The sequence below is a fragment of the Hemicordylus capensis genome, chromosome 5, assembly GCF_027244095.1.
Source record: "Hemicordylus capensis ecotype Gifberg chromosome 5, rHemCap1.1.pri, whole genome shotgun sequence".
Lineage (NCBI taxonomy): Eukaryota > Metazoa > Chordata > Lepidosauria > Squamata > Cordylidae > Hemicordylus > Hemicordylus capensis.
Genome location: NC_069661.1, coordinates 132,000,706 through 132,067,282, shown reverse-complemented (window position 1 = coordinate 132,067,282; position 66,577 = coordinate 132,000,706). Strand labels below are relative to the sequence as shown.

The following is a 66,577-nucleotide window of genomic DNA, read 5'->3' as shown; positions in this document are numbered from 1 at the left end:
AGAACAACTAGAAGAGGGCCAGGTTAGTTCCGATGAAGATTGGTTAGGCAGTTCCTCAGATACCCCAGTCCCAAGCTGTACAGGATTTGAAAGGTAAGCATCAGCACTTTGAATAGGGTTTGCAAACCAACAGGAAGCCACTGGAGCTCTTTAAGCACCAGTGATGTGTTCTCATCTACAAGTCCCAAATACATGAGCTATATTGTGAACAAACTGCAGGTTTGGGGCAATGTTCAAAAGCAGCCTCGTGTACAATGAGTCCTGGAGGTTACCAGAGCATGGATCATTGTGGCCACGCTATCTTGGTCCAGAAAGAGACAGTGCCAGGTCCCTGGTGCACCTTTTCTTAGCAGCATGGCAGCCACAATCTTATTTACATCCTCACTGTTGAGTCATTAGTTGTGGGGACAGATACTTTGCATTTTGCAGAAACAAAGAGGGCAGCCACCAGCAGCATGGCTGCCACTACGATTATTTGTTTGAAATATGTATTCCCCGCCCCTCCAGTACACTACTCAGGGTGGCTCACAACAGTAATTAAATAGATGCAATATGAAACAATGAAATGAATAAAACTAAAGTTGAAAGACCAAGTTAAAACCACATTTAAAAGTTAGAAACTTCAGATTTGTAATTCAAAGTAAAAAAAGCTAGAAACTAAGAAACCTACCAGATATAAGTAGTAGATAAAACATTAAAGCGGCTCTCAAAACATTTCTTTGTTTTTTGTAAAAACACTGAGGGAGGGAGCATGGCGAAGCTCTTTGGGAATGGTGTTCCAAAGTTGAGGGGCCATAACCAAAAAGGCCCTGTCTCTAGTCCCTACCAATCAGGTATCAGTTAGTGGCAGGACCATGAGCAATGTCTGAGATGCCCAACAGAGGGCCCTGGCAGGTTCATGTGGGTGAATGTGGTCCTACAGGTACCCTGGCCCCAATCCATGAAGGTTTTTATAAAGGTAAAGAGCAGTACCTTGAATCTAGCCTGGAAGCAGACAGGTAACTGGTGTAACACTCATGAAACAAATTGTGCCCATGATCATCCTTACAGCAGCATTCAGAACCTGCTGAAACATTAGAACTGCCTTCATGGGCAGCCCTGCATAGAGCTTATTGCAGTAGGCCAATCTAGATGTCAGCAAAGCATGAGTGACTAAGGTCACATCCGATTTCTCGAAGTAGGGTTGCAGCTGGTATACCAGCCATAGCTGGTAAAAAGCAGTGCTGCACACTGCATACACCACTGCAGGAAGCTTACTGTGGTGGTAGTAGCAGACTGCTTCTAAGTGGCCATACTGGTAGCTGCCATCTTTTTTCTTTCTTTCTTTCTTTTTTTTGCCAGTGCCTCAGAGCAGTCATGGTCCCTTTGATGATCCTGGGTCTCTGGCCAGTGCCCCTGTTGACCAGCCTCTGACACCAGGCTTTGGAAAGGCACTGTGTGTCACTGAGTGCAAATCTGATCCTCTAAGAGGATCACAACTCCATCTAGAACAGGCTGAACGCCTGAACTGCCTCTCTACAGAACTTTTGTCCTGCCATGAATGAGCTTCAGTTTCTTGATCCTGGGTGTCACTTGTGGCATCTTACTCTAAATCCCAAAGTAACCTCTCCCAGTGATTTCATATAGATATTGTAGAGCATAGGAGGCAGGACAGAACCTTTTCTATCTCATCACATAAATGCAATGGGGCCAAGCAGTAGTCCCTCAGCATTATCTTCTGGAATCAGCCTTCAGAGTAGGATGAGAACCTACTCCGTCTGAAGTCTACTGAAGTCTCATGCCACCAGCACCCAGCTTGGCAATCCTGTCCAGGAGAATACCATGGATGATCATATAAACAGCCACTGAGAAGTCTGGGAGAATTGGCACTGCTGCGCACCCTCTCCTCCAGGCAAATGTCAGCAACCAGAGTAGTTTCTATGCCAAAGCCTGGCCTGAAGCCAGATAATTGGTCTCAACCATGAGTGCCTCCTGTTGCATAGCCACTCCCCACTCACGCACCTTGTTACAATCCAAAAAGTGTTTCTCACAACAGCTTCTCTCAATGTACTTGGGACTTCCCAGTCTCATGAAGAAGCATTAGTTATCTCCTGTATCCAGCTGACCTTCTAATAACTTGTCAAGGAGGACAAGAGTCAGGCAGACATGTGGTAGACCGCACCTCCCCAAATGCTTTAGCATCCTCCAAATGCTGAGCATCAGGGCACAGCAACAAAACTCAGCCCATAAAACAAAATTAGATGGTGTTCTGGACTATCCTTAGACTGGACTGCAGAACAAGTGCTGTGTATATCCCAGTAGATATTATCTTCTAGGTCAGGGGTTAGCAACCTATGGCACTTGTGCCAAAAGAGGCAAAGTTATTTCAGCAGCACCCACACTACAAGGAAGACCGGCTGCTGCAGTGCCCACTGCCTGCCTCCTGTTGGGACATCACTGCTTACTGCAGCAGGCAGCAGACATCTAGGAGTGGTGGCCGAGGTTTCTCTGGCTGTGCCTGCTAGTTGGCTCTCTCTTGAACGCATGTGCTTTGAGAAAATGCACATGCATATGCCAGGCAGAGCACCTTCCCCACACTGATCACCAATTGGGGCAGAACACCAGCCCTAAGTCTTCTCCTTCACTATATGCATGGGGGAAATGCTGTGCCTTGGCAGGAATAATACATTGCACAAGCTTATTTCAACACTGGTATAAATAAGGGAGGATGAGAGGAAATCACCCAAGGGACAGATCTCTCTTCATTACTGAGCCTATATTGTGAAAGTGAAAAGGTAAAGCTTTGCCACCAGCACTGCATCTATGCAGTGCTGTTTGGTAGAGCTTGTCTGAGTGGGTCATTGAGGGTTTTCTCCATCTTGGCCTGCAAGGTAGTTTAAAGGAACCCTCAGAAGCACACCCCCTCAGCCGCTGGACTTGCCACCAGGCTGGTCGCCACATCTCTTCTCCCCGGAAGTGTGTAGTGCTTGTTTCCAGCCAGCATTAAGCATCACTGGCTGGTCTGCTTCTCTGTTGTTCAGCAAACCTTTGTATGTGTCTCCTCCATTTGGGGAGCAGAAAAAGCACAGAAATTAGATGTTGGGGTGTGGGAGCATGCACACATGGAAGTTCACACATTTCACTGTGATGTAGTGGACGTGAACGACAGTTGGGGCTGGTGATCAGAGTGGGGAGGCGCCGGGAACGTGCTGCCCTTGCATCACTGTTGGGACATCCTTTAATCATGTATGTGAAGGGGTCTTCATACAAATCACCCTTCTACACACACTCCAAACCCCCGTTAAGACAGCCCTTTAGAGCACATGTAGAGGGATGACCTCCCCTTTTGTGTGATTAAAGGACTTTCAGCAGTAAGCCACTGAAAAATGGCTTTGTGCTTTTCCTGACGTTTGAGAAAACCATATATGCAGTGGACTTCATTTTCATCTAAATAAGATCAGTAAACAGAAATGATAGCTGAGAATGCGGATGTTCTGCAAGTTCTAGTAATGAAAGTCAAGGAGCACAGTGAAAAATGGGATTACGACTACATGCAAAGAAGACTAAACTAATGACAACAGGCACAGCAACCAGCCTCGTATTTGACAGTGAGGACAATGAAGTGGTGGATAGTTTCTGCTTTTTAGGATTGACCATCAACAGTAAAGGATCCAGCAGTCAAGAAATATGCCGCAGACTAGCACTTGGTAGGGTTGCAATGAAGGCCTGGGAAAGGATATTTAGATGCCATGACGTGTCTATACCTACAAAGATTAGAATCATTCGGACAAAGGTTTTTCCCATGACACTCTATGGATGCAAAAGCTGGACTTTGAAGAAGCAAGACAGAAAAAGTATTGACACTTTTGAACTTTGGAGCTGCAGAAGACTTTTGAGGATACCATGGACAGCCAGGAAAACAAACCAATGCATCATAGAACAAATCAATCCAGAATTTCCACTCAAGGCACATATGACCAGGCTCAAACGACCAGGCTCAAACTATCATACTTCGGACATATGTGAAAACCCAGCTCCCTAGAGAAGTCCATAAGGCTGAGAAAAGTTGAAGGAAAGAGAAGATGATGACCAGCAGCAAGGTGGATGGACTCGATTACGACAGCAATGAATGCACCACTGAGATACATTAAAAGCCAAGTTGAAGACAGATCACCCTAGAGAGAATCTATGTGGTCACTAAGAGTCGACACCGACTTGACGGCACATAGTCAATCAAACAGAAACATGGTACTGAGTGGTGGACAAAGTAAGTTCTTCAATAAAAACGAAGTAACACATTGTGGACAACAAAACCTTTCCATGTATTAGTGGCATGGAAAGATTTCAGTGCAACCTTTTTGGTCCTAAAATCCAATGGAACATTTCCCCCAGGTACCCCAACAGAACTGACAAGCATAAACATCTATTCCAAGCATTCCTTTTTGTACCAAGTACTTTCTCATATTGCATCCATGGTGTGGGAACTACGGGATGTGCTTTCCAATGCCATTCAAACAATATGACAATGTTCAAACTATGTGAGACGGTCCCACAATGTAGCACCTTCAATGCAGCAATGTTTTGGAAGAGCTCCTCCCATGAGACCAGATTATTTTCTCTCATACTCAAGCTGGTCGCCAGGAGTTGACACTGACTCGACGGCACACTTTACTTTACTTTTACTCAAGCTGCATAAGGAGCTGCCCTGCCAAAGCTCTACACCGTAAATGTAACATGAGAAGGACACTCTGTTGGTCTGGAAGGCTATGTGTATATTGGCATTGTGATACAGTCCTATGCTGAAAATGTGTGCATTTATTGTTGCATATTTTGGGTTATCAATATCGCTGTTTCCCAAATGTGTCCTCAATGGGAGACTGGCTCAAAAGGAAATGATGCAGATAACTCACTGGTTTAGCTTTTAAAAGGGTTTGCTATTGCACACATTGGAAATGCAGGGCGAAAAGGAGATATGTCTGCACTATACTGAGGCGATTTTCACAAGCGGGCAAAACCGGGCTAAGGGAGCCCAGCCCGGTTTTGCTCACTTGTGAGAACCACCGGGCTCATGGAAGAGCCTGGTGGTTCCATGGGGGCAAGCTTGCCTAAATACCCTCCCCCTTAAATGAGGTTAATGGAGCGATTGCACCATTAACCTCATTTTCACAATCGTGTGTCAGCCGTGGTGTGGGCACACGCAGAGAGGGGGGAACCCAGGAATGCACTACACACTTGCACAGTGCATTACTGGGGCTCTGGGAGGCGGAGGGAGGCAGCGCTTCCCTTCGCCCGACCCCCAGAGTGCCTGAGTGAGCTGCGGCTAGGCGTGGGAGTGCCAGAGCAAAGCCGCCGCAATGTGCCTGCCCAGGGAGGGGTGATCGATCGTCTGCAGGGAGAGTGGGTCAAGCCCACTCTCCTTGCAGAACCCCCTTTGACTCTACTCACTGATTGTGTGCAGAGCCTTATTATGGTAACATTGCCTGAACATTGCACTGGAATGAGAAGTAGCAAACTAGGTCACAGAACCACGTAAATGTTGTGCTGGCAGACAAAATGTGTGAACTGATTGATAGTATACTGACACAATCATGGCAGTATAGTTAAGATGAGGAGTGTTTTCAACATTCCACCATTATAACCCCTGAATGCTCTATTACTTATAAAGCCAAAACTTTTCCACCCAATCCCCCTGAAATCATGTACACATCTACTAGGGGTGACATGAGACACCATTCCTCCAAATTGGGTGCAAATACGTGGAAAAATGGATGAGATACAGCAATTTAGGTTAACTCCTAAAAAGAGGGTTCAAAGTGTTGGCAATGTTTTTTCACCTCGGATAATGTGTATTTTTAAATGTTTGGTGTATTTTTAGCATTCAACAAAAAAATCAGGTCTATACAGGACTTTTGCTGGTTTGAAAACCATTAAGCTAGTGATTTTTGAGTAAGTACTATTTGATATCCCAATAACAGGGGAAATTATTATTATTAATTATTATTATTCTTTCTTGTTTACACAGTCAGACAGGTGTTATTGACTGGTTTGTTTTATCCAGACATCGAGTCCTTCCCAAGGACCTGGGATGGCTGAATTTTATTGTCAGTTGTTATAGATATCATTGCAGAATATAGGCTGTTCCCAGTAAAGTTGCTTTTTGTAATTGGCTGATGGTGATTTCTGTGGCCCCTGTGGTACTGAGGTGCTCTTCAAGGTCTTTTGGAACTGCACCCAGGGTGCCAATTACCACTGGGATTATTTTGGTCTTTTTCTGCCACAGCCTTTCCATTTCAAGTTGTAGATCTTTGTATTTGGTGATTTTTTCTATTTCTTTTTCTTCTATTCTGCTATCCCCTGGTATTGCTATGTCAATTATTTTAACTTGTTTTTCTTTCTTCTCAACTACAGTTATATCTGGTGTATTGTGTGGCAGATGTTTGTCTGTTTGTAGTCAGAAGTCCCATAATATTTTTACATCTTCATTTTCTTCAACTTTTTCAATTTTATGGTCCCACCAATTCTTGGCTACAGGTAGCTTGTATTTTTTGCAGACGTCCCAGGGTATCATCCCTGCTACCTTGTCATGCCTTCGTTTGTAGTCAGTCTGTGCGATCTTCTTACAACAGCTTATCAGGTGGTCCACGGTTTCATCTGCTTCTTTACAAAGGCGGCACTTGCTGTTTGTTGTGGATTTTTCTACTTTTGCTCTTACTGCATTTGTTCTTAGTGCCTGTTCTTGTGCAGCCAGTATTAAACCCTCTGTTTCTTTCCTCCAGTTGCCATTCTTAAGCCATTGCCAGGTCTTGCTGATCTCCGATTTTCCACTTATATTGTGCAAATATTGACAATGCAAGGGCTTATTTTCCCATTTTTCTGCTCGGTTCTTGACTTGTTCTTTCTTGTAGGCCTGCTTTGTTTCATTGGTGTTGAATACTGTAGTTTCTCGTTCTTGACCATTTGAAGTGCATCTTCTTCACTGTCCTTGATATATTCTTCAAGGCCTCTTTTCTCCTCCTCTACTGTTTGATGGACTTGCAGCATTCCTCTTCCACCTGAGCTGCGAGGAATGTATAGCCTATCTACATCACTGTGGGGGTGCAGAGCATGATTGATGGTCATTATTTTCCTGGTCTTACGATCTAGCATCTCTAGCTCTGCCTGGGTCCAGTCTATTATTCCTGCAATGTATCTGATAACAGGTATAGCCCAGGTGTTTATGGTGTTCCCACCATTGAGTTTGGACTTGAGGATTTTTCTAACTCTCCTAATGTATTCACTTCCAATTTTTCTTTTCACTTCAGTGTGTGCGATGTTATCAGCTTGGAGAATGCCCAAGTATTTGTAAGGTTCTTTCTCTTCCAGGTTCTTGATGTTGCTTCCATTGGGCAGTTCTATTCCTTCTGTTTTTGTTATTTTTCCTCTTTTCATTATTAATGCAGCACACTTGTCTAGTCCAAACTCCATTGCTATATCGCTACTGAATATACGGACAGTGTTTAGCAGTGATTCGATTTCTGACTGGGACTTTCCATGCAACTTCAGATCGTCCATGTACAGCAGATGGTTGATTTTACTGGATGTTTTAGATGTTTCGTATCTGAGGCCTGTTTTGTTTAGTATTTGTGAAAGTGGGGTCGTGGCGATTACAAACAATAGTGGGGATAGTGAGTCCCCTTGGAAAATGCCTCTTATAATGCTAACCTGTCCAAGTGCCTCGCCATTGATTGTTAACTGTGTACTCCACATGCTCATTGCTTTTTGAATAAATATCTGAATGTTTTTGCTGACACCAGTTAAGTTATGTTAAGTTAAGTTAATTTAAGTTAAACTTAACACCAGTTAAGTTTCCATACAACTTCAGATCGTCCATGTACAGCAGATGGTTGATTTTACTGGATGTTTTAGATGTTTGGTATCCGAGGCCTTTTTTTGTATAGTATTTGTGAAAGTGGGGTCGTGGCGATTACAAACAATAGAGGGGATAGTGAGTCCCCTTGGAAAATGCCTCTTCTAATGCTAACCTGTCCAAGTGCCTCACCATTGATTGTTAACTGTGTACTCCATATGCTCATTGCTTTTTGAATAAATATCTGAATGTTTTTGCTGACACCAGTTATTCTTATTCTTATTCTTATTCTTATTAATTAATTCAATTTCTATACCGCCCTTCCAAAAATGGCTCAGGGCGGTTTACACAGAGAAATAACAAATAAGATGGAACCCTGTCCCCAAAGGGCTCACAATCTAAAAAGAAACAGAAGATAGACACCAGCAACAGTCACTGGAGGTACTGTGCTGGGGGTGGATAGGGCCAGTTACTCTCCCCCTGCTAAATAAAGAGAATCACCACATTAAAAGGTGCCTCTTTGCCAAGTTAGCAGGGGTCAACAAAATAACAAAGGAAAAGTTAGCTAAGAGCATAACTGAGTCTGCCCGCTGAGAACTCTGAAGTCAAAGTTGGGAGGGGCATGTCCTGGCAATTTCTATTGAGTGACATTCTGATTCTGAACATAGATGCTTTGATAATGAGAGTCTACGAACTCTCTGGCACTTGTATAGTTAAACCACCATTCCTCCCCCTCCCTTTGCTTTCCTGGGCATTTGGTTTCTCCCTCTGCCCCCTTGCTCTCACCCTCACCAAAGAGGGGGAAGCAGAGGCCCTCAGCAAAGCTTGGAATAAATTACTAGAAAGTAAGTCCATTGATTCCACTGAAGCTAACTTCTGAGTAAATGCTCATAGGAATCCGTACCAGCAGAGATTCTAGGCAAGAATGTGGGTTCTTCCCCCCTCCCTTTCCTCCCAGCCCCTTAGCAAAGCATAGAAGGGGGAAACCATTCTGAGGTGGGGGGGAACTCCATTTATTTATTGGGGCTTATCTATTGAGGACATTGGCTGGCATGAGGAGAGTGCTACAAAGACTTACACAGTTCTACAAAGATGAGTCCCTAGTCTCATATACCCCAAAGACTACGGTTATGGTATTGCCCAAAAGACTGAAAGAACACAAATGGCAAATTAACAGGAGCAGGGTTGAGCAGGTTAGGAGCTATAAGTACTTGGGTACAGTTTTCCACACAAATCGTACATGGGGTACACAATGCAAACATGCTGCAGCAAGTGCACAGAGGAGTGCATCTCCTTTATTATTATTTTTTTTTACACTAGAGAGGGCTATTTTATCCTGGCAGCTGTCAAGGTATACCAGGCCAAAACATTGGCACAAATGCTGTACCGGGTCCAGATCTGTTCCACCTGCAACTTCAAACCCATGCAAGTTATTCAGTCACTGTTCCCTCTAAGGCAGGCCTGCACAACATGCGGCCCGCGAGGCCTTTTTTCCTGGCCCCCGGGGCTATTTCCCCTTCCTCCCCCTGCTGCTTAACCCCCCCCCCCATTCCAGCCGCTGTGCGGCTAAGGAGATGGCTGCGGGGGTGTGGGTGTTCTTCCTTACCCTCCCTCATGGCAGCAGTGGCGCACAGCGGCAGAAACCAGAGTGACACTCGGGTCTGCTTTTTGGCCCGGTGTTGCTTCCCAACTGCGAGGCGCGCCTGCACAGTTAAGTCTCGCTCGCTCTCTCTCTCTCTAGCCAAGCCTCCTGCTGCATCCTTTCCATCTTTCTTTCCCCTTCTCCCTTCTTTTCCAAAATTATGAGAAGTTCTCTTCCATGTTTTGTGTGATGATTTGGCAGAGGTGGAAAGGAAGAACAATTTATTTTATTATGTATTTTGTACAGATTATATAATATTTATATTATTAGAATGAATTTTAATTCAATGTATTTCATATTAATTTAAATCAATCTTGGTCTGCCAGAATATCAAAAGTTAAATATTGATTAAATTCATTTTTAATTCATTTCTCTTTAATTCATTTAATTGGTTGATTGGTTGATATTAAGTGTTACTCTAATAATCAGCACCCTAGGAATTGACCTCGGTCCCCATGAACCAAGTCACGGTTGGTTTCGGCCCGCCAGGTCATTTGAGTTGTGCAGGCCTGTTCTAAGGTGTGAACATGTGCACACACTCAAGTTTTTGGACGTCCACTCAGTTCATTTTAGATCCCACTCAGGTTGAATCAGGAAGGCACTACACATGCATGTGCACATATACTGCCTTGATACTGTCAACCTGAACAAAACTCATTCCGCACAAAGATGAAAAAAAATTAAGAGGGACCACTGGTCTAGCTTTCTTTGTGCCATATTCCAGGTGTCTAGATGTTTCAAATGCCATCCTACTCCTAGAAGTGGGTTTAACCAGAGTTGAGGTCCAGGGGTGGCTTCACACATTTAATTACTGGCTCAAATTATATTTTTGCCATAAGGGCCTGCCCCTCCTGGTATTGAAAGATGAGTTCCATTCTAATTGGTGTAAGAGACTTCATGATAAATTGGGCAGATATAGCCTCTCTCCACAATATCTACTTTCATTGGGACAGGATGCCATCAAAGAAATGATTAAAGAACGTATTGTGGATATGGAGAAGCAATCTGATTTAGGTCTGGTTAACCTTAGTAGCATTCCAGGTGGCTTCTCATACTACCCTCAGCCAGCAGTGTACCTTACAAATCTGACCACTCTAAATCAGGAGTGTTCTCACTGGCACAGACCCAGTTTTCTGCCATTTTGGATGGCAGATTTAAGAGAATACCGCTCAGGAACTGGCTATGTCCATGCGGTTCGGGAAATATTGAATCGATCTCACATGTGCTTTTATACTGCTTATATTATAGGGACATTCACATTGCCTGGATTGAACCACTTATTAAAAATATGCCAGGTTGATCAGAAGAGTATTATACTTCCTTTCTTCTGGAAGACAAGTATACAGCAATTACAGCTGAGGTAGCAAGATTCTGTGCCGTAGCATGCAAACTGAGACAGGAGCAATTGATTAACTGTAAATGAGACCCCTGTATGTATGTGTTTTGCTACTCTATTGCCCAGTCCTGTTTTGGATTTTATTTTAATGTTATTTTCCATTTTATTTTTTTTATTGCTGGTTACTGACTCTAATAATAAATCCATTCATTCATTCTTTGGGCTTACGTCCAAGTAAAAATGTATAGTATTGGGACCCAAGACCTCGTGTTAAGTTCTGAAGAAGGAACCACAAAGAAATCCTAAAAACTGTTCCCACTCAGCACCAAGAAACCATCATTCTGGTGTATGCTGCTCTTGAACATGGAGGTTCTACATCAGAGCCAAACTGGAAGCTTCACTTGGCCATACTTAAGAAATGAAGCCTCCACATTCACCAGTGGTTTGGTTCTCATGTAGAACCTCCATGTTCAAGGGCATCTGAGGATTGCCCACAGCAGGCACTGCCCACATACTTTCAAGCATATAAAAAGCCACCTAATGGTGCAGTGGGGAAATGACTTCATTAGCAAGCCAGAGGTTGCCGGTTCGAATACCCCCCGGTATGTTTCCCAGACTATGGGAAACACCTATATCAGGCAGCAGCAATATAGGAAAATGCTGAAAGGCACCATCTCATACTGTGCAGGAGATAGCAATAGCAATAGCAATAGCACTTACATTTATATACCGCTCTATAGCTGGAAGCTCTCTAAGCGGTTTACAATGATTTAGCATATTGCCCCCCAACATTCTGGGTACTCATTTTACCGACCTCGGAAGGATGGAAGGCTGAGTCAACCTTGAGCCCCTGGTCAGGATCGAACTTGCAACCTTCTGGTTACAGGGCGGCAGTTTTACCACTGCGCAACCAGGGGCTCATTGCAGATGGCAATGGTAAACCCCTCCTGTATTCTACCAAAGAACCACAGGGCTCTGTGGTCGCCCGGAGTCAACACCGACTTGGCACACTTTATGAGAGGAGAGCTGGTCTTGTGGTAGAGCAAGCATGACTTGTCTCCTTAGCTAAGCAGGGTCCACCCTGGTTGCATATGAAGAAGGAGACTAGAAGTGTGAGCATTGTAAGGTACTCCCATTAGGGGATGGAGGCACTCTGGGAGGAGCAGAAGGTTCCAAATCCCTCTCTGGCTTCTCCAAGATAAGGCTGAGAGAGATTCCTGCCTGCTCCCTTGGAGAAGCCACTGCCAGTCTGAAGACAATACTGAGCTAGATAGACCAATAGTCTGACTCAGTATAGGGCAGCTTCCTATGTTCCATCACAGCCATGAGGGCTAGCAACTTGTTCTTGTTTTTAAATGAAAGATTCTCAAGAAGCTTAACATATGTTCAGGAGCGTAGCAAGGTTGGAGTGGGCCCAGAGACAAGATTTTAAAATGGCCCTCCCCCCTCACTGAAGCTCAGTTCATGAAGTAAAGAAATCTTAAGGTTTTGTAAATTGTGGACGATGCAAGTCATTTAATGGTACTAGAGAAAGACATGCTGTTTTGGTAGCTCCAGGTCTTAACACTCACATCAGTTTCAGAGGATGAATAAAACTGAAGGAAGTCCGGGCGGGTGTGTGGCTGGGCGAGTCAGTCATGTGACTTGCCTCTGCCCCTCCCAGGCAGTGGGCCCCCAGACAACTGTCTCCCCTTGCCCTATTATAATTACGCCCCTATGTTCACAGGACCACATTCTGAGCTCTTTTCATTCTCATACAGAGCACACAGCTTTGATTTTAGTCAAGCAAAAGTCAGCAGACTCATCACTCTTTAAAAAATAAAAAATAAGTGTAGGGAAGGGGTAGAATTGAAATATATAAAGACTATTTGAGGCTTGGAGAAGATGATTTAAATGAAAAAACATAAACAGCTTAAAGGATTTTTATTGCTTTCAAATTTTTACACAAACCCATTCACCGAACCTACAGCAAACTCCCACCCACCGCATGTGCAACACTCCTCTACAGCACATTATAGACAAACCAGAAGCACAACAAAGAGGGGAGGTGGTGAGACGACCGCAAATTTTAAAGACACCCTCTAGAAAATATTAAATCTTATTAAATGTGTCTCTTCCATATGTCGTTCTTTCATTTCTCCGCCAGGATGGCTTTCTTAGGATGGTGCATCTCAGCAGTAATTGCAAGCAGATGCCACATATGTGCAGAGATGCATCTCCTATTGATATTTCCAGCACAGCACAATATAATTTCTAATCTATATTTTAAAAAATAATCGAACTAGAAATAGTCTTTACACATTTGATCAAAGTTGCTTACTGTAGTTAAGTTACCAAGTCTCCTTGGGCAAAGTTATTTAATGTCAAAAGGCTTCAGCTCGAATAAACTTAACAGAGAACTAATCTTCATGTTCAACTACTAATGGCTGTCAGACATGACTATGCTGTTTAACTGAAATATAAAAGGAAGGAAAACTTTACCATGGATCTGACTTCATTGATTTTCATAGTGAACACTGCACCATGGAATAAAATAAGACATATGTGCGAAATAAACTTGTATTGTGCCAGAGCGAATAGGAATATTTTATGATACAATTCCACTTCCCTGGAACATCGAAGATTAATACTCGTCTAGTAGGATAGAGCACTTATGCATCATTTTGCCTGTCCTACCTCGTTTGATGGATTAAACACCCATCTATTAAAATCGTAATACGTTAAAGGCTGAACATTCAAGAGACTCTTAATCTGCCCTTTATATTTAAAGAATAAAATCAGTTAGAGAGACAATAATGAAAACGTTGCCATTTTCACAGATCAGTCTACTACAGTGGATTATTCAGTGAATCGTTTTCTTTCATGCAGTGCAAGCCAACTGTTCATTGATAAAAATGAGCATGGATAAAAAAAATTGCCCCACTGATAAAAATAGAATACAAGATTCTGATTTGCTCAACAGCAGTGACTAAACATTTCTTATCCATTGTGAAGGCACATACTGCTGCTCTAAAATGTAACTGCTACCCACCCACCACCACCAAGAATACTCAAGCATGTAAATTAGATACAGCTGTTACAGCATTTAAGAGATCTTCCAGGTGTCTACGACAAAACACATTTCTTTTCTTCTTCACTATAATCAATCATATAAGCAGGATAAATCTGATGCTTCTCAAAGATGACAAAGATAGATGGGTTTAATGTGTTATCCACACAGCTGTCGTAACAGTTGAGCATGTCAGCTGATTTTGCTGGTGGACGAGTGTAAGCTGCATTCCCTCTAATAAAATCACCAACCAGAACCTGAGCCACAAACATGGTCTTCACCTTTGCCTGTGGCTGACAATAGTTGTGGGAGTACTGTGCATCTCTGGCAAAGTAGCTTCCTAGGAAGAAGCAGGAGAAAAAAACCAAATGCTCAAGTTCCTACATATGCTGAAGCACAAATAACATTTTATTCTTGTTTCAACAAAACATACAAAACTATGGTGCGGCCACACCTAGAGTATTGCATACAATCTGGTCACCACATCTAAAAAGGGACATTGTAGAACTGGAAAAGGTGCAGAAGAGGGTAACGAAGATGATCAGGGGCCTAGAGCACCTTCCTTATGAGGCAAGGCTACAACACCTGGGGCTATTTAATTTTAAACAAAGACAAACTGCGGGGAGACATGATAAGAGGTCTAAAATCATGCATGGTGTGGAGAAAGTGGATAGAGAGAAATTCTTCTCCCTCTCCCATAACACTAGAACCAGGAGTCATCCCATGAAATTGATTGCCATGAGGTCTAGGACCAACAAACGGAAGTACTTTTTCACACAACACATAATCCACTTGTGGAATTCTCTGCCACAAGATGTGGTAACAGCCAACAACCTGGATGGCTTTAAGAGGGGTTTGGATGACTTCATGGAGGAGAGGTCTATCAACGGCTACTAGTCAGAGGGCTATAGGCCACCTCCAGCCTCAGAGGAAGGATGCCTCTGAGTACCAGTTGCAGGGGAGTAACAGCGGGAGGGAAGGCATGCCCTCAAGTCCTGCCTGTAGGCTTCCAGTGGCATCTGGTGGGCCACTGTGCAAACCGGATGCTGGACTAGATGTGCCTTGGGCCTGATCCAGCAGGGCTGGTCTTATGTTCAACAACTGACACTTCACATACAGTTGTATGCAACTGAAGCAGTTTCAAAGCCCCTGGAGGAATTTTGCCACAGTCTTTGGCAAAAGCTAAACAAATATGCGATTAGGAGAAGGCTTTCACAATCTCAAATAGTGAAACGTTATCTGCAAAATCAGTACTTTGTATTCCTTGCAATGATCTTCCTCATATTTATGTTTTATAAATGTTATTTTAAAATGTTTACTTGAAAGTCACCTTTAAATGATTTGATAAGGTGAGATTAATTTTAATTTACTCCAGAAACACTTTTCTTCCTAGAAAATAAGTTTTGTTATTTTGTTTTTTAAGCAGAGAGCTTGCTGGTGCCTTATTAACATTTTCCATACCTTTCCCAAGGACTGTTCCATTAGTTCCACAGATTCTCCAGTCAAAGTTGTCATTACAGATGGCTTCCAAAGTAGAAAAACCAGTCCCATGGAACAGGAGCCTCTCGGCTATATCCCTTCCTCCTTTTTTCTTCCTCATCTGCTCCTTTTGCCTAGAATGAAACAAAATACCACCGTTTTTGCCTTCAGTTCTCAGCTCTGATACATTGGGAGTTTCAGCCATGTACTTCATTCCATTATAATTCTTAAAGATCTAAGAAAAGTATCTCCTGGTGGTCCCTCTTAGCTAATGTAGTGACCAGCCACTCCTCCTCCCTAAAGCGTTAACCGGAAGTGAACCCTGCCCTGACTGACAGGCTGGTGAACAACAGGGATCAGCCAACCAGCACACTGGGTGGGTGGGACCTAGAGGGCCTTGGAGAGGAAGAAGGGTTCTTTGTTAGAAGAAGCCAGCTGGGAGTGCAAGGGAGGACATGCAGCCATAAAGGCTGCAGGAGAATGTCCCTTCAGCAGGTCCTGGCAAAGCCAGGAGGGCAGGAAGCTTGAATCCTCTACCACAGTTTGGTGAGTTCAAGAAGAATAGGAAGCCAGGGCTTTTGGCTTCGGGAAGTAGTCTAAGGAAAAGTTCATTTAGTCAGACTTGGTGTTAGACTTTTATTTCCTTTTGTGTGCTTTGTACATCCTTGATAATGTTCTATTTTGGTTTATCTGTAAGCTTTTAAAGGTACTTTTGTATTTTCTTACATCCATGTTGTTTGCAACTGGGTAACCACAGTTTTTAAAGTATTCTACTCCAACATCATCTGGGTTGCTTTTTGAAGTATTCTTGTAACCACTGAGTATTTTTACCTATAACTAAAAGCTGAGGGAGCCTCAGACCAAAGCAGTCTGTAGCATTTGAATAAGGCTTTTTCTTTCTTTTTGTTCTTTGCATTTTATAGGCTCTCTGAGTGAATCTTTTGGCTCAGGAGAAGGGTGTGTATGTAAAAGGGTTTCTCTCTCTCTCTGGTGCAAACGTGCCTCAGGTTGGGTCATCAGCTACCAGTTTTGTCACCACGTGTAGGCTTGCACATGGAGTATTTTTGAGTCTCTTTCCCATAGCAAAAGAAGGCGTTTCCCTGGGATTTCCACCCCAAGCCCAGGGAGGGTCAAACTCTGAGATAAAGAAGAGTGGCGGTGGCAGCAGCCATTCTTGAAACTACCAGAGATATAGGAAAGTTTAGGGAAAAGCCTTGAAAGGGAAGCGCAGAGGGGATGATTCGGCATTTTTCTTCCCCTCACATGCGCTTGCTATAGCTAACTTCACAGCAAAAGGAAAAAGTGCATGAAAGGGAGAAAAGGCAATCTATGTCTGTGGCTGATAGCACAAACAATACAATACAGTGAGGACAGAAGGAACGTGTGGTAAGCACACTGGTAAGAAGCACATCCTACCAGTGAGATGTGAGTGATGGAAATGGCCACTCACTTATTATCACCCTTTATTTCTCTGTACTTAGGGCTGAGTGTACTTTGTGCTAACATAACTAAAATTCTGAAACAATTTTATAATTTAAAGTCTGCACTAAGAGGGGATTGATTCTGCAACCTTTTTAATGATTCTGCATTAAATTATGACAATTAATCCCATTCCATATTTAATCAGACATTTTTATTACTTTGCATAATTAATTGTAGCTGTGCTAGTCATCGGGAGAGGCAAGAAGCTATTCAGGGCTCTGAAAGTCTCCCTACACTCCCACAGCAACCACTGGAAATCTTATCTACCAACCACTCCATTCTGATGCAATTCTGAACATGTCTTCTTAAGCATAAAAGACTAGAACTATGTTTTGGGAAGAAATCAAGCTGTGAATTCAGCACCACAATCAATTGCTGGCTCACTTATGAACTCATACTTGAAGGTCTACTCACAGCTCCTCCATCTACATGAGAGCTCACAACTCTCTCTCTCTCTCTTTTTTTTTAAATGAACAGGAAAACTGTGTTGAAGTTTCCTGTTCACAGAAAATGACAGTGAAGTAGATCCTAAGGTTCCTTTCATCTGACAGAAGGTCTCCTGCCTCCAAAGGAAGAGAATCTTTGGATCCAACCCACTGTTGTTATTTTTAGAACTAGTTCAACCTGCACAGAGCATCTGTGTGCTAGTACTTGTTTGCTTCCCTTGCTCCCTGCCTCAGCCCCCTCACCCCAGATACCTCCTCACCCTTCGCTCACTCGGTCTCTCACTTTCTTCTCTCACTCAGCCTGCCCCTCCTCACTTGGCGACGTCCAGCTCTCCCTCCCCCTCAACTTCCCCCCTCCTCCTGCTCACTCGGCTTGCCCCTCTTCCCCCTACTCACTCACTCAGGAAGAGAGGCATCGCAGCACCAGCCTAGATCGGCTCAAACCTCTAGCCTCCATCACAGCACCCCGCCAAGTCTCCTCGCAAGGAGGATGGCCAAACCAGGGCTTCCCGTCCAGGCTGCATGGATGAGCCTCAGTGCCCTCTCCTGCCCCAGCTATCCTCCTTGTGAGGAGACTTGGTGGGGAGATGGAGGCCAGCAGCTGGAGCTGACCCAGGTTGCTGCCGCCACGATGCTGCTGCTTGGAGGCACATGTTTTAATTGGTTGCAGCTGCAGTGGGGGTGGTTTCCATTGGTTGTGGCTGAGTTGAGGCTGATGTGAGGGCGGGGCTTGCCATGTACCATTTGCCACAGACCACCTTAGGCTTTTATATATATAAGAAGATGTGTTCAGAGTATTCAGGATAGATGAACAAAACATTATCTTGTAATCCTTACAACAACTCTGCAAGATATGCCATTTAATTATGCCTCAATTGCAGACGAGGGAATCAAATCTGAGAAGTTTATGTCCTAGTTGAGATGAAGATCAGAGACTTCCAGATTAATAGCTCAGTCTCCTAGCTCAAGGGTAGGCAATCTTGGCACTCCAGCTGCTGCTATCTTCTGTGTCGTTTGAGTCTAGAACCAAGATGGATGAGATTCACTGGCTGAAACATCCATCCTTGTTCTCAGAGATGTTCAAACCCATTTCTTGTTTACCCAAGAACAGGACAAGGTTTAAGAGCCCTTAGCAAGGCCCATAACCTCACCTGTGTCTATCAGCCAAAGCAGATGTACATGAGACATATGAACAATCTAATAGTTTTGTTTCTTAAATTGAAAAGCAGCTGCAGGAGGCTGCTTAGCTGGAGAAGAACAGAGGTGGGGAGAAGTAGCTTAAGTTTTTTCCTCTCCCCAGATCATCTTTCCCAAGCTGCTTTTCTCCCTCTGAATAAAAATATATGGGTACCCCATATATTTCTCCCCATGGATGAGAAAACCTTCTCCTACTGCTTCTACAATGCCATTCACAGTCTTGGAGGCTGCTTTTCATACAAAACCAACCCACTAGGGTACTATTCATTAATCTCCTGTGTAATGTCTAGTTTTGTCTTCAGGATTTCATATCTTTGAGATAAAGTGATAAGATGGATACAAACCACTGGTAGACTTGCCAAAGGGATGGGTTCTGAATCCTCCTTATTCTGGTTATGACATAATTGCTCATTGTCTTTTGAAAGAGAGTCTCAATTTTAGTGTATTCAGGAGATATTTTGCTGAGTTCGATAGCCTAAGACCAAAGATATCACAATGTGTTAAGAGAACACTGCGTTTTCAGCTGATGATCAAAAATTAAAACTTGAAAAACCTTCCTGAATTTTCACTTTAGAGGTAGAGAGGCTATCACTACTATTTGGGGATGAATGCAGTTGTGCTGCAGCTGCCTTGTTTGGGGACTGCATTCCAGCCCAGCCCTATCCTCCTCCTCCTCTTCCTTGTCACAGTTTCCCTACACATGGTGCCAACTAACATTCCTAGTTTACATGCCACACACATGTCTTTATTCATGATTGATTCTTATTTTATAGACCTAGATGAGACCCAAGACCATATATATAGAAATATTTTCATTAAGGCACACTTTACTTCTACAGCTTTCCAAGGTCCATTTCCAAGGCACCCATAAACCTGGTCATTACACCATCAGCACCAAACATCACTCCCACATGTTTGTTTTTTATTTATCACATTTATAGTCCACCTTTCTTCCATTATGAAACTTAAGGCAGTGCATGTGGAGCATGTAGAGTGCATTTCCCAGATGTCTCCCATCCAAGCTGTGACCAAACCTAGACTAGCTTCAGTAACTGGATAGCATTATCTGCTTCGGAGAATGGTCTGGGACCACGGAGATCCCAGGAGGAGAGAGCTCCCCTCCACAAAGTTCAACGCACAGCAGAGGACTCAAGAGTGGAGGATCTTTCACTATGGCAGACACAAAAGACCAATGACATCCTGTCTGGGTGCTCTGGCATGCACACAGGACTCAGAGAAAGAGCCTCCTCTCTCTTTCTCCAGAAAGAGAAAAAGAGAGAGGGTGACGCAGCAGCTGCATTACTCTCTCACACTGCTTCCCACGTTCCTCAACACCTGGCACAAGTGCCTCTGTTTTCACACCAGTTGTCAGAAGCAATGAGAGAGATTCCTGCTGCTTCTTATCTTCTCAGAAAGCCCCCTTGCAAAATGAGAGACCTTTTCTCCACTAGCTCATCTACACATTTCAAGAGAAGGGAGGGGTCAGTAGAGACCTACAAAAAGGGCTGCCTGCAAAGCCAAGCCAAAAATACAAAGACCCCTGGTCATTCCATACCAATCTAGTTTGCCACTGCTTTTCCCCTGCATGAGCTCAACATGCAACCAAACATTTCCTGACAGATCTACATAGGAGATATACTTGTCTGAAAGCATGTTCATGACATTCACACTTTATGATATGCCCAGAGACATAAGTTTTGGGCAGTATATCATCAGACAATCTAGAACATCCTACATGTAAAATATGTAACGTGTGATGGCTCTTAAGGAGCTCATTTTATTGTTATTGCTTGTTAACTCTCACAACTAGGAGTAGATTCCCAGAACAATGGTGTACCCAGAAATTATAGCTTTCTTGCGACCACAAAAGGAAAGAACTATGTAGTTGCCAGGCGCCGACCATGTCAGCTTGTCCTCTATGTACCAAGCAGTATGCATGCAGCAGCTCACTCCAAAGATTAATTAATTTTATCCACCCCACCATGAGGTCAGGGAGAAAGCATCATTTTGCCACTTGTTTTTCACTGAATTGATCACTTATAGCAATTAGTTTGCCCGTTCCTAGTCTACAGCCCATCATAAAGCCCCTTCTGGGCTTCATTACCACGTTTCCATTTAGTGCTGGAGATATATTTTCCTTCCCTTTGTTAAATGCATCCCTCACCATCACTACCCCGACCAAGTGTACACTGAAATGTACTCCGGGTATTAATTTCTATCTTCTATCCAAGACTAGTGCAGACAGCCCTCAATTAACCAGTCCAGAAAACTGACAAAGAGTAAGCTTTTTATTTGTATTATTACTACAACATTCTGATCCTGTCCCTCCTCCAAGGATCTCAGGGTAGTATAGGTTGCTCTGCCCCATTTTATCCTCAAAACAACCCTGTGAGGTAGGTTAGACTGAGAAATAATAGCTGGTTCAAGATTACCAGTGAGCTTTATGCTAACAGGATTTGAAGGTGATCAAAGCCCTATCCGCCACACCACACTGGCTATCTACTGTCTGTGTCTCAGAATAAGATGCGAAAGCCTCACTGCCATACACGGATGGAAACTCAAGTCCCTCTGATCAAGAAGCATGCAAGAGTCAGCTTAGGAAAAGTTTCACCACTGGAACAATCATAGGTAAACCCATTACCTTGTACCCAATGTCGGGTAGTGCATATTTATCCCACTCCTTAGGATGATTTGATTCTTGAGTAGATGGTGCAGCATGATCCACGTGGCTGTTTACATGCAGAAGAAAAAATCAAGAGTCAGCACGTGTTCAACCATGGCTTCTTTCCGAATATCTGCACACTCTGCCCGCCCCCACACCTCTTTGCCTCAGATTATTAGAACTTTGCAGGGCAAACATAGCTGTGAATACCACAATTTATGTGGAGAAAGTTCCAAATTCAACCTCTGGCATCTCCAGGAAGGGCTGCGAGAAATTCCTACTCTGTCAGTCAGTGTAGACAACACTCAGCTAGATGGGACCAACAGCCCAACTCTGATAAGGTAGTTTCATATGATATTGACCGACTGACTGACTCCTGGGTTTGGAAACCAGATGAAGAACCATGGAGTCAATAGAGCCCCACTACCTGCTACAAGGCTTCCAGTTCTGCTCCTTTCCTTCAGTCCAAGGAACATGTCACTGACAGATGGCACCTGAGTATCCCTCTGCGCTCACTGGACTAACAATCTGCTAGGCTTTCAGTCAGCCTGTTGTTGACCTTCATGTGTGCCTGCCTTCTGCGTAACTCCTACCTGTCTACCTTTGCCTGACAAAGCCTCCCTGCCCAAACCTTCATCAGCCACCTGCTTTTTGGTTGGTGAATCCATGGAGATCTTGCAGTCAAGTGTGTGCAGACTGCTGCATGCCACTCCTTTGACATTAGCAGTCAATATGCAGTAGGAGACCTCCCCCACCCCCGCTTCATGTACACGGCAGGGGGAAATGATATGTACTGAATTTCTGTGTCGGGCACTGTCAATGGCACAGGAACATACCTGAACAATGATTTTTTTTAAAATGCAGTGGTAACCAACGAGTATCAGTGGAGGCAGGAGCCTTCTAGATAAAAGGAAAGCTCTGCCTATTCCACCATGGAAGTCTATGCCTCCTCCCCACACAAGGGTTCACACACCTCTTCCTTGGCTGCACGTTTAGCATCAGAAGTAGTAAGGAAGACTCCGTCTGCTTCAGAATCCTCCCCCACTCATGCAGAATCTCCATCTTTCTCTCTGACCCACAGTGAGAACCTAAGCAATCATCTTCTGGGACTGTGGCTGGTAACTGCTCATGGCACAACCACTCACTGTGGTACGTGGGAATCACAAGCAAAACATCCCGATAGCCAGCTTCAACTTGACTAGGGTGATCAGCAAACTACAAGCCTGGATATTTATGCTATTTAAAACATGTATCCCTTACCCTTCAGGATTATCTCCTCCCAGGGTAGCTAACAACAATAAGCTAACAGGAAATGGAGTTTCTTCATCAACAGACGCTTAAAATACAAAACGCGTTTATACCCTTTCTTTTTCTTTACATCATCAGAAGAAACAAACTTGGGGCGCCTCCGGATCTCCCTCAGAGTCAGAAAATGCAGATTTCTCTGGGTCATGTCTTGAAAAAGAAGGTACATGTTTTAAAACAGCATATTAGAGGGGCACAAACCAATCTCCTCCTTATATTTTCAGAAAGGGGTTGCTGAAACTGGCATTGCTCTTTGACCAACAAAAGCCAAGTTGAATAAAAAGGATCTTCCACCACAAAGATAATTCAAGACTTCAGGGGCAGCTGTTAAGACCATTTTGGTGGGCCACTACAGCTTCCTTGCTGTAGTGGTACAATGGTACACCTATGAAGGCATTCCCATAAATCTTAAAGGTTCATTTAAATAAAAGAAAATGTATTTTTATTTTTATTAAATGTACATTTGAACTGATTTTTCAGAAGGAAAATTAATACATTTACACAGAGTACCTTTAAAGTTAATCTCGTATTGCTGGGAGCCTGCTTTGAACTGGATACTACCACCATTTGGATCTGCTAGGAATAAATTCTCCAGATCATCCGAACTTAAAGAGGCTTGGGTCTGTCCATCCTAGAGAGGCAAAATGTGAAAGAGCAGCATGCAAGCTCATGAAATGCTTGCTCATTATTTAGGATCATAATGAACATGATCCTAAATAAAGCATTGGATCCATAACTTCAGAACCAGTTGACCCACCTGGACATAAGCAGTATAACAAGTGGGGATAAAAGTAGGGTGAGAATTTCTTGGAGCCAAAGAATTCAGGGTGGTATATGTGAGGAATTTACTTTTAATTCACAACAACCTGTGACGAAGGCTAGGGTGAGAGCGGATGGCTTCCCAAGGCCACTTTGTGAGCTAAGCAGGGATTCAAACCCAGGTCCAAGTCCAACCCTAACCACTGCACCACACTAACTCAGCAAGCAAAGGAATCGTGCTGGCTGGCTGTAGTCCAATGAAGATGTAAGCATGCTTAAGCCATTTAACCACCATTTAAGCCATTTAACCGCCCTGAGCCATTCTGGAAGGGCGGTATAAAAATCAAATAAATAAATTTGAAACAAATTGACTGAGGTGTGCTTAAATCTGTGATGGAATGTGGCTATTCAAAATGTAACTTCCTAATCCATGCCAGCAAGAGTCTTAAATTGATCTGTGCTCTCTTAGCCAACCTAGAAAAGATTTAAACTTATTCCACTGAATTTAATGGGACTTAAATTCCCCACCCCCAGCTTTTAATGTTAGCAGCAAAGTCAATGACTTGTTTTTTAAAAAAGGTTTTCCACTATTTTGCCAAGAGTGATATTGTCTAACTCTAGAATACACTAGAAATCAAACGTCGTCCCCCCAACAGAAAACCCTTATACCCCATCCAGTGCTCCATCCCTTAATCCCCAGGTTCCTCTGTGAAATAATTTGAAATCCTACAATATTGTAAGCCACCTCCAATCCTCCCTGGACTGTACCATTATGTGAGACTAAGAGTGTGTGTGTGGACGAGGGGAGATCACAAGGCAGAAACTGTATGAAAACATTTGTCACTATTTTCACCTTCAGTTTATCCAGTATAAAATGAGTTTCAAACTATTGTTTAGACATTGCACCAGAAAGTTCCCCTACTCCTCCGTTTCTCCCCGTCTTGAAAAGTCATGCCAAAGTTATATTCTAGAGCAGAATGAAATCCCCTAGCCTTTCTAAAAGTGGAGGCTAAGCAGACTGCATAAATTTATAGCATTCTCTATCACCTGGCATAGATCAGTCTTACAGTCAAAAGGGCGGGGCACACACCCTAAAGAGAATGACAACTTCTGCTGCTATATTTTAGGTGAACATGTGAAGGGTGAAGTGGCATAAGTCAGGGGGAAAGTAGGACATATCCTTGTACTCTTTGGGGGTCAGTTGCAATATCAAATGAGCAGAAGGGTTAAAGAAGATCCTCAAATGGCCTCATTTTTTTTTTGACACAAGTGTTTTTCAATGTAGACTTATTTGACACAATTTCCACAGTGTCAGACGCACAAGTGGTTCTGTTATGGATGTTAAAAGAAAGATAGTATAACCTGGATCATATGTGACTTTGTTTCCATGGTGAGGAGGGTGGGAGTGTGCAAGGGTCTGAGACTCTTGTTGGGGTTGAGATTTCTCCCCAGAAAACAGGCCCAGACATCCCTGCAGCAGGCATTCTCGGGGGCACCAGAAACTAACACACTGCATACTGACCTGTTTTCCAAATTCAATCCACTGGCCGACATCATTCTTCCAGTACCAAAGCCACTTTGTTGTCATTACAAATTTTGCAGGTTTGGTGACAGATGATGGCGTAGACAGGCGTCGAACTGGGTGAATGTAGGAAAGCATGGTCTTGAAGTTGATGTTTGCATCCACAACACTATGGGGGGGGGGGAGAGAGAGAGAGAGAGAGAGAGAGAGAGAGAGAGAGAGAGAGAGAGAGAGAGAGAGTGAGTAGTGGTGGAGGGAGAAAATTCAACTGGAAATGTGTATCAACTAAACATGTGCTGCACAACCTTCCCTTTCTAATCAGGAAATTAGTGGTCTTCCAAACCTGTGTATCACTATAATATACTATAGAAATAATGGGCATCATGCAACTGCACTGGTGCAACTTTAACACAGAACAGAATTGCCATGTTCTGCAGCGTTTACACAAATGCAGCAGAGTGAGAAGTGCTCAAACTGCCACTATGCAGTATGTCAACAATGATTTTCAAAGTTGGGAGAGCCCAGTAATGCAAATGCTCAATGCCTGCTTTAAACTGGAATGACAAATGCCATCGTGTTTGCCCTAACCTGCCATAATCTTTCCAATTGCTAATGTTTTTGTATTGTGTGTCTATCTATGAAGGAGACATATCCACTCAAGTTGGATACAAGATCTTGCAGTGTATTCCCAGACTCCAGCATGAGTGCTTCTGCTCAGGACTCCAGCAAGCCTGGAACAGGAACCATTTCCTATCTGGCACCTTCCACTGATACACTACATAGTGCAAAAGAGCTTAGGATCAGGCTGACTGCCAGCCCTGAATCTGGGTGATTTTGCTGGTGGGAAATGGGGGTAGTATATCATTGGGAAGACATAGTAACGTCACAGTGTACTTTCCCCCCAACCCTAATGTTCATCTCCGGGATACTATTAAGCAGTTAAAGGACTCAAGTAGGCCAATTCCTGCTTGTTCCCCAAATTTTCCTCCCCTATCGACATCTTGAAATCCCATGTTTCAACCTTCTTCAGCCATATAGACTTAATTGCAGTCTGCCCAATGCTCCCTGCAGGCCAGAAGTGAAAGTTATCCATAGAAAACAATGGAAAAATCCAGCTGTGCATGCCCTCCACACACACAAAAATGGCAGCTAAGACAGATGTTTCTGTCCTTTGCATTCAGTGTGAATAGAGGACTCTCCAGGACTTGGTGGCAGGTGTGGGGAGGAGGGTTAAAATTTTATTTTAATTTACAAATACTTATACTTCTGTATAGCTAGGGTAGAAACCACTACCTTATTCCGGGTTGGGTCCATTTTACTTTCAAATTCAGGACTGCTACTGGAGAGAATGATAAGAAATCACACTTCATTTGGCCTTTTTGATTTTATATCTTTAGAATATCAAAGCCATGTCATGCCATTGCAACATCTTTGGCTTTTCCAAAAGGCATCTTTGGCTTTTTCCAAAAGGTCCTCGAGTCAGTGTCGACACCTGGCAACCACAGAGCCATGTGGTTTTCTTTGGGAGAACACAGGAAGAGTTTACCATTGACATCTCTCACATCTCTCACACAGTGTGAGATGATGCCTTTCGGCACTTTCCTATATCACTGCTGCCCGATATAGGTGTTTCCCATAGTCTGGGAAACATACCAGCGGGGATTCAAATCAGCAACCTTTTGCTCACTAGGCAAGTCATTTCCCAAAAGAAAGCAAGGCCTGGTAGCTATGAAAGCAATCAACATTTTCATCAGAATGTTTCACAGAGAGGACAAGATCAGCGTTATACCTGATACTATTAGGGTCACAATAGGCTTTTTCAATAACCTCCATATTGGCAAAGTCTTTCCATTCAGCTCCAGTATGTTTTTGCCATCGATAAGGCAATTCATAATGGATCATGTTGCAGTTATCTGCGAAGAGAACAAATAAAAGGGAAAGGCTCACAGCTTGTTGGAACCAATTGGCAAGTTGATGCGGGGAGGAGTTAATTGTGTTGTGCGCCAAAGTCACCTTGTACTCTGTGTACTTAAGCACATTGTACTCTAGGGGCTCTCAAGCTCCTTCAAGTTCATGGCGGAAGGCGCAAGAAACAGGATTAGCAATATTTAACCTTGTGAAGAAGAGGGGAGAATAATGGAGAAGGAGAAAAGAGAGGAGGCAGGACCAAGTGAGGATGGAAGAGGAAAGGAGAGAGCGGCACTGTGAATATTGAGGGAAGAGGCACCCAGATTACCAAGTCTTGCTGAGGCTTGGTGAAGGCTGGCAGTAGCTGTGTTTGTGGCTGGAGTTCGGATGCATGGGCTGCGGATTCAGATGGATCTCAGAGTGCATGTCCAGAACATGATGGACAAACAAGTTAGTCTTTACCCTGAGTCCTCCTTGCTGAGACAGTCAACAGTAAGGACTAGGTCTGTTGCTGGATCATGCCAGCTGCCTAGCAGGAAAGATCATGAGCAAGCCCCAGAGCAAGCTGTCTACTTTTCATGGCTGGTCTTCTTATACAGTTAAAGATCTTTGATCAAAAACTTATGTCTGTCATCTATATCCTGAACACTGCAAATGTGTCAATGCATCCAACTATAAAGGCGTCAATCACATATAAAATGTTTTGGCATTTAAGGATGGCACATCAATGTTTGATTGATTGATTGATTGATTGATTAAGTGCCATCAAGTCAGGGTCGACTCTTAGTGACCACATAGACAGATTCTCTCCAGGATGATCTGTCTTCAACTTGGCCTTTAAGGTCTCTCAGTGGTGCATTCATTGCTGTCATAATCGAGTCCAGCCACCTTGCTGCTGGTCATCATCTTCTCTTTCCTACAACTTTCCCCAGCATTATGGACTTCTCAAGGGAGCTGGGCATAATATGTACAAAGTATGAGAGTTTGAGCCTGGTCATTTGTGCCTCGAGTGAAAATTCTGGATTGATTTGTTCTATGATCCATTTGTTTGTTTTCCTGGCTGTCCATGGTATCCTCAAAAGTCTTCTCCAGCACCAAAGTTCAAAAACGTCAATGCTTTTTCTATCTTGCTTCTTCAAAGTCCAGCTTTCACATCCATAGAGTTACGGGGAAAACCATTGTCTGAACTATTCTAATCTTCATAGGTGTAGACATGTCATGGCATCTAACAGGCCCTATCCACCCCCAGTCACTATTGCTGGTGTATATCTTATGTTTCTTTTTAGATTATTATTATTATTATTATTTCTTGTTTACTGCATTTGTTCTTAGTGCCTGTTCTTGTGCAGCCAGTATTAAACCCTCTGTTTCTTTCTTCGAGTTTCCATTCTTAAGCCATTGCCAGGTCTTGGTGATGTCTGATTTTCCACTTATATTGTGCAAATATTGACCATGCAGTGGCTTATTTTTCCATTTTTCTGCTCGGTTCTTGACTTGTTCTTTCTTGTAGGCCTGCTTTGTTTCATTGGTGTTGAATAGTTTCTCGTTATTGACCATTTGAAGTGCATCTTCTTCACTGTCCTTGATATATTCTTCAAGGCCTCTTTTCTCCTCCTCTACAGTTTGATGGACTTGCAGCATTCCTCTTCCACCTGAGCTGTGAGGGATGTATAGCCTATCTACATCACTGTGGGGGTGCAGAGCATGATTGATGGTCATAATTTTCCTGGTCTTACGATCCAGCGTCTCTAGCTCTGCCTGGGTCCACTCTATTATACCTGCACTGTATCTGATAACAGGTATAGCCCAGGTGTTTATGGCTTGTATGGTGTTCCCGCTATTTAGTTTGGACTTTAGGATTTTTCTCACTCTCCTGATGTATTCACTTCCAATTTTTCTTTTAACTTCAGTGTGTGCAATGTTATCAGCCTGGAGAATGCCCAAGTATTCGTGATGTTCTTTCTCTTCCAGGTTCTTGATCTTGCTTCCATTGGGCAGTTCTATTATTATTAGTATTAGTATTAGTATTATTAATTGTTTACACAGTCAAACAGGTGTTAGAGACTGGTTTGTTTTATCCAGACATCGAGTCCTTCCCAAGGGCCTGGGATGGCTGAATTTTATTATCAATGTTGTTGCTGTTATTATTATAGATATCGTCACAGAATATAGGCTGTTCCCAGTAAAGTTGCTTTTTGTAATTGGCTGATGGTGATTTCTGTGGCCCCTATGGTGTTGAGGTGCTCTTCAAGGTGTTTTGGAATTACACAAAGGGCACCAATTACTAGTGGGATTATTTTGATCTTCTGCCACAGCTTTTCAATTTCAATTTGTAGATCTTTGTATTTTGTGATTTTTTTCTGTTTCTTTTTCTTTTTCTGCTATGCCCTGGTAGTGCTATGTCGATTATTTTAACTTGTTTTTCTTTCTTCTCAACTACAGTTATATCGGGTGTATTGTGTGGCAGATGTTTGTTTGTAGTCGGAAGTCCCATAATATTTTTGCATCTTCATTTTCTACAACTTTTTCGATTCTATGGTCCCACCAATTTTTGGCTACAGGTTCCAGTGTATCATCCCTGCTACCCTGTCATGCCTTTGTTTGTAGTCAGTCTGTGTGATCTTTTTACAACAGCTGATTAGGTGGTCCACTGTTTCATCTGCTTCTTTACAAAGGCGGCACTTGCTGTTTGTTGTGGATTTTTCTACTTTTGCTCTTATTGCATTTGTTCTTAGTGCTTGTTCTTGTGCAGGCAGTATTAAACCCTCTGTTTCTTTCTTCAAGTTGCCATTCTTAAGCCATTGCCAGGTCTTGGTGATGTCTGATTTTCCAATTATATTGTGCAAATATTGACCATGCAGTGGCTTATTTTTCTGCTCGGTTCTTGATTTGTTCTTTCTTGTAGGCCTGCTTTGTCTTATTGGTGTTTAATAGTTTCTCATTACTGACCATCTGAAGTGCATCTTCTTCACTGTCCTTGATATATTCTTCAAGGCCTCTTTTCTCCTCCTCTACTGTTTGATGGACTTGCAGCATTCCTCTTCCACCGGAGCTGCGAGGGAGGTATAGCCTATCTACATCACTGCAGGGGTGCAGAGCGTGATGGATGGTCATTATTTTCCTGGTCTTACGATCTAGCATCTCTAGCTCTTCCTGGGTCTAGTCTAGTATTCCTGCAGTGTATCTGATAATAGGTGTAGCTCAGGTGTTTATGGCTTGTATGGTGTTCCCGCCATTCAGTTTGGACTTTAGAATTTTTCTAACTCTCCTGATGTATTCACTTCCAATCTTTCTTTTAACTTCAGTGTGTGCAATGTTATCAGCCTGGAGAACGTCCAAGTATTGGTAATATTCTTTCTCTTCCAGGTTCTTGATGTTGCTTCCATTTGGCACTTCTATTCCTTCTGTTTTTCTTATTTTTCCTCTGTTCATTATTAATGCAGCACACTTGTCTAGTTCAAACTCCATTGCTATATCGCTACTGAATATACGGACAGTGTTTAGCAGTGATTCGATTTCTGACTGGGACTTTCCATACAACTTCAGATTGTCCATGTACAGCAGATGGTTGATTTTACTTGATGTTTTAGATGTTTGGTATCCGAGGCCTGTTCTGTTTAGTATTTGTGAAAGTGGAGTCATGGCGATTACAAAACAACAGAGGGGATAGTGAGTCCCCTTGGAAAATACTTCTTCTAATGCCAGCCTGTCCAAGTGTCTCACCATTGATTCTTAACTGTGTACTCCACATGCTCATTGCTTTTTTAATAAATATCTGAATGTTTTTGCTAAAACCAGTTGTTTCTAAACATTTTAGTATCCATGTGTGAGGCAATGAGTCGAAGGCTTTCTTGTAGTCAATCCATGCAACACTTAGATTGGTTTTTCTTCTCTTGCAATTTTCTAAAATCATTTTGTCAATCAGCAGCTGGTTTTTTGTGCCCCTGGTGTTCAGGCAATTTCCTTTTGGTTCAACTGGAAGCTGCTTATTAGTTAATAAGTGTTGCATTACTTCATCTGCTATTATTCCAGTTAATAATTTGAACATGGTTGGCAGGCAGGTTATCGGTCTATAATTACTTGGAACTGCACTTTTTGCTGGGGCTTCCATTATGAGATGAGCTTTGCTAGTTCAATATCACCTCCTTGCAAAACGTGATTGAAGTGTTTTGATAGTTTTTTATGAAGGCTTGTTAAGTGTTTAAGCCAAAAGCCATGCAGTTCATCGTTGCCTGGTGCAGTGCAGTCCAATTTTTAATTTGCTTTGCTTTTTCACTTATTAATTCTGGTGTTATTATTAGATCTTGCATTTGTTGGTTATATTTTTCGACCTCTTTTACCCAGCCTGCTTTTTTATTATAATCTATTGGATTGTCCCATAATTTTCCCCAGAATCGCACTGTTTCTTCTTTATTTGGTGTTTCTAGGTTTCTTGCAGTTTCTCCTTCTATGCTTTGGTAGAAACATCTCTGATTCGACTGGAATTGGAGATTCTGCCTGTGTTGTGTAATTCTGGCTTTGTATCTGCTAATCTTTGACACTGCTGTTATTTGCTGCTTTATTATTTCCAGGACTTCTCTAATTTTCCTTGACTCTAGATAGTATTTTTGTATCAGATACTGTTTGGTGTTTTCATTCGTCAGCTTCTTGTCTTTCATATCTTTCAATTTACTAGCATCTGATCTAAGCCTGGAGATTTTATTTTCTAATCTAATCTTCCATTTAGGCAATGTACTACTTTGGGGGGGGGGGGGGACAGGTCCACTGATCTTATTTCTGAGCTCTTATGTTGTTTTTGTTGCTGCACTGTACATTAGTTGGTTTGTTTTTTGCAAATTGTTGGTTGTTATTTCTGCAAGTGCAGCATTGACATCTTTTAATGCCTGAGCAAGTTGTTTTTTGGCAACTGCTTTTAGGGCTGAAAGTCAAACCCTGGTAGTTGTTTGGTTCATGTGCTCAAGTCATTTTTGCTTTAGTTCTTGTTGCTTTTCTGTTAAACGGCATTAAGGTTTTTGAGTTGTTGTTGTTCCACAGTCAATAACCATATCTGCCTGGCTGACAAACTAGTCTTGAGTTTCCTGATAAAATCAAAGTATTTATTCCAATATGTCCAGAAAAGCAGTACATTATTGATTCCAAGCCAGATGCAACACACTTAGCATTGACCAATGTTTGACATTACCCATGCATCTAAACTGGCATGTTCACAGCAACAGTACCAACCGTTTACATTTGGGGTGGGGGGAGAATTCCCAGTCACATAGGCCTATTAGAGGCATACAGGCCTATTATATTCATCCGTGGCCTAAAATAATAGAGACCCAACTTTTGTAAAGCCTCCCTAGCTTGCTTCTACAAAAGCACAGCTACACACTCCTATGTCTACTGAAAATCCCTACAAGGCTGAAGCAAACAAGTTGTAACAGACTGGGGGCTTTAATTACATTTTCCTGGGATCTATCCTCAGTAGAGAGATTGCTTAGGAGCATGCCACTCCTTCAAGGTAGGCTACACCCAGTAGAGTCACTGACCAGACACTGCTTCAACATACCCTAGAGCAGTCTGGCATGGGACACAGTGTCACTGTACAACCAGACTCTACAGAACCCAGATCTAGACAAACACCTAACTAACTAAATTAATTACCACCAGCATTTTAATATACTAAAAACCAAAGCATTCAGTAGTTCTAGGCTTTGTGAGGCTCTTCCCTACTATATTTATAGTAATTACAGATTGAAACAACGTTCCCAATAAATAGCTATTGGATGCAATAAGGTGGCCTGGTGTAGCTTGGATGGGTTCAGTCCAATCTGGATTTAAGGTTCTCTCTCTAAACCTGACGTCCCTCCTACTAAATAGGTGTGGTCTTACATGACTAAAGGTGGATCTAGTCTGGACCAGTTATCTGTGAAAGAGTGATTATAGACTACATTGATGGCTCTATCCCTTCCATAACAAGAGATAAAGAGATTGCACTCATTCAATGGCAAGAGGAAGTAATGTGCCCATTAAAAGCACTGCAGGTGAAGTGAGAGTGTCAGATATTCTTGATGATGGAGATCTGCATTTCAAAACCTGAATTTCATCACAGTGAGAAGCGAAAGAGTGCCCACTACTCAACTCTCTGTCCTTTGCATCATTATGCTCATCTGTACTGGAGTCTGTTCTCTATTACAAAGTAAACATCACAACCCGGCATCACATTCTGATTTTGAACTGCCAGCTTCAAAAATGCCACAACATCAAGCCTTCCTAAAGATGCTGGACTGCAACTCTCATCATCCCTCACTACTGGTCACTGTGGCTGGGGATGATGGGAATGGTAATCCAAAACAGCTAGAGCATGGTTCTTAACGTGGGGCCCACCAGATGTTGCAGAACTACAACTCCCAGGATCTCCAGGCACAATAAATTGTGGCTGGGGATGCTGGGACTTGTAGTTCTGCAACATCTGGCAGACCTCACATTAAGATCCACTGAACTAGAGGGTTGAAGTTGTGCAGTCCTTCTTCTAAAGAGAAGTTCCATTTTCAGAAACCACCTCCAGTAACCAAAGTGTTCTCAGCTATTTCTATTATTTATCAGTCACCTCTCTCCTAAAAGCATGTGAAGCAACATGCCGTATTGAAACCCATTATCCATACATGCCACCACAATCAAATACAATAAAAATATAAATTACACGAAACCCCCTAACATCTCATCAAAACAGCAGTGGCAACCATCTGCCACAGCAGAACTTAATGCAATATATAAACATAGCCCCAGCAATACATGCAACAGGTAGTAAAAACAGCAGAAACAGCTAACTGTGCCACGCAGCTGGGTAAAATGAGCAATGTCCTCACTATTAACTGCCCACAAAAGCCTTCCAAAAAAAAAAATCTTCACTTGCCAACAAACACTGTTAAGGAGGTGGCCAAGGGGTCAGGAATTCCACGTGGTGAGTGGAATTCTCCTGGCCCTTACAGATTTTAGTTGAGCAAATGGAATCCTGTGCAAAACTTCTCCTTCCTGAACAGGGAACAGAGAAAGAAATACAAGAGCAGGCGTTCCAGAAGATATGCCAGACCCAGGCCATTGTATTTCTTTATACATTTATATCCCGCTCATCCTCCAAGAAGCCCAGAGCAATGTACGTGCTTAGTAACATAGTAAGCTGCTGTATACTGAGTCAGACTACTGGTCTATCTAACTCAGTATTGTCTACACAGACCGGCAGTGGTGTCTCCAAGGTTGCAGGCAAGAGTTCATCTTGGAGATGCCAGGGAGGGAACTTGGAGCCTAGATGCTCTTCCCAGAGCAGCTCCATCCCCTGAGGGGAATATCTTGCAGTGCTCACACATCAAGTCTCCCATTCAGATGCAACCAGGGCAGACCCTGCTTAGCTAGGGGAACAAGCCATGCTCTCCTCAAAAATTCTGTGAGGGGGTTAGGCTAAGAGACAGGTGACTGGCCCAGAGTCACCCAGTGAGTTTCATGGCTGAACAAGGATTTGAATTAAGGTTTCTTTGAACACACTGAGAGGCTTGAAATGGAAACACCAGCACCTCAAATTGGGCTCCATAGCAAACAGATCGTCACGACAACCGATTTAAGTCTGGAGATACACATTTCCTGCATCTCAGCCCCATCAGGAGATAAAGCAATGAGTTCTCCACTAGCTGTAGCCTCCCAGCTATGCTCAAGGAGAGCACTATGTTGAGTGGGGCCAGCAGCAGAAGTCAGCAGTGACGAGCAGCTGTCAAGAATTCAGGGATCTCAGATCATCAATTTGCCATATGAAGCCACATCAGTGCCCTTTATATGGCAGCGATTAGAAGAACTGGGCCATCACCACCTTAATGTGTGAAGGGCATGAAGAGAGGCCCTGTTGTCATCTCTCCATCCCATTCACAAACAGAATAGGGAAGAGAGCTGGTCTTGTGGTAGCAAGCATGACTTGTCCCCTTAGCTAAGCAGGGTCTGCCCTGGTTGCATATGAAAGGGAGACCAAAAGTGTGAGCACTGTAAGATGTTCCCCTTAGGGGATGGAGCCGCTCTGGGAAGAGCAGAAGGTTCCAAGTTCCCTCCCTGGCATCTTCAAGATAGGGCGGAGAGAGATTCCTGCCTGCAACCTTGGAGAAGCCGCTGCCAGTCTGTGTAGACAATACTGAGCAAGATGGACCTATGGTCTGACTCAGAATATGGCAGCTTCCTATGTACCTATGTAAGATTGCCCCCAAAGGCTCCTGCAATGATGCAAAGGCTTCAGAGAAAGCTCCCATTTGTGGAGGGAGGAACTAACAACAGAGTATGATTCTGTTGTGCTCCTTTCAGTTCTTCCAGTGCCAAAACACACACACACCCCACAAGGTAGGTAAGCGGCATCATGAACATTGAGTGAGGACACCATGGAGGACACAGTACGAAGGACCCTCTCAAACCTGGGGATAGTTAAGCAGCTAAAATGTGCTAAGAAATTACTAAGGCTGAGTATAGCTTAGATCAGAGGTTCCTAAGCTGTAATGTTGTTGAATGACAACTCCAATCATTCTCAGCTACAATTTATTGTGGCCAGGGAAGATGGGAGTTGTAGTTCTGCACCATCTGGAAGACCATAGGTTGAGAATCCCTGGTTTAGATGAAAATTCTGCCCTGTATTCCTCTATTGAGAAGACTTACTTTTATTTTTGCAGAATCGCCAGACATAGTACACGCATATCTCATCAATTTTCTTTTGCTCCGTATTCTGAGGAAGTTTAGTAGAAGCTGCTTTTACACCTGAAAATGTCAGAAAAAAATCAAGATACAATCTTAGTATCCCATACCCAAAAAAAGCCATATCATGACTTATTTATTTTATTTAACGTATTTATGTTCTGCCCAAAACCTGTGTCTGTACATATAATCTGTCTCTGTAATACAACTATTAAGTTGTATTTCCAGTTCCCTGGTTCAGATTGAGGCCAAGGAAAGTTAGAATTGCAAGGGATCGGCCCTAAATTATGCCACAAGGCATAGTCCACAGCAGAGGTGGTGAATGGTCTTAAAATCAAGTAGAAACCTAGGCTCCACCAACTGGAGTGACTAAAAAATTGGTAGCTCAGGGAGCAGAGCCAGTTACAATAACTTGCTGCACCTTGTCAGCCAGATGGTGACCTGCAGATATAGAAGTGCAAACCCACAGCTGAGTAACTACAAACCAGAGAATTAAATCAAATGTCCCTTTCGATAGCCTCTTAACCAAATAAACCACATGCTGCTGCACATTTAACCATTTTGGGTTAAAGTCCACCTGCTAGCACACTTCAAAGCAAGAACTAAGCTATTTCTCTTTTAAGAGCTCACTCTTTCCCCCCTCCACAAATTGTGTTCTATCTTAGAAGAATGCTATGCAAATGGTCAAAAGAGTTAGCTGTGAGGGTGGGTAATGCACCCTCACCCTCACCGTTTTTGGATTTTGCTGTTGCTATCTCAGTCCGCCTGCCCCCACTCCTCTTGCTTTTATGTACTGCTGAATGACTCACTGTTCCCGAATCACAGGCTGCGAGGAGGAAAGACTAGGAGCAATGCTCCCGCCCCGCAGCCGCCACTTAAGAGCAGCCACCCCTCCTCCAAATCCTCAGTCCCAAGTAGTTTCTCCATCTGTGCTGAGGGGAGGGTAGAGGAATGCAGGGCACTGGGGAGCTAGCAACTCTCCCTGGTCATCCTCAAGTCAGCTGCTGTCAATTAAGATTTAACAATCTGTCCAATATTGATAGTTTTCAACAATGTCAGTTTTCAACAATGTCAGCACTGACTTGCCTATATATGAAAATTGGAATGATGCATATTTTTTGTCCCTTTACAAACTTCATCTAGGATTGTCAGCACATGCATGCAAATATCCACAGTCTCCAAACACTGGACAATCCTGCATATATTGTAATAAATCACTATATGATGATCACTACAAAATTAGAAGTGGGTTCCCACGTTGCAGTCAAATCTCAGCCCTGGTCCTAGAAAAGTTGAAGGCCACTGGAGCACAGAAAACTGGCAAAGGGTATACATCTGTCTCAAGGTCCTTAGAAAGCTGGCGGGGTAGATATTCTCAAATCAATAAATAAATGTGTTTTGGCTTAGACCCATTTGGGTTCTATGCTAAGCAACATATTGCTCACCTTGGTCAAGTCCCAGGTCCGCAAGAGCAGTCTTGAGAAAAGTGGGTGTATTTAAGTAGTTTGTCCAATCTCCAGCACTTGTTTGGACCCCCTCTCTACTTGCTGCACGTCTGAGGTTTGAGAAACCGGCTAAAAGTAAGGAGAAGTGCTTGAAGCTCTGCCAATCTCAAACTGCAGGCCTACCAGCAGGGCTCTGGCGTCTTACTCCCAGCACCAAGAAAGGCATTACCTAGACTGAAGCAGTTCTTCGCTACATCTTTGTGCACTGCAGTTAGACACGCACACACATGTCCATCAGATCCAGGACCTGTTCCTCTTCTGCCCAAGTGAGCCAAGGACGCAATAAAGGCCTAGATGGCTCTGTTAACAACAGTCACCTGAGGCCCAGGTTCCTCCTCCTGAGCAACACAACTCATCTGGAACACCACCACAGACTGGTCTGCTTCACTCTGCTTGCCTCATTCACTGCTTCTATACCTTCGACAAGACTTCCTTCCTCCGGCCCGTCTGATCCTGTACTCAATTCCAACCTGCCATGACTACGTCTGCCTACACTGCAATTGGATGCCCAATATATCTATAAACAGACAGGGCTTTTGCAGGGAGTGAAGAGAAATAAAAACACTGTGCCTATCCCTATGCCCTTCCCTACACGCTGCCCTGTGAGACAAGCCCTCAGGGCAGCTAGTTTACCCACTCTGCCTTCCTAAAGCTGCAGAGAAGGTCAGCCATTGTGTGCATGCCTGAAAGCTAAAAGATACACCAGTAAATATTGATAGTCACCTCAATAGTGTCAGCATTGACTTGCCTAGGTATGAAAATCAGAAGGATACATATCCTTTTGTGCATTTACAATCTGTGATTGTCAAATTGTTTGCAAATTCCATGGGGATACAGCTGCCTCAAGTTCTTTGGAATGTAGGTGGGGTATATATATATTTTAAATAAGTATGTTCTCACTTAGATCCATTTGGGGTCTATGCTATACAATATATTGGCTCACTTTGGTCAAGTCCCAGGTCCGCAAGAGCAGGCTTAAGAGAAGTGGATGTATAGAGGTCATTTCTCCTATCTCCAGGACTGGTTGGGACTCCATCTCCACTTGCCGCAGGTCTGAGGTTTGAGGAACCTGCTAAAAGAAAGGAGAAGTGCTTGAAGCTCTGCCAAATTCAAACTGCGGACCTAGCAGCAGGGCTCTGGCACCTTACTCCCTGCACCAAGCAAGGCATTACCCAGACTTAAGCAGTCATCGGCTACATCTTTGTGCACTGCAGTTAGACACACACACACGTCCATCAGATCTAGTACCATTCCTCTTCTGTCCAGGTGAGCCAAGGACCCAATAAAGGCCTAGATATCTCAGTAACAACAGTCACCTCAGCCCCAGGTTCCTCCACCTGAGAAACACAACATCTGGAACAGAAACACAGACTGGTCTGCTTCACTATGCTTGCCTCATTCACTGCTTGTATACCTTCGACAAGACTTCCTTCCTCCGGCCCGTCTGATCCTTGTCTGCCTGATCCTGTACTCAATTCCAACCTGCCATGACTACGTCTGCCTACACTGTAACTGGATGCCCAATATATCTATAAACGGACAGGGCTTTTGCAGGGAGTGAAGAGAAATAAAAACACTGTGCCTATCCCTATGCCCTTCCCAACACACTGCCCTGTGAGACAAGCCCTCAGGGCAGCTAGTTTACCCACTCTGCCTTCCTAAAGCTGCAGAGAAGGTCAGCTATTGTGTGCATGCCTAAAAGATACACCAGTAAATATTGATAGTCACCTCAATAGTGTCAGCATTGACTTGCCTAGGTATGAACATCTTTGTGTGTGTTTTCAAACAAATCCGTGATTGTCCGCACATGCATGCAAATTCCATAGGGATACAGCTACCTCCAGTTATTTAGAATGTTGGTGGGGTATATATATATTTTAAATAAGTACGTTCTCACTTAGATTCATTTGGGGTCTATGCTATACAATATATTGGCTCACTTTGGTCAAGTCCCAGGTCCGCAAGAGCAGGCTTAAGAGAAGTGGATGTATAGAGGTCATTTCTCCTATCTCCAGGACTGGTTGGGACTCCATCTCCACTTGCCGCAGGTCTGAGGTTTGAGGAACCTGCTAAAAGAAAGGAGAAGTGCTTGAAGCTCTGCCAAATTCAAACTGCGGACCTAGCAGCAGGGCTCTGGCACCTTACTCCCTGCACCAAGCAAGGCATTACCCAGACTTAAGCAGTCATCGGCTACATCTTTGTGCGCTGTAGTTAGACACACACACACGTCCATCAGATCTAGTACCATTCCTCTTCTGTCCAGGTGAGCCAAGGACCCAATAAAGGCCTAGATATCTCAGTAACAACAGTCACCTCAGCCCCAGGTTCCTCCACCTGAGAAACACAACTCATCTGGAACAGAAACACAGACTGGTCTGCTTCACTATGCTTGCCTCATTCACTGCTTGTATACCTTCGACAAGACTTCCTTCCTCCGGCCCGTCTGATCCTTGTCTGCCTGATCCTGTACTCAGTTCCAACCTGCCATGACTACGTCTGCCTACACTGTAACTGGATGCCCAATATATCTATAAACGGACAGGGCTTTTGCAGGGAGTGAAGAGAAATAAAAACACTGTGCCTATCCCTATGCCCTTCCCTACACGCTGCCCTGTGAGACAAGCCCTCAGGGCAGCTAGTTTACGCACTCTGCCTTCCTAAAGCTGCAGAGAAGGTCAGCCATTGTGTGCATGCCTAAAAGATACACCAGTAAATATTGATAGTCACCTCAATAGTGTCAGCATTGACTTGCCTAGGTATGAACATCTTTGTGTGTGTTTACAGAAAAAAATCCGTGATTGTCCGCACATGCATGCAAATTCCATAGGGATACAGCTACCTCCAGTTATTTGGAATGTTGGTGGGGTATATATATATTTTAAATAACTACGTTCTCACTTAGATCCATTTGGGGTCTATGCTATACAATATATTGGCTCACTTTGGTCAAGTCCCAGGTCCGCAAGAGCAGGCTTAAGAGAAGTGGATGTATAGAGGTCATTTCTCCTATCTCCAGGACTGGTCGGGACTCCATCTCCACTTGCCGCAGGTCTGAGGTTTGAGGAACCTGCTAAAAGAAAGGAGAAGTGCTTGAAGCTCTGCCAAATTCAAACTGCGGACCTAGCAGCAGGGCTCTGGCACCTTACTCCCTGCACCAAGCAAGGCATTACCCAGACTTAAGCAGTCATCGGCTACATCTTTGTGCACTGCAGTTAGACACACACACACGTCCATCAGATCTAGTACCATTCCTCTTCTGTCCAGGTGAGCCAAGGACCCAATAAAGGCCTAGATATCTCAGTAACAACAGTCACCTCAGCCCCAGGTTCCTCCACCTGAGAAACACAACTCATCTGGAACAGAAACACAGACTGGTCTGCTTCACTATGCTTGCCTCATTCACTGCTTGTATACCTTCGACAAGACTTCCTTCCTCCGGCCCGTCTGATCCTTGTCTGCCTGATCCTGTACTCAGTTCCAACCTGCCATGACTACGTCTGCCTACACTGTAACTGGATGCCCAATATAGCTATAAACGGACAGGGCTTTTGCAGGGAGTGAAGAGAAATTTAAACATATGTAGTCTGAGGTTTGAGGAACCTGCTAAAAGAAAGAAGTACTTGAACCTCTGTCAGTCTCAAACTGCAGACCTAGCAGCAGGGCTCTGGCGCCTTACTCCCAGCACCAAGCAAGGCATTATCCAGACTGAAGCAGTCATCGGCTACATCTTTGCACACTGCAGTTCCACACACCCCCATACAATGGCCAGAGCCAGTACCTGTTCCCCTTCTGTCCAGGTGAGCCAAGGACCCAATATGCGCCTAGCTGGCTGTATAATAGCTGGCTCCAGGCGCAGGTCCCTCAGTCTGAGCAACTCATCTGGAACAATACACACTGCCCTGCCTTTCACCTCATCCCTGCTTGTCTCATTAAGTACCCCCCAGCCCCTCCACTCTGCCGCCAGCTACACTTCCTACCTCTGACCCATCTGTTCCTGGTCTGCCTGATCCAGCACTTGATCCCAGGCTGCCTGCTCTGTAGCTGGATGGCCCTAGATGTGCCTGGCTCAAATTCAGCCTGACAATCGGATTCAAAAGGGAGAGAAAGAATGCTTCTTTAGCCACCTGACCTCTGTGCTAAAAGGCATATTGGCTCACCTTGGCGAAGCCCTGAGCCCATAAAAGAGAACATATTCGCAGCTGGCTGGATGTATTCTCTCCGATCCCCGGCATTTGATTGCCCTCTGTTTCCATTTGCTGCATGTCTGGTGTTTGAAGTAGTAATATTAGCAGCAGCTTTATTTCGGTACATGACCAGAAAAACAAAGTAAAAGGGTCTTATTTAACATAAATTAAAATTAACATGAAATAACATGAAATAAAAATATCCACTAGTCCACAACCAACCCTAATTATAATAACCAACTTTAACATATCTTGTCTAATCTTACAAATTGCAGTACAGAATTATGCAACCTTAGTATAAATTTCCAAATTTAGGCCAGAAAGTGACACAGGAAGCTACAGAACAGCCAGGGTATAGGGCTCAGAGTGGAGCAATTAGTGACTCTTGTAATTCTCTGTAAAGGGGACAGTTCAAAAGAACATGCTCAATAGTTTTAACAGCACTAGATTACATCAGATTCTCTCATGAAAAGGCGTTTCCCAATATCTCCCAAGTAATATCGCTGTGGGCAAAGCATTACACCTCACTAGGATATCAGCTCTTCTATGAATGGGAGTTGTTAAACTGAGGAATATTCTCAAAGAAGAGATTCAGAGGAAGAGAGATTATGCTTCTCCATACTAGGGCACATGGATGGCATGCTGGAGACTGATTTTGCCCTCAAGGCCCCCATATTTCCAAGTACTCACCTCTCTGCTGACTTAACTCTCTGGACAGTGTGGCAGTTTTGTGTTCACAGATTGTCTGAATATTCCAAGCCACCTTATCGTCCACCCCGTCTGCGAGGAGCAGGCTCAGTACCCTTGGGTGCAACAGACTATGAGACCTCTTGCATCGGGGAAACCGGCATTGCCCTTTAAGAAAGTAGCGGCAAATGTGAAGCCTGGGGCAATTATCCTGCTGGGTGCAGTTCCCTTCCCCTTTGTTATAGAAATTACATACCTGGCAAAAAGGAAAAAAGGAAAAGATGTGTCACTCTGACCAATACAATACTGATACAAATTGCAGCATATACAGTCCTTGTTAACATAGTACACTTAGATACTGTGTTATTTCACAGCTAGTATCACAGCCTGGGCATTTTGCCAGCATTTACCTATTCAAAACTCACTCAAACATCCTTACATATTTAAAATGGCATCTATTCTTCTGGTTCCACCTGTTAGAGGAGAGATTTACTCCCTGTCACTCGTCTCTTGGTTCGGTTTTTTCACCAGACACCAGTATCAAAGTTTCAAACAAAGCTTTATTTCATTGCTAGCAAAAGCTTTTGGGTGCAGCTCTCCCCAGACTGGCAGGTCATCCATCTTTTATACTCTGCCATAAACAACTTTCACACCTGCGCATCATATACAAGCCAAAGTGTTACTTTAACCCCAAAGGTTCCGATTTGCTTCCAAGTGCTATATTCCCCACTTAAACTTCTCAAGACATCTGGCTTGCGGCCTTGGCCTGGTTTCCCCTCCCCGTTGAGACATACTTTTAAGCAGTGTTGTAAAATATCCTCAAGGCGTTTGGGGGGGGGGGGTCTACCAACAACTGCAAGTGCCACTGATAAGGTGCATATCCTAGTTAGCTAAGTGCTGTTCAAAGCAATCGTGCTTTTTGGCTGTTAAAGCAAATTGCAAATAATATTCCAACAAGCCACTATATGAGACCCAGACTTTTGTAATTCAGCCTATATGGGGCTGTGATCATTCACATAATAGCACAGCAAATTCACAGAATCTCAGCTTTCAATATTAAGAAGAGCAGACTTCTATCCTTTATGGTTGTGAATAATGGTGTGCAAGAAAAAAATAATTTCATTATTACATTCATTTTTATCAAAAAGTCATTTATTTAGTTATTCATTTATTAAAATCACAAGCCCGTTTGACGTTTGCATTTTCTGTCCAATTAGAATGGCATTTTCAGGTATTCTATAACCTTTTCAGGAGATCAGACTTAGCAAATATCAGACAGATGAGGGAAACGGTCCTCATTTTATAGGTAATTAAATTAAGTCACACAAGCCCACAGCCTATCTAAATTCTAAATAGAACGATATGTATGACAGAGGGGCAGCCAAGCAGTAGACTTGGACATGACAGAGAAAGAGATCACACGAACCACTTTGGTAAGCCAGAGCTGTCTTCAGGAACAGAATTTGGGGTAGCTGAGAGATCACCTGCCAAGAACTTATCATTAATTTTAAAAATGAAACTCTGAATATAACACAGAGACAGACAAGAAGTTTTCAGGCAGGCAGGGACTCAGGGATAGACTTCAGTAGCAGAACAAAAGTCAAAGGTTTGGCGACAGCCAGGCACCGTTGTTCCAATAATAAACATCATCAACTAGCAGTCTAGCAGCATTATGGCTCTGGGCCAAGACAACAAATGCCACTGCCTGCTGCTCTGGCTCTCTGTAGACACTGAAGGAGAGAGGCAGTGGCAAGACTGCTGAAGCAGACATGATCTAACCCACCCCATGAGAGGGAGGCAGCAAGACAGGCTTCAAGAGAAGAGGAGGCCTTTGGCAGGCATTAACTTGGTCAGGATGAGCCTTTGAGGCCAGCAGTGTGAGTGGTGCTCACCTTATCTCAAAGCAGAGTGTGTGGAATTGCACAGGAGGCTTATTGTTAGAGACACCAACTGCTGCACCAGCTCAGCTTGAATTGTGCATTTTAATAACCTCTCCTACCACTAAGAATACTAGTTGTGGGCTCCTGGACCAAAAGGGACAAGTCCAGCCAAATATGCATCTTGTGGGGTCAGCCAGATAGCTGGTCCCCATGCTCTCCATACTATCCTCCCTGCATCAAGACCAAGAGAGCTGGTCTTGTGGTAGCATGCATGAATTGTCCCCTTTGCTAAGCAGGCTCCACCCTGGTTCACATCTAAATGAGAGACTACTGTGAGATATTTCCCTAAGGGGACGGGGACGCTCTGAGAAGAGTACTTCCATGTTTGCATGCAGAAGGTTCCAGGTTCCCCCCACCCCCAGCATCTCCAAGTAGGGCTGAGAGAAACTCCTGCCTGTAACCTTGCAGAAGCCGCTGCCAGTCTGTGTAGACAATAGTGAGCTACATGGATTAAGAGTCTGACTCAGTATATGGCAGCTTCCCATGTTCCATCTGGCTGCTCTGTTACTGACCACTGCCCCAATGGTCTCTGTACACACAACCTGACCTCTGGAGGTCCAGCTGATTATGGGTATTGGGTGGGTGGGGGGTGATGCTGTTGCCGAGTGCCGTCCTCCTACTCCCACAAGCCCAATTTCATCTGCACCATGTAGATCCCTCTCCACTGACTTGCCCTTTCATTGGAAGAGGGAACTGGAATAAAGTGGAACACTTTAGTTAACTTGCAAAAGACATGACTGCATGTTCATAGTCACTAAGGAAAATTCTACGCACAAATAAGTAATTTGTGCACAAGATCATTTAGTGTTTTTAGACTGTTAGCAGTTTACAACACTTTCATAGGGTGGAATCCCTTTGACATTCTTTCATATCTTTATTATTATTATTATTATTATTATTTTACAGTCAGACAGGTGTTATTGGCTGGTTTGTTTTATCCAGACATCGAGTCCTTCCCAAGGACCTGGGATGCCAGAACTTTATTGTCAATTGTTATAGATATCGTCGCAGAATATAGGCTCTTCCCAGTAAAGCTGCTTTTTGTAATTGGCTGGTGGTGATTTCTGTGGCCGCTATGGTGTTGAGGTGCTCTTCAAGGTCTTTTGGAACTGCACCCAGGGCACCAATTACCACTGGGGTTATTTTGGTCTTTTTCTGCCACAGCCTTTCCATTTCAATTTGTAGATCTTTGTATTTGGTGATTTTTTCTATTTCTTTTTCTTCTATTCTGCTATCCCCTGATATTGCTATGTCGATTATTTTGACTTGTTTTTCTTTCTTCTCGACTACAGTTATACCTGGTGTATTGTGTGGCAGATGTTTGTCTGTTTGTAGTCGGAAGTCCCATAATATTTTTACATCTTCATTTTCTTCCAACTTTTTCAATTTTATGGTCCCACCAATTTTTGGCTACAGGTAGCTTGTATTTTTTGCAGATGTTCCAGTGTATCATCCCTGCTACTTTGTCATGCCTTTGTTTGTACTCAGTCTGTGCGATCTTTTTACAACAGCTGATTAGGTGGGCCACGGTTTCATCTGCTTCTTTACAAAGGCAGCACTTGCTGTTTGTGGTGGCTTTTTCGACTTTTGCTCTTATTGCATTTGTTCTTAGTGCCTGTTCTTGTGCAGCCAGTATTAAACCCTCTGTTTCTTTCTTCAAGTTGCCATTCTTAAGCCATTGCCAGGTCTTGGTGATGTCTGATTTTCCACTTATATTGTGCAAATATTGGCCATGCAGGGGCTTATTTTTCCATTTTTCTGCTTGGTTCTTGATTTGTTCTTTCTTGTAGGCCTGCTTTGTTTCATTGGTGTTGAATAGTTTCTCATTATTGACCATTTGAAGTGCATCTTCTTCACTGTCCTTGATATATTCTTTAAGGCCTCTTTTCTCCTCCTCTACTGTTTGATGGACTTGCAGCATTCCTCTTCCACCGGAGCTGCGAGGGAGGTATAGCCTATCGACATCACTGCGGGGGCGCAGAGCATGATTGATGGCCATGATTTTCCTGGTCTTACGATCTAGCGTCTCTAGCTCTGCCTGGGTGCAGTCTATTATTCCTGCAGTGTATCTGATAATAGGTATAGCCCAGGTGTTTATGACTTGTATGGTGTTCCCGCCATTGAGTTTGGACTTGAGGATTTTTCTAACTCTCCTGATGCATTCACTTCCAATTTTTCTTTATTATTATTATTTTTATTATTATTAATTCGATTTCTATACTGCCCTTCCAAAAATGGCTCAGGGTGGTTTACACAGAGAAATAACAAATAAATAAGATGGATCCCTGTCCCCAAAGGGCTCACAATCTAAAAAGAAACACAAGATAGACACCAGCAACTGTCACTGGAGGTACTGTGCTGGGGGTGGATAGGGCCAATATCTGTATTGGTTCATTGGTAGCGCAACATTACCAACTCAACATTACCAGCCTAATTTTCTCAGATAAGAAAACAAAACTCCGTGAGAAGTGTATTTAGTAGCCTAGCACAAACAACAGGTCACATTTCAACCTTGGAAACAAAATCATTGCTGTAGAATATTCACTGCCTCCACACCTATTTAGCAAACCTTTCAAGAACAGTTGAATTTCAGAGTTACAAAACAAGGCGAAAGAGGCTGTTCAAAACTCTAAAACAGTTAAAATTATGAAAGTTCTCCCTATCCACCTGAAGCCTAGCCTTGCCCTCCCACTCAACTTCCCTTTTTAAAAAAAACTGTCAGAAAACCCTGCATGCTGAGAGTTCATGATTCTTCTGGACTTTTCTGTTAAGCCTCTGAGAAAACATCCTGAGACTACTTACAAGCCCTAGGATTTTATTTTATTTTTTTGGGGGGGAGAGCAGGGATAGAAATTCAATCAAGCACCAAAAGACAAGGTTGCAGCCTAAAATGATGCAAGTCTTTTAAAAACAAAAACACTTTACTACTTGATTCTGCTGATTGGCCCCTAGTGCCATTTGTAGTACAAACTAAAAGAGATGGGTGTGGCCACATTATTTGTCCTCATGCCTACTCCGTTCATGTATGAAGAGGGAGTGGAGCAGTGTTCCCTCTAACAGGGATTCCCAGATATTGCTGACTACAACTCCCAGAATCCCTAGCTGCAATGGCTTCTCCTTGAGGATTATGGGAGTTGTAGTCAACAACATCTGGGAATCCCCGTTAGAGGAAACACTGGAGTGGAGATCCTTCACCTTCTCTTCCCATGTTCCATTGCTGCTGCAGTTTTCTCAGCCGACTCAGAAACCAATCCCAAGGTTTGCCAGGGTGGGGAGGAGAGTGTCAGAAGCAAATGAGCATGAGGTAAGGCAAGGAAGGGCAGGGCAGAGGAGAAAGCTCCCCTCACCCACGAGCTTTCAACTCATGGAAAATCAGGACACAGACATGCAACACTTTAGATGTGAACGGAGCAGAGAGGAATAAAGATGAGACAACTGTCTGCTTCATCTAGTTGGGCCCATTTAAATAAAAATAAGGAATGAGTTCAGCCTAAAACAAAATACAGCTCTAGTATGATTACTTGATCACATAAAACTGCTACCATAAGCCTATTATCAAGATATAACCCCTGCTAACTTGGCAAACAGGCACCTTTTAAAGTGTTGATTCTCTTTATTTAGCGGGGGGAGAGTAACTGGCCCTATCCACCTCCAGCACAGTACCTCCAGTGACTGTTGCTCATGTCTATTTTTGATTGTGAGCCCTTTGGGGACAGGCATCCATCTTATTTATTTGTTATTTCTTGGTGTAAACCGCCCTGAGCCATTTTTGGAAAGGCGGTATAGAAATCAAATTATTATTATGAATCATCATCATCATCTCCCCCTGGCTCAGGCAACCATAATAAGGCCATCAGGTGTGTCACTGGTTGACCTCACCAGGCTTAACCAATCAAAAAGTCAATTGCTCGTAGCCTCAGAATAGTGCTGCAAGGAGAAACCAACCAGCTAACATATCTAAGTAGTGCTACGATACTGACATACGATAAATAAATAAAAATATCTCACATCAGGTAAGAGAAAAGGGTCATTTTGGAGAAGCAGAACACGCAGTTCGTCCTCGTTGAGGCCTGAGAGTTCATGATTCTTCATGACTTTTCTGTTATCCTCTGAGAAAACTTCATGAGAGTACTTACAGGCCCTAAGAGAAAAGAGAAAATCACAGTCAAACTAACAATAATACCTGTCACTATGATGGATTGGCTTGTGTGGAGTGAGATGTATATACTCCCAAGGATACTTCCCTTGTACAATGTCCCCAGTTCCCTTTTTTTCTGTTTTATTTGAAAATAAACACAATATAAAACAATCAAAGTAACAAAGGAGAGAAAGAAAGTTATTAAGTTTTTCTTTTTTTCTTCTAACAAATATGGCTAAGCAGGAGCTGCGTTCTTTCCTGGATCTCCATGCCGCTAAATACTGTTCAACTTTGTGTGTAACTACACTTGCAATGACCAGGGTTCCTTCCAGTTGGCAATAAACTCTGAGATATGAAAAGCTCATGCACAACTTATTCTCACACTCCTGCAGGCTTCCATCCTCTTTCCCTGCTCTTGGAGTTATTCTCTCATTTTTTCTTAATTAATTTTTATTTTATTTTAAGTACATACATTCATTACACTTACAAAGCGAATAATTTTTTTAAAAAACCAAAAAACCACACCTCAGACCAAACCCCCCTCATACTTAGAAAAACAGGATCTAGTACTGAAAAAAGGAAGTTCGTGGGCTGCTAGAGTAAGGACAGCTAGTCTTGTGGTGGCAAGTGTGACTTGTCACCTTGGCTGAGCAGGGTCCATCCTGGTTGCATATGAGTGGGAGACTAAAAGTGTGAGCATTGTAAGATATTCCCCTCAGGAGATGGAGCTGCTCTGGGAAGAGCAGGAGGTTCAAAGTTCCCTCCCTGGCTTCTCTTTGCTAACTTGGCAAAGAGGCACCTTTTAACATGATGATTCTCTTTATTTAGCAGGGAGAGAGTAACTGGCCCTATTCACAGTCAGCACAGTACTTCCAGTGAGTGTTGCTGGTGTCTATCTTGTGTTTCTTTTTAGATTGTGAGCCCTTTGGGGATGGGGAACCATCTTATTTATTTATTATTTCTCTATGTAAACCACCTTGAGCCATTTTTGGAAAGGCAAAATAAAATAAAATAAGTAGAGTAGAGTAAATAAATATTTCCCTCAGGGGATGTAGCCGCTCTGGGAAGAGCAGAAGGTTCCAAGTTCCCTCCCTGGCTTCTCCAAGATAGGGCTGAGAGAGATTCCTGCCTGCAACCTTGGAGAAGCCGCTGCCAGTCTGTGAAGACAATACTGAGCTAGATAGACCAATGGTCTGACTCAGTATATGGCAGCTTTCTATGTTCCTGTGTTCTGTGTTCCTATCCACAGTTGCAAATCAGGAGTAAATTTCTCCTGCCAGTGCTGTATAATAATTCTTTTGACAACTCCCCATGCACAAAGGATCCATATTTCTTGAAATAAAAAATAAATTCCATACACTGGGGATAGAACCTAAAAGACCATAAGCATTTTAAACAAACAAGGCCTTATTAACAACCTTATCAATTTCATACAAAATTGAACAGGAGGACAGACCCAAACCACATCAGTATTAGTATCAAGGAGATGAGGCTTGCCATTGACTGGGCAACGTCATTTTGCATCGATTACACCTACAGGAAAAGAAATTCAACAGAATTTCTTATTAACAGAATTCATAGGAAGTACAGAATTTCAATGGCCTTTTTATTAATTGCTTGCAAAGGTGAAGTAAAGAACAGTTTTAAATTTGTAGGATCTCAATTTCATACATTATTCATTTTCTTGAATAATTACCATTTTATTGACTAATTACCATATAGCAGAGAAGGATATTCTGCTTCTTTTGGCTATGATGTCATTTTTTAATTATTGCTCTGATTACTGAGTATTAAAAATCTGTTGAGGACAATAATAATTAAAATTATTATATTCAGAAATCTTCCCCCCAAAGAACCCAAGAATAATTATTTAAATCTTTCATCCCTGTATCCTTTGGTGTGAAAAGTAGCTCATTTAAGTGGCAGAATTGTTCATGCAAAATTTTGTGGGTAATTGCTAAGTATGACTCTATTTTGCATAAACATCCACAAACCAACTCTTCGAAATATATAGGAGATATAGTGATGACCTGAGCTCCCTGAAAGAAGGAAATATATAGATATATAAAACAAACACAATTTGTAAATAGTCACACCCAGTGAGACCAAGAAACAGAAAGCAGAACGCAGCTGTACATAAAGAGGTGATTAAGTTAAAAACAGGCTGTCAGTGGGACAGGTCTGTCTGTGGTGCGCGGGACAGACTTCGCCTCCATCCCAATAGTGTTCCCAAGTACATTAGGAACATAGGAAGCTGCCTTATACAAGTCAGACCCTAGGTCCATCTAGCTCACAGTCTACACAGACTGGCAGCAGCTTCTTCAAGGCTGCAGGCAGGAGTCTCTCTCAGCCTTATCTTGGAGATGTTAGGGAGGGAACTTGGAATCTTCTGCATGCAAACATGCAGATGCTCTTCCCAGAGCAGCCCCAACCCTTGGGGAATACCTTACATTCAAATATCTCCCATTCAAATGCAAACCAGAGTGGGCCCTGCTTAGAAAAGGACACAATTCATGCTTGCTACCACAAAACCAGCTCTCTTTCCCTTTAATTTCTTCCACATATCACTGACTTCTGCAGAAAACCATAAAGAGAATGGAGCAGTTGTGGTGCGAGCAAAGCCCCTCTTTCCATTGGACACTGGAGCAGGTCCAGATGATATTTTCCAACTGGACACACTTCGAAATGATTAAGACATGACTGCACCCATTGCTCTCCCCGACACGCAGCATGATGTTCCTTAATTACATGAAGGCATAGTTCTTCCAAAGTCCCCTTTACACAGGCTCCAAAATACCAGTTGGATCTGTAGCACATGTAGAGCGGCAGTTTGGGCAAACCACCACTCACATGATTAAGGAACAGTGCACTGTTGGAGGTGGGGGAAAGAAGATATGCATACCCATTTCTTGATCATGGAGGAGCAGGACCAGTCAGAAGGTAACATTTGAATTGGCCCACTGACAGGCATTCCACAGGAAGGTGCTCCGTGTCCACACGTATTTAAAATATTTATACCCCTCCCAGTACACTACTGATTGCGGGCAGCTTACAACATTAATAAAATAGATATGACATAAAACAGTAAAAATTCATAAAAGTCAAAAAAATTAAAAGGCCAAGCTAAAACCACCTTTAAAGCTACAAATTATAAACATTTGAAATTAAAAGTTATAAATAAAAAGCTAAAAGCTAAGAAACCTACCAGATATAGCAGTGGATAAAATATTAAGACGCCTCTCTGTCTTCAACTGTTTCTTTAAAACATGGCAAACATGTGAACACAGAGATGCGTTGCACTCCGCAGGACTGTCACCTTCCTTGCAGACACACACTCCAGCCACCATACTGATGAGCAGTTTGCTGGTAAATAGTAATTCCTCAGATATTCCCCCTGCTCCAACCCCAATTTGAATATTCTGCTATTTCAGCTCAAGATACACTTACACTACCCACACCTAAGAGATTCTGTTTATGGCAGATTCTAGTAGAGAGAACAGCTATGGGATCTAAGGGTGCAAACCAACAGCTGAATCGGATTTTGCTCCTGGAAACAAATTCCACTCTGCGTTTACCCAGAGGAACTGAGTGCAAAGTTCGATTAAAAGGATGATTTGGAAGAATGGCCCTTGGTATTAGTGATTGTGGGGACGGGGGAAGGGAAGGGAAGGAAGCACCCACAATGCCTGGGGCCCAATATTCTGATAAACCCTTTTTTGTACTTTATCCAGGACTAGATTATTACACCTTGAGAGAGTTTTACTGGAGCAAAAACCATGTCTTACATACATAGATATATAGTTGGGGGCAGGATGCAAGCTTTATCTCTTCCCTCATACTAGTGTACACACCAGCTGAGCAACAACTTAATAATTCACTTTGTAGCTCTGTTCTAACCCACAGATGCTTATGACAATACATTTATAGGCTGTTAAGATAACTTTGCTCTGCTGTTTTTTTTCTGCTCGGACTAACATAGCTACCCTTCTGGAATCGGGTCATACATTCATTAAACCAAAAACCTCCAGTTGAAGATGAGAGTTGAGATGCTTTAAATTTTTACTTGTGCTCAGAATTGTGAAGATTGCAAGTTAAGGTGCCCATCCGAACTTTTGCACCATAGAAGTTAGCAGAGAACAATCTTGCACCATTTTGTGTGTCCTCACCCTGCCACACCCCATCTCCTGTTCCCTTGTAAGTGCACTTGCAACCCTACTACTGCCACACAGACCCTTTACAGGTCCATCCACAACCTCGCCACAGCCTTGCAATTCCTCATAAGTCCATTGCCACCCTGAGGTCACTTCACATTCCCTCACAAGGTGTCTCGCCATCTCAGTAGAGGGAGAAAACATTCCTTTTCAAATATGTGCTATATAATCATGAAACAAGACTGTATTCTGGAGAATAAGTATATTCCTCAGTGTACAGGGGAATTGGCAAACGCCAACAAAAGAGAACCAGCTGTTAATAAGTTCATCCTATTTCTGTCTCTTCTCTTTAACTTGCAAACATTTTGATAGATTAGCCATTATAGAAAAATCCCACATTTTTTTCTGACTGTTCTTTCATACTCGGTGTTGTGGATTGTCTCCAGCATTTTGTATAGAGAGCTCTAGTTGCAAGAAGCAAAATAATAATTTATTTTTATTATTATTATTATTATTATTATTATTTACATTTTATATCCCGCTCTTCCTCCAAGGAGCCCAGAGCGCTGTACTACATACTTAAGTTTCTCCTCACAACAACCCTGTGAAGTAGGTTAGGCTGAGAGAGAAGTGACTGGCCCAGAGTCACCCAGCAATTATCATGGCTGAATGGGGATTTGAACCCGGGTCTCCCCGGTCCTAGTCAATAATTAGATCATTACTATTTGCCAACAAAATAATGCTGGATCCGAATGAATCCAATATGCTAACCTTGGCTCCATTCGTTTCTGCATGTTTCCAAAATTGTTTCACTACTAGACAATTCTGAGAAATATGGAAGCAATCCATACATCTATGTACTCTTTCTGAAAGGGATGAAATCTAGGGAAGACCTCCTAGAAATTAACTACCATAAAACTAAAATCATGATCTTCCCCAAAAGGTCCAAAATTCACTCTTGGTAGCTAGATGGACATGCATTTGAGCAGGCCCCATGCTTTAAATATTTTGGGGTAGTTTTTCACTGTGGCAGCTCTAGGGCAGCACACAGGGAACATGTGGTTCAAAATGCCCAGAGGAGCTCTACCACCATCATCAAATTCCTGCATACAAGAGGAAGTCATAACGTATCTGCAGCCCTCGACCTGTTCTTTGCCAAACCACTAGCCCAGCTTCTTTATGGTGCACAAATGGGTCCCTTCTCCCTTCCACAGCTTTGCACCACTGGGATGCAATCCAAATTCCTGTGGGCAGTTCTTCCAAGTTCCAAGTTGTGTCTCTAACACCACTCTGCGCTTGGAGACAGGCCTGATCAAAATGGAAGCCAAGGTGTGGGTGGCTATTCTCAGTGATTGGCTCAAGACTATCCTTTCGCCCCCTTGGTCTTGCTCCCTTAACCTTCTGTGAAGACTACCAATCTAAATGGAAATGATCAACTGAGAGAAAAATAGCATCCTTGGGCCTTTCCCCCTTGATTCTCCTTAATATGGGCTATGATCAGGCCAAAGCCTCTATCAAACAGAGTATAATGGATATAGAGTGTCAAGTCGATTTAAGCAGGGTTGTGAATTTTCTCATCAGTTAAAAGTCTTACATATTTACCCTCCCTGCTGGTGTCATATCTTGCTTAATTGGCAGTCTCAAAACATAGAAAGGCATTCACCTTGGCATGCTGCCATGCCCTCCCTTCAGCTGTGCTTGAAGGCCATTTCAGAAAGATCCCACTCGTAGAGACAATGCCATTGCAGCTCTGGGTAGATTGAAACAAGTGAGCATGTCCTACTTCACGGTTTGTATTACAGAGACATTCGCTCTTCCTTTATCCACCCATTGCTATGCAAATACCCAGGACGTTCAAGCCCGATTTATGTTTCTATGCTGCTTTCTGACACTAAGCCCACTATTACATAGAGTGTTACCAGATTCTGTGCGGCAGCGTTCAAAATCTGTCAGACTCTGGTAAGCGGTAGGTCCAAGCAGCACTAGTCTGACCTCCTGCTGGCTTTTGCATGCTATAATGTGTTCATCCAACACAATGCACCATCTGAAAGTATGGTCCTCCCACTTTTTTTCGCAACAGCTTTGTGCGCTCTCTCTATATGGTCATACAGTCTTGCTGTATTTAGCACTTAGGCTTTTATGTAATTTGTGTAATCACCCCCTGCATTGTATGCTGGTCTATGACCGTAATAAAGGTGATTAATTGAGGGCTCTTATGGATGGAAAACTGGAGCACTTGCAGGTGCAGGCTCAGGGTAAGCCACAGATATATTGATGTTAAAAAATTTTTTGAAGAAAAAACCTTAAGGGAGAAACCCCACAAAAAAGTTCCCATACAAGTCAATGGGATGAATGTTCACCAACTCAGAGTGATAGGTAAGGTAATGGAAGGCAGGTAATGGAACCAAGCAGGGCGGGGGGAGAGGGCTTGAGCAAAAAACAGATGATTTCTCATACTCCCTCTCCCTCAAAACAATCACAATCCCTTCCGCTTCTGAGTGGGAAAGCTGATTAATAGTCTCGACAGCAGAAAAGAGCCAGCATGGTGTACTGGTTAGAGTGCTGGACTAGGACTGGGGAGACCTGGGTTCAAATCCCCATTCAGCCATGATACTTGCTGGGTGACTCTGGACCAGTCACTTCTCTCTCAGCCTAACCTACTTCACAGGGGTGTTGTGAGGAGAAACTTATGTAGTACACTGCTCTGGGCTCCTTGGAGGAAAAGCGGGATATAAAATAAAATGTTCAAACTCTGGCTGCCATGCCAATCAGGCAAACCTGTTCAGTTTCTAAAGAGAAAGGAGTTTGACACACAATCTCTGGGTGTTATGAAGTACTGCCCTCCCAGATGTTGATGTGCACGTTTTGAAGGAATTTCCTCAACTCCCCAGCTTAAATGAGAACACTGGAGGTTCAGATAACCAGAAGAAAGCCCACTCTGTAGCAGTTATACAAAAGTGAGGAACCCTGCTTCTTAACATTAACTCTTGAAGCTTTAGGGCTGGATGAAAAGCACCCTCTTGGTGCTCAGTTGGGACTGATCACCAGTGCCCCCACCACAGAAAACAGAAAAGGAAATTTGCACATGAAGCAAGACTCAGGCTATAGGAGGAACTCCTGGTGCTAATTTCTGGGTTTTTTCACCCATACTCAGCCACAGACTCGGGTAACATATGTACACCACGGAAAGCCAGCGTGGTGTAGTGGTTAGAGTGGACTAGGACTGGGGAGACCCGAGTTCAAATCCCCATTCAGCCATTAAAAAAAAAACTAGCTGGGTGACTCTGGGCAAGTCACTTCTCTCTCAGCCTAACCTACTTCACAGGGTTGTTGTGAAAGAGAAATTCAAGTATGTAGTACTCCTTGGAGGAAGTACTGGGCTCCTTGGAGGAAGAGCGGGATATAAATGTAATAATAATAATAATATACAGCAATCTTTTGTTGCACGTCATTTCCAAAAGTTTATACTGCATGTACTATGTATTTTATTTATAGCAGGGATGGTATACCACTTAGATATGGTTTAGTAAGAATTTTCTCAGATGCTCACGTTAAGTGAGTTTTGCCCACTAGTTCACAGATCTTTCCACATATCCATAAGAATATTATCCTCTATGTCCCGAGTCTAGCATATAATATATTCCATCGCCTGTTCAGATTCACATTTAAATTATAATCCATATTTGAACAACAAACGTGTGTTACAGTTTGGATCAGCCTGACCACCAGCACCATTGACACAAGTTTCTCTCTCTGTTTGGTTAATACTGGTTTCTGCCACAAGAATTGCCTCTCATTCCTCTTTACACTCACCCTCTGCCTCTATCAGGCCTGTAGCATCTCCCTCTGATGTACTTCTTGCAGATGTGAAGGCGTTCGCATCCCCCACACTCATTTTTCAGGCACAGCCGCACAGGGGACATAGCCAGCACCTGGCATGAGGTGCCCTGTTGATTTACCAGAAACCTTTCCTTCCCTGCATCCTGCAGGATCTGTTCCAGCTGGTGCTCTGACAGCCCCAGAAACTGAGGGATCCGCTTGTAGTCCAAACATCCCCCTTCAGAGCACAGGATCTTGGTGATGAAGCTACACACAGCAGGATCGGACATGATCATTCTCTGCTCTTTCTACCTCTGAGTGAAAGAACTTGTTTGCCTGCATGACCAGATGAGGCTCCACCTTTTTTCCCCCTTCAGCTCATAAGAGAATCGAAACTGAAGGCAAATACAACTCCCTAGCAACTAGCAAAGGTATCTTGGATAGATGTATAACATGAACACATACACGTGTTAAAAAAATAAAGAGTTATCTTGAATTATGAATCAGAATGCATCTGGTCAGATAGCACTGAGTAAGTTAATTACTAATCACTGCCCAGACTGGTTTGTATTGTGTTTGCTTTTTGTTTTGGTTTTTTTGAGATGAATGACGAGACATTAAAAAACTGTTAATGTTTACATTTGGTTTTGATTTGTATGTTAAAGTAGGATTTTATTTTGGGATTGTTTGTTGCAATCCACCTTGCAAGTCTATTTCAGACTTTAAGGTGGGATTTAAAAAATCTACAGAATAAATAAGGGCATGATCAATCACTGTTACCACAGTACAAGCTGTACATGGAAAGCCAGCGTGGTATAGTGGTTAGAGTGCTGGACTAGGACCAGGGAGACCTGAGTTCAAATCCCCATTCAGCCATGAAACTAGCTGGGTGACTCTAAGCCAGTCACTTCTCTCTCAGCCTAACCTACTTCACAGGGTTGCTGTGAAAGAGAAACTCAAGTATGTAGTGCACCGCTCTGGGCTCCTTGGAGGAAGAGCAGGATATTAATGTAAAAATAATAATAATAATAATAAATACATGGGGGCAGGGGTCCCTCTAATTTTTTTCATCAGTGAGTGGAATGAGTTTTGTTCTGGGCAGCAGTATCATAGCAGTGTGCATGTGATTATTATAAGAACTGAGGTGGGTGCAGAGGTGCACCTAGCTAATTTGGGGGCTTGATCTAAAGGCCTCCCCAATCCCCACCCACAAGATAAGCTGCAATGCATTATTTCATACATGCTCAAGGAAAGTTGGAAACTTTTTTTGTATTTTTAGAAGAAAATATGAATAAGATACTTCCCACTGACCTGCACATACCACATTTTGCATGCAGACCTGCCACTTAAATTAGCTCAATGCACTATGGATACAGTGAGCAGCTACCGCCTACTGCCCCTTTTCCTTAGGAAAATTTTGCTGATACAGGAATGGTTCATCTCTATTTATTCCTATTTTGTTTTTTTTAAAAGGAGAAGGCAGCACAGAAAAAAACACTGCATAATACTGAAGAGTTTCCTTTCCACATTTCCTCTTATGCAGAGCAGATTAACTAGGTATGTATTTTATCACATTCCTGAAGTCCTGCTGGTTTCTTGTGTCACAGTTTCTGAAGTTATACAGTATACACTAAATCTCTTTATTTAGCAGGGGGAGAGTAACTGGCCCTATCCACCGCCAGCACAGTACCTCCACTGACTGTTGCTGGTGTCTATCTTATGTTTCTTTTTAGACTGAGCCCTTTGGGGAAAGGGATCCATCTGGGGAAAGGGATCCATCTGATTTATTTATTATTTCTCTGTGTAAACCGCCCTGAGCCATCTTTGGAAGGGTGGTATAGAAATTGAATTATTATTATTATTAATGGTGATGATGTTGACAACGACAATAATACACACACACACACCCCTATCTGAGAAATATTTCCTTTGAATAAATATAAAATATAACTTGAATGTGCAGTTTATCTTTGTTTCCTTATCTGAAGGTGAGGAAAGTATGGGGGGGCAGTTATTCTGGCATAGTATATCTAACGTTTAAAAATACACAGAAGTTATAGGTAACTGTCTGTGTCTATTTGTAAGAAATCCTAATGGAGAAGGAGAATTTATTAGGAGCAGGGTAAATATCTGTAGTCCGTGTGCTTTTGAGATTTTGAGAAGTTTTCCTCCAGCTGGATGTAAGCAAAGTAAAGAGGGATGGATGGAGGGAGAAAAATCAGAGCTTCCTTATCATGCCCTGATCTCCTCCACCCCACCACATTTCACCTTATTTCCATTTTGCTGCTGGAGAAAACTCAGGCTTGGGTATTTAGCCCCCTCAAAATGGAAAGGTTTCCACTGATCCCACGCCAAATCGGATTGGTTTGGGGTGCAGAAAGAGGCTACCTAAAGGTCGCTCTGCAGATGCTTCGGAAGCAGGGTGGAGAGAAAAGGTTGGAGAACAGGTTGGATAGCTCTGTTTAGAGATCAGAAAGGAATTCTCTTTCCTCCTCCTCCACCCCACTGCCCAAGGACATAATAATGTTGAGCCTTTCCTGGAAATGCATTACTCAGTGCTGGCCCCCCAGATAACAACAGCAACTATTTATATACCACTTTTCAACAAATATTTCCAAAGCGGTTTACATAGAGAAATAATAAATAAATAAGATGGATCCCTGTCCCCAAAGGGCTCACAATCTAAAAAGAAACATAACACAGATACTAGCAACAGTCACCGGAGGCACTGTGCTGGGGGTGGACAGGGCCAGTTACTCTCCCCCTGCTAAATAAAAAGAATTACCACATTAAAAAGGTGCCTCTTTGCCCAAATAGCAGGGGTGACCTGCTAAGATAAGACAAGGCAGCTTGTCTTACCACTTTCCAGGCAACTGCTTGTCTCTTGCAGGGGGTCAAATATAATACAACGCAGCTCCAGCCACCTCTCCCCCGAACTACCAAACCCCGCAGAGAAGAACACCTGGCTGGCCTCACAGTGTATAACTGGAGTCCTGCTACTCCCTCGCAGCCCGCTCCCCTCCCTCCACTCACATGCTGGCTCCCAATCCACGTCACGTCAGTCACCCCTTCACGTGCTCTCACACACAAACATTTAGGTTCCTCTCATTCACAGAGCAGTCTAACTGGGACAAGGGTGTGCTGACACTTAGGAGGAAGGGGAAGGCAGCAATCTTAGACAAACATGCCCAAGCAAGCCACAGTAAACTTTACGGTGCTTACTTCTGAGTAAATGTGCATAGGATTGGACAGCCCAGTGTCTCAATCTCAGCAGAGGGAAGCCCAGTGGTGGTGGTGGGGATTTTGCAGCCACCAGCAGCAGGGAAGAAACAGAGGCAGATTGCAGTCAGCGGGGGGAGCAACAGTGGAGATTTGGGGAGCAGGGACTTGGGAGTTGCAACAACTTCGCAGCCGCCACCAGCAGCCCATCACTGTATGGGGCAAGGACAAGACTGCGTGATTGCTTTAAATTGTTGTACAGCAGGGTTGAATTTTGAGTGCAGCCACTCAGCCATGCTCCTTAGAGGGAACACTGTATGGGGCAGGGGGGGGAGATCAAAACAGAGTTCACAGAAGTCCTATTGCCTTTATCCTTCACTTTGGCTGGTGTGTAGGGGGTGCACGGAACCAAGTTTGGCACTTCAGTTTGAATTGGAACCCAATTCAAACCGAACCGCCAGTCCATGAGCCAGCAGTGAGGATTTCCCTTTTCAAGCAAAGAGGTGGGCGTATCCTTTAAAAGTCTTAACGCTAGTGGCTGGAGGGGCAGTGAGGCATCTTTCTGGCTTCAGCTACTCCGCTAAACCCCGCTGGTGTTCCCCACCCGCAGCAGCATGGGTCGGTGGTGGCCTGGTTCCTGCCTCAATGCATCCGTGGAGGCCATTTGTGTGACCTCAGCGGATGCAAATGGCTTCCAAACATGCTCAGAGGTTGGAACCGGGCCACTCCCAGCCTGTGCTGCTGGGGAGGGGGAGTGCCAGTGGGGTTTAGAGGAGCTGCCAAAACCAGTAAGGTGCCCTCTCACTGCCCCTCCCAGTTGCCCTTAGAGGACTTTTAAAGGATCCCCCCAACCCTTTGCTTGTAAAAGGAAATCAGGAGAGGATGGCCCTCAAACCAGGTTGAACCATTCCGTATTGGACTGGGCCCTGTCCAGTCCCAATTCGGGCCAGCCACCTTTTTTGAAGCGATTCAAAAAGTCCGATTGGTGTTCACTGCAGCACTCTAGCCATACTCTGGGATGTGAAGCAGGGGAAGAGTCATAGCTCAGTGGTACAGCAGAAGGCCCAGGCTCAATCTCTGGCATCTCCAGCTAGGATGAAGAAGGACCTCTTCCTGAAACCCTGAAGAGCTACTGCCAGTTAATGTAGACAATACTGAGCTAGATAAACTGATATCTCATTCAGAATATGAAGATAAGGAACAGTGGGAGCCCTCTACTGCAGAGAAAGGATTCCTGCTGTTTCTTACCTTCTCAAAAATGGCAGTGGAAATGAGACCTCTGGGGAAGAGATCTGTGTGGTGCTGGGTGTCCTGCTCACCAGAGGGCTGGGGGCCTTCACCACTAGTGAGCTGGCAAGTGGAACAGTAGATGCCAGAATGAGGCTGTTCCTCCAGTCAGCTCACTCCACCCCAGGACCACATACCCAGAGTGAGGGGAGAAAACTCTACTGAGCCTTTAACTGGTCTGTCTAGACCAGGCCTGCTTAATTTAGCCCCCCCCCAGCTGTTTCTGAACTACAACTCCCATAATCTCCAGCCAAAGCAGCCAATAGCTAGGGATCATGGGAATTGCAGGCTAACATCTGCAGGAGTGCCAAAGTTGAGCAGCTCTGGCCTAGGCAGTTAAATCGGTAGAGGTTCTTTTTAAATCGGTAGAGGTTCTGATCTTTTTGTTCCCCTAACCCCCAGCCCTAATCTTTCCCTTTCTCCTCCCACCCCAGATTTCCCTTCTCCTGGGCACATGAAACACTTTGAGGAGCAACTTCTCCTCCTGCCCCAATGCCTTTCCCCTCCTCCTCCTCCTCCCCCCCAGCCCATTTTTCCCTTCTGCTTTGTGTGTGAAACATGTCAAGGAGCAATTTCTCCCTCGCAACGCCTTTCCACTTCACCTGCTCATGTGGGGGCAGTGGTTCACACTCCATGTCTCCCTCACCGCATCTAATTTTCCGCTTTTCCTACCTGAAGGTGGGCAAAGAACAGAGCATCACAAAATGCAAGACCACACTTGCTGTTGCTCCCTTCCTGATCTCCTGCAGGCAAGGAGAGTGAGGAAAGCAGAAGCCATGAGGGAGTTGAGGAGAAACCTGGGAAGGGAGGGTGGCAACGGAAGACACTAGAACAGGTTACAAAGCAGTCAGTCAATCTATAAGCATGTTGGCAACAATGCAATGATTCACAGAAGCCAGCAGGATTTGTCAAAATAAATCCTGACAGACTCATTTCTCTCCCTCTCTCTCTCCCCGCCATTGAACTAGTAGCTTAGTGGATTGTGGGAATGCTGAAGACATTATCTATCTCAATTCCAGCAAAGTATTTTAAAAGTTCCCAATGATGATATTTCAGTTACCAAAGTGAGAGCTAGATTATGATACCATCACAATTGGTTGGCATGCTTAAAGAGTGCTCATCAATGGCTCCTCAGCCAACTGGAAGGTTTCATAAGGGGTGCTCCTGGGCCCAGGGCTCTTCAACATTTCTATCAGCAACTCAGGTGAAAGGCTGAAGGGAATACAAAGCTGGGAAAGGTAACAAACACTTCAGAAGGCAGGAATAAATTTCAAGATGGCCTTGAGAGCTGGGCTGCAACCAACAAAAGGAAATCCAGCAGAGACAAAGCAAATTTCTGCACAGACAAAACAACTCAAAATGAAACTCCAGTATAGGATGGGGGGCATCTGGCATAAGGGGAGCACATATGAAAAGGATCTCACGATCACAGTTGATCACAAGCTAAACATGAGTCAACAACATGATGCAGATGGGGAAATGGCTAATGCTGTTTTATGCTGCATTAATAGAAACATAGTTTCTGAGCCATAAGAGGTAATAGCTCCATTTTATTCTGTACTAATGAAATCTCATCTAGATATTGCACTGTACTTATATAGATAAACTCAAAAAGGTTCAGAGGAGGGCAACAAAGATAGCCAGAGAGCACAGAGAAGAAAAGACTGAATAAGGGTACGATAAAAGTCCCTGAAGGGCTGAGACATAAGCCCTGTTCAAACATTATGTATTTTATTTATTTATGTGTATGCCTTTCTTCCTCCAAGGAGCCCAGAGCGATGTATATGGTTATGTTAATCCTCACAACAACCCTGTGGAGGTAGATTAGGCTTAGATATAAGTGACCAGCCCACAGTCACCCAGTGAGTTTCTTGGCTGAGTGGGGATTTGAACTCACGACTCTCCAGTCCTAGTGTAAGAAGTCTACACACACATACAGGTTTGTGTGTAAATGACTGTACATGTGTTCATTTTAAAAGTGTATCTGGTTACAGGTCCCCTCAAATGCAGGCTACAGATGTGAAATGTACTATTGTATGTGCATTCAAAACAATGTGTGAATAACTGTATGTGCACAGATCCGTATGTGCATTGTTTGCACATGTATTGAACATGTGGATTAGGTCACAGAAGAGGTCAGAGACTTGTTCACTCCTGCCCTGAGAGCAGGACCACATCTATTGGGCTTATTACAGAAAAGGATAATTTCAGTTGAACATTAGGAGAAGATTCTTAACGACAAAATGCATTTGAAAATGGAACCAATTATCTAGTGGGTGTACGGTGGAGGTCTTCAAGCAGAGAATGGCGTTTAAGCTATCTGTTGGTGCATTCTAGCTCTGGATTTCCTGCATCAAGGAGAGGGTTGGACTAGATGGCCATCAAACTCCTCCAGATATGAAACATCACAGACCGAGCAATGTATTCACTGGAGGAAAATACATGCAGAGGTTAGGATGACATATTTTACTTATTTGTATATCCCTTTAGGGCCAGTTTTGTCCCCAAGAGCACACAAGGGTTAAGTTGCGGCTAACAAGCGTAGACCAGGGACACTATCAATCCTTCATTTTTAAAAATGAAAGAACAAATTGTGCCATTGTTGAAAGTAGACAGCAGGCCTGTGGGATCCACAGAACTGAAGAGATTACAAAGGATTTCACCATCTTTCAAATGGTGAATCATGTGAGCATCACAGGACCTACATGGATGGTTCGTCACCAGGTTTCTGTTAAAGATTAAGGCAATTATTTTTATAATAAAGACCGTTTGACATTAAACATTCAGCATAAGGGCAGATAAAAATTACATAAGAGCCTAGCCTAGGGTTGAGGACTGACAAAGTGGAGAACACATCTGATCACAAACTTTAGCTTGTTAAGTACATTCAGAGGGAAATTCTCTTCCACAGTCAGCTTTAGTATTAATCCAGTCCACTTTTAGTTTACAAAATATTCCCAGAAAACATCATCCATTCCCAAGCCAGGACCTGGTAGTTTTTGTCAGGGCTGAGAAAGGCAGATAGTTATCCTTGGGACTGGAGTTTTGAAAGTATGTGTGTCTCCACGCTAACATATACGTAAGTTCCAGTCAAAAGTACTGGCCACCCAATTTAATCTGGTTCTTGAAATTAATTTGCTGGTACTCATATGGCAAAACCTAGCCAAAAATTCAGCATTGGCAGGACCCACGAATCCATTTAACTGCACATGTAACTCTCCCACAGAAATAAATACAGTTTAAAAGCATTTAATTGATTTTTGGCTGGACTTTGTTCATAATAAAGTGAACTATAAGTCCTCATAACTTATAACATATTAAAACACGTGAAATAGTTTGACTTATTATTGTACACATTTATAACACACCTAGAAATAGCTTTTGCAAGGTGGCTTACAGAGAAATATAAAAATTAAAATATCTAATCATCAATTTTTTAAAAGCCAACAAAAATGTAATTATTCAAAGGGATAACCATAAAAACCCATCTTAAATCTCAATGCAATCTTATGCATATCTACTTGGAACTAAGCCCCATTTACTCTCAAATTAAGCATACATAGAATTGCAGCCTTAATCCAATTTCTAATTTAAGAGCCAGCAATTTTTTAAAAATTAATTATAAAATGTTACCTGTTAGAACATCAACATAGCTGAAGTGAAATCAGAGAGCTATTCTTTACCAAACCTAAGGAGCCAGCATGGTGTAGTGGTTAGAGTGCTGGACTAGGACCAGGGAGACCCGAGTTCAAATCCCCATTCAGCCATGATACTTGCTGGGTGACTCTGGGCCAGTCACTTCTCTCTCAGCCTAACCTACTTAACAGGGTTGTTGTGAGGAGAAACCTAAGTATGTAGTACACCGCTCTGGGCTCCTTGGAGGAAGAGCGGGATATAAAATGTAAATCATCATCATCATCCAGAGAGAAAAAGTTAAGCACTTTTAAGTCCCAATGAATTTCAGTTGGAGAGAATGAAATGTACTCATTTTTTTTCTATTGAAACTAACGGAATCGATAAGCACTTACTTTTGGCTAGGTTGTCACTTTACTGTAGCGAACAGTAAATACAATAAATGACAGTTTTATGGTAAAAATGCAACAACCAACAACAAAGACACAGTTTGAAGCAAACCCAAACAAACAACGAACTGAGCCAGATGGGGTCAGATTTGGCCCAGGGGCGGGGCGCAGGGACAGAGCGCCGGTAGTTCTCGGCTTCTCTGGCTCTTGAGGTGGGCGTAGCCATGGTGGCTGCCGTGGAAAGCGCGCCGCCTACACTTCTGAATTGGCAACTACATCCCTGCCCAAGGGTCTCCGTGCAAAGCCCCACTCTAGATCACCCAGAAAGTGTCGGCTACATTGTATACGCCCCACAGACCCACCAATCGCTTCATTCAGGCCCCACGCTCCATTGATTCCCAAGCACCCCCGCTCCTTCCCTTGCTCTCTTTTGCGCTCACCGGCTTCTGCATCTCCGCATAAGGTTGAGCTTGCAGAGGTGGAGATCGTCGCAGCCCTCACACGTCTGCCGGACGCAGACTCGGACGGCGGAGACAGCCAAGACCCAAGTGGACCCCTCTTGCTTCAGCTTCAAGAATCTCTCCGGCCCCTCATCCTCCAGGATCTGCTGTAGTTGCTTCTCGGAGAGCCCCACGTGCTGGGGGAGCTCACTGTACTCCAGGCGGCCCCCTCTGGAGCACAGGACCTTTGTGATGAAACTGCAGACGGCAGGGTCGGACATGCTCGCCGCTTCTCTCCACAGCCTCCAGTGAGTGAACGAAACCTACCAGAGCGCTTCTCGGGCCTCGGCTTGCAAGGGAGAATCGAAACTGAAGGTCTCAGCAGGAGCTGGGCGTGGCCAGGGTGATGCCGACTGATCCTGCGAAAAGGAGCGCAAAACTGTTTGCAAGCGCGTGCGCAACGGCTTGTAACTTTGCTCCAAGGGCGACTCTGGGACTATTTTTCTAAAACAAAACAAGTTTTCTTTTTCTCAAAACTGGGAGAACAGCTTTTTCTCCCAGGGGCCCTTGGTATAACGTAAGATCCGCTTGGCATCTAGCAAAGGCCAATCTAATTTAATAATCAGATTAATGTATTAATATTGGTGATAATTAATGAATAGGTTATTATTATAAAAATTATTTAATTATTTCTTTCAACTTTAATCATGTTATTGCAGATAACATGGTAATTAATTGGCGTTGACATGATAGGTAATCAGCGTTGCCAATTGGGAAGTTCCGTTTTTGGAAGCAAAAATCGCTTGTCCCTTAAGGACACTGTTTGATATAGGAAGATGCTCAAAGGCATCCAGGCTATTCCCACGATCGATGGAAAGCACACTAAGGGAGCCTAGTCTCCTTCCCGTTGATCATGGGGACCACCGGGCTCGCAGGTGAGCTCGGTGCTCCCAAGATGGCTAGCCCACCTAGAACACCCTCCCCTTAAATGAGGTTAACAGAGTGAGTGAGCGCGTAGTGTAGTGGTTAGAGTGCTGGACTAGGACCGGGGAGACCCAGGTTCAAAACCCCATTCAGTCATGAGACTAGCTGGGTGACTCTGGGCCAGTCACTTCTCTCTCAGCCTGACCTAATTCACAGGGTTGTTGTGAGGAGAAACTTAAGTACGTAGTACACCGCTCTGGGCTCCTTGGAAAAAGAGCAGGATATAAAATGTAAAATAATAATAATAATTTATCTGCTCATTGTAAGAAATTAGACTTCGGAATTCTCCCTTCACATGTGGGGAATGGAAAACTCAGAAGTTCTTAGAAGTCTAAGTTCTTTGCCTTATGCTTAGCTTAGCTTTTTTCTTATGGTTAGAAATAGAAAGTTAATGGTTTGTTATTTTTATAATACCTCTTCCTGTTTCTCGCAGTTACACGTTGTGGTTGTTTCTCTATTCGAATCTCTTGCCTTTCACTCTTCCCTCTTGCGCTCCTTCCTCTTCTCCCACCCAAATCATTCAACAGCCAGCCCCTCTCTTATGCTTGATTGTGGAGTCACCCTCACAATCCTGCTTCCCCGCTCCACCTAACAATGATTGCTCAGAAGAAGCCACACCACGGATCACCTATAACCCAATTTGTCACCTCTTTTGGCATATCAACCCATTGGTAAATTCTTGAATGTACATAAATGAAACCTGCAGAAACTGCATTATAGGTGTTTTGATCAAAACTCATGCAAACATTGTGGGTTTGGGCATGTCCTGTCCTAATGTCTCCGAAGTAAGATCTAGACTAAATTGGGGGAGAGTTCTGTCATGTCACCCGAAATACCATCGTTTGACATTTCAGTCCGAAAAAGCACCTCATGACATCTTGGAAAC

The 66,577-nt window shown here is 43.4% G+C and overlaps 1 protein-coding gene across 9 annotated transcripts; it reads right to left on the bottom strand.

The window, feature by feature from the left end:
- Window positions 1-12,711: 12,711 nt before the first annotated feature.
- Window positions 12,712-65,140, bottom strand: LOC128328250 (protein mono-ADP-ribosyltransferase PARP12-like). 9 transcript variants are annotated; one of them, XM_053258047.1, is made up of 17 exons: window positions 64,708-65,140; window positions 47,640-47,772; window positions 41,695-41,947; window positions 40,978-41,115; window positions 39,762-39,890; window positions 38,761-38,889; window positions 37,764-37,892; window positions 36,761-36,889; window positions 35,280-35,378; window positions 26,494-26,617; window positions 24,705-24,873; window positions 22,934-23,054; window positions 22,480-22,573; window positions 21,098-21,185; window positions 18,801-18,931; window positions 15,314-15,465; window positions 12,712-14,192 (listed from the first exon to the last, which is right to left on the bottom strand). In XM_053258047.1, exons 1-17 carry the CDS (start codon window positions 64,986-64,988, stop codon window positions 13,909-13,911), a joined length of 2,583 nt encoding a protein of 860 aa, XP_053114022.1. In that variant the 5' UTR covers window positions 64,989-65,140; the 3' UTR covers window positions 12,712-13,908. The 9 variants fall into 9 exon arrangements, with proteins under 9 accessions (XP_053114022.1, XP_053114027.1, XP_053114024.1 ...); XM_053258052.1 differs by lacking the exon at window positions 64,708-65,140 and adding an exon at window positions 64,630-64,646; XM_053258049.1 differs by lacking the exon at window positions 64,708-65,140 and adding an exon at window positions 64,274-64,536.
- Between the last annotated feature and the right edge of the window lie 1,437 nt (window positions 65,141-66,577).

What these genes read in the sequence shown, in the direction of transcription:
- LOC128328250 (XM_053258043.1), bottom strand. Translation starts at nt 56,035, where the DNA reads ATGATCATGTCCGATCCTGCTGTGTGTAGCTTCATCACCAAGATCCTG. An exon ending in GGACCTGGGACTTGACCAAA is followed by an intron (nt 36,890 to 37,763) that starts GTGAGCCAATAT and finishes CCTTACTTTTAG; the next exon opens with CCGGTTTCTCAAACCTCAGA. An exon ending in ATACGAGATTAACTTTAAAG is followed by an intron (nt 22,574 to 22,933) that starts GTACTCTGTGTA and finishes TTCTTTTTCAAG; the next exon opens with ACATGACCCAGAGAAATCTG.